Source organism: Mustela putorius, unplaced genomic scaffold (genome assembly GCF_011764305.1).
Source record: "Mustela putorius furo isolate JIRA1106 unplaced genomic scaffold, ASM1176430v1.1 tig00003834_pilon_pilon_pilon, whole genome shotgun sequence".
NCBI classification, from domain to species: domain Eukaryota; kingdom Metazoa; phylum Chordata; class Mammalia; order Carnivora; family Mustelidae; genus Mustela; species Mustela putorius.
In genome coordinates, this window is record NW_025421987.1 from 23,289,263 (window position 1) to 23,361,351 (window position 72,089).

General features: G+C 34.3%; 1 pseudogene; it reads left to right on the forward strand.

Annotated features, from left to right (window-relative positions):
- The first annotated feature begins 16,195 nt into the window (after window positions 1-16,195).
- LOC101690161 lies at window positions 16,196-22,865 on the forward strand (annotated as a pseudogene).
- Window positions 22,866-72,089: the final 49,224 nt, after the last annotated feature.

The following is a 72,089-nucleotide window of genomic DNA, read 5'->3' on the forward strand; positions in this document are numbered from 1 at the left end:
GTATAGCTCAAATCAAAGGTGGTGTGCCATCCCTTCTGGGAGAATTCAAGTGATGCTTCTTGGATCTGTTCCTCCAGAGCTGACTATGAGTTAAAGCTCAGAGTAAGTGATTTATCAAGGAATTATTTTCAGGAAGTGTAGAAAGTAGGATGAGGAAATGGATGAAACCAAGCAGGATACAATTTTAAGTCTCAGATTTATCTTGATATCATACTTTATGCATAATTCAGTCTTTCGAAGTTGGTCTCATTTCGAAGTTGGGCTTTTGTATGCCACTGAAATATGAAAAACTCTGTTACACATAGTTTTAGATTAGGTTGAGTAATACATTTACTTCAAAATTTGGTACCAAAGAGTTATCAGTTCCATCCCATGATACCCAAACTAAAGCTAGTGTCCATGTTGATTTATTGTCTCTGCATCTACTATTAACAAGTTTCAATGTTCTGATAATCTCGACAGTCATTTTAACCATTATTGAAAAATTTAAGAGAAATTAAAATATTTGGAATAGAAGTAGATTGTTCTTCCCATGTCTCAAATCATAAATTCTGCTATCTATTATCTTCATGCTCTTGCTTCCATGTATCTTGTTTGGAGCAGGAACAAGCTGGTCCATACCTACTCAACCTGAGTTGTGAGCTTGCAGCCATTTGGTGATTGTAGTCCTTAAGCAGAAAGTGGTCTCTTAGTGATGGTAGAAAAACTGCTTTGTGAGGCTAAATATCTTTCCTCATTTAGAAAGTCTAAATTCACTAAAGACTAAATCAAGTTGTCCCAAACCCAAATTTTCTAAATTTTTCTGAGAATCTTGCTCAATATTATATGACCCCACAAAATCCACAGATTATAGATAAATAATTCTATCAAGTCATTGTGGCTTCAGTAAAGTAGTAACATGATCAAAGGGGAGAATTTTTTTTTAAGATTTTATTTATTTATTTGAGAGAAAGAAAGAGAGAGAGAGAGAGCATAAGTGGAGGGGAGGGGTAGAGGGAGAGGGAGAAGCAAACTCCCCACTGGGCAGGGAGCCCATTGCAGCACCTTGAGATCATGACTTGAGCTGAAGGTAGATGCTTAACTGACTGAGCCACTCAGTTGCCCTCAAAGGAAAGAATATTAAAAGGTAAAGCCAGATAAATGTGTTTTTCAGGGAGAATGATGAAAAGTAGTTTTGCCAAATAAGTGAAAACTATCCAGTGAAATTTGAATTTTAGTTAAATGAAAACCATTTTATATTAGTGTATCCCAAATATTATATAGAACACATGTATATATTCATACATATATATTTAAATTCTTGTTTATATGAACTCAGATTCAACTGAGAGTCTATTTTCCTTGTCATTTTGTTTTGTTTTTGTTAATTTAACAACCCTGGGGAAGCAGGGGTTATGGTGATGAAAGGACATATTGTGTTGAGTATTATAGCCATACCAAGGTCTTAGTCTTTTACTGTAAGTGAGATGAAAACAATGAATGATTTTAATCTAAGAAAGACATAATCAATTTTAAATTTTTAAAGAATTTGTCTGCCTATAGTTAGGAATAGCCTGAAAGGGAAAAATGATAAAAGCAGTGAGAAATGTCACCAGAATTCTCCAGCAATTCAGGCAATAAGTGCCAGCAACTTGTAAGATTGTAAGAATGTTAATAATGCTAAGTGTTGTGATTCTGGATTTGTTTTGAAGGTGATATAGTAAGGCTATGCTAATGGATTAATGAAGAAGTATCAAATAAGCCAAGGATGGATACAGTGGGATTTCCCACCTCCTTGCCAACTGGAAGAAACAAGTTTCCATATGCTAAGATGAGAAAAATTGCCAGAGAAACAAGTTTAGTAGATGAAATGCAGAGTTCTATTCTAGACATGTTAAGTTTGAGGAATTTAATGTACATCCAAGTGGAGCACACGGTTGGATCTGAGGAGAGGTGCACAGGATGAAAATAAAAATTTGAAAATAATATGCTTCTAGATGATATTTTGATTTTTAAATCCACCAAACTAAGTATGATCATACTCACAATTATTTTGGAGGTTATATCTTATCCCCCTGAGTCAAAATTTATACTTGTTATGCTGAAGCATGCTGTGATCTGACACTAGTTATTGGTCAGTTGGCCATAAAAGGTAGTTGGTTTTATGAAAAATATGCATTCTCCTTGCTAAGAAACAGCTCTAGTGAGATTACTATAAAGTCTTCAACAAGCAAGTCTTAGTATTCTCAGAACATTGCTATAAAAAAACTTCTGGTGAATTTATAAATTATCAATGAAATAAAGAAATTCGGTGCCTGGGAAACAACAGTTCTACCAAAACTGATAGTTCTAACTAAGATCTCATTAATATGTAATATCTTTCATAAACTGAGCTTCAAGAAGACATTGATTTTACCTTAAAATGCTTCTATTCTGTTTATAAAATTGAAACAGTAACTGTTTTAGAGTAGACAAAGTATCAATAATTCATGCTGTTACATTAACATAATTTTCACCTGTGCTTTAATGATTTGTAGTTTTATACCCTGAGAACTATGATCCTTCTGTGATAATTTTTACCTTGTCCAAAAGCCTCTAACGTTATTATATTTTCATATGCCAAAGGGCAAAACAACAACAACAAAAACCTAAGACTATAATTATATCATTAAAACTCAAAGTTACAATTTTAACCAACTTCAGGGGCTTAACAAATCAATAATACCCAAATAAATCCATGATGACAGTATGCCCTCGGTAACAAATATGTGAACCCAAATTCCCTAAGGTTCCAGAGGTTACCAATCATGAAACTCTGAAACAGTCTTAAGTATAAGAAGTATTGAAAATAAGGGGGATATATATATATATAAAATATATGGGGGTTTTTTTGGAGTAATTCTCAAAGTCTGCAGCATGGTAATGTTCTTTGTGAATCTGAAAACTTACTGAGATTTATTCAGATATTATTTGTAGCACACACTTTAGGGAAGAAAACTTCTCTGTATATATATTGTTAATCATGCATGTTTTGCAAGCAGATTATAAAGCAAAATTGCAAAAACAAATAAAGGAGAGGAAGTTATTTTTTTAAATATTGATCTATGGGCCATACTAATACTCAACTATGTAAAGAGACTAGAGAGAGATAGATAAGTAGATATAGAGATGACCATGTAGATATGGGTAATATGCTGATTAAAACAATAGAGTTTGATCACAGCTATAGTATCAGAGATAATAAAAAAGAACCATATTTAACTTCATATGGAAAATTTATCCATGTCTATTTTGAAGATGGTATATATCTTGACCTACAGTGTACATGAAATTGGGATATGACAATAGAATTTTAATATTTAAAAAACTCACAAGTTATTCCCACTCTACCTTGCAATAGGGAAATGATCTTTAAGATATCCTTAACAAATTATTATTCATTATTTATCATAATAATATATTACATTGAGCATATATTAAGATGATTAAGTACATACATTTTTAGTAAGGCAAATCTGAGCTTTAGTTTCAGGTACCACATGAACGTGGTTATATAAACATTAGCTTTTTTACTGAAATATAAATAATAGTATCTAACTCATACAGCATTTTGGAGGATAAATGACAAACCATATAAAGTATAGAATTTCAAACAAGTTCTAAAACATATATTTAAATTACTATGACTTTTATTAGCATTTCTGTGAAATGATAGAGCAGTATTTAGAGTTTCCACCATTCTTCCCAAATCTCTCAAATTAAATTAGAAAACCAATTTACAAAGGATGATATCAAATAACTGGAAATATTTGTAGCTAATGTTATCAACTTACCGTTTTATACCCTATTCTAAGGAACTTATGTATATTAATGCATTTAGTTACTACATACTATCATTATGTCCATTTTACCTGCAAGAAAACTGAGGCACAAAGATGCCACCAAACTCTAAAAAAAAAAAAATAGTAAGTGGCAGAGCTAGAAATTGAACCAGCAGGTATTAGGCTCTAGGACATCTGCTCTTTACTCTTATCATATGCTGCCTCTCTAGCTATAAAGAGATGACAGGTAGATTAAATAGATTACAAAAAATAAATAAATTAGAGAATGAGATGAAATAGATGAGAGAACTGGGGTGGGAGAGACTTGGCCAAGAAACATGAGTGTGCAACTCATGTAATCTGGAGTAAAGAGTGGTAACAGACCTAAGTAAAGCCTTTACCAACAGAGGAGAGATTGATGAATAAGATTGGGGGCAAGGAGGTAGTCAGAGAAAAGATGTATAACTAGTGCTCAAAACTGTGCAGTGGGGCAAGATCTCATGGTTTTCAATGCTCCACCTGGCATGGGTCTCTTTAATAGAGTATAATGAAATTATTGTTGTTACCACAATAAGATACCAATAAATATTTGAATCATGTAATACCTTCTCTTAAGTCTGATTCCATTAATTCAACATTTTAACATTCAGTGCCCATTGTAACCAGATATTACTGCATATATTTGAAATACAATGATAACCTAGGCAGAGAGGTTGATTTTTTAAAACACTTTATAGTTTGTACAACTATTAGAAAAAGCCTATTCCTCTACCCTTGAGCCCCCTTGATAGATACCAAATAAGTACTTAGAGGCATTCATCAAATAAGAAGGACATATATCTAATCACTTGGAAAATGAATTTAAGTTGGGGAGGGGTAAGTAAGATATGTGGGAAAGTGTGAGAAACCAGTTTTCATGCATAAATGCCTCAACCAACCCTTCACTTCCACAAAGGCCCCAACAACTCCTGAAAGCACAAAAGAGACTGAAATTTTGCTCATTCTCCCCTCACAGATAAGAGATTATGGCACAGTTAAAGATTTTCATTTCTCCCCAAAGCCTGTTCATGAAGGGCAGGCCAGTTTCCATGAGAGCAGGAGTTTATAAACCAAGAGGAAAAATATGAAAGCCATCTTACATCTCAACTCATTTATAATGCCCTGAGGATTTCTGGGGAAGGTTTTAAGCACCCACACACAAAACCTGTCTACATTAAAGAGATGTTATATATCCTCAGCTAAAACACTACTCAATTCTACATATTACCTCCAAGATTTGCTATGTATTAGAAAGGATTTTATAGCAGAACAAGTGTATAATCTGGATTTGGATAAATATTGAACTGTATCCCTGCTTGGTGCAGACATAAATAGAAGTAAGTAGTAACCTAACCATGATTGGCATGAAAATTCCTGACTGTTTCACTTTACTCACAGGGGAAGACAAAAGTTGTCACAGCCCTGGACTGACCTAATAGAGCTGGACACTAGAGAAAGGGAGATGAATGGTCAGGATGCCCATTTCATGCTTGACACAATGGGAAAGCAAATTATCTCCACCATAATTGACACTGAACAATACTGAAACCATGGAGAGAGGCTTTTCATCTTGATAAGAGTTTGGTCATAATCAAAGCACCACTGTGGGGAGAACAGCATGAGAGATAGTGTCCAGAACATACCATAATCATTTCCAGCGTAATTCTCTAGGGCTGGTGGCTGTGCATCTGCTAACTATTTATTAAAGTACGTGAGTAAAGGACACTATAGTTACATTTTTATAATACTCATGAAGCTAAAATATAAAGCTTATAATATTTATCTGGTGCAATTTATAATTACTTTATATATATAATCCCAAGCAATTGAGAAGCTTGGTAGCAAGTAAGATCAATTTGAAAAAGACCGTTTTAGCTAAGAAATGTTTTTAATCATTAAAAGAGTGTACAACTTCATAAATTTGGGGTGCTTATCTAAATCATCTGAAGTTTCTGCAAGAAAGTGTGGCTTCCATAAATATAAAATATTCTTCCCATTACTTCACATCATCTTATTATAGTGGCTGGAAATGTATTTTTATTGTATTAGAACAAGCATTTTATCTGTACCAACTCCATGAGATAATCTTGAATTGATCCCTGTATTAAATTTATAACATGTTTTTCATTCTTTGTAATTGAAAGAAATTTAAAAATTATCAGCATGTTTAAATTTTACACACCACAGAATTTGTATAGGAAAAGTCGAGAGTTCTGCAGTCTTGTTAACTCTCAGAATCTAGATGTAAACATTAACTTAATTAAGGAGTTCGGCAAATCTTATTATAGTACTGTAGTGGAAAATGTCGGGGCACCTGAGTGGCTCAGTGGGTTAGTCCTCTGCCTTCTGCTTAGGTCCTGATCTCAGGGTCCTGGGGCAAGCCCCGCATCGGGCTGTCTGCTCGGCCAGGAGCCTGCTTCCCTCTCTGCCTGCCTCTCTGCCTACTTGTAATCTCTCTCTCTCTCTTTCAAATAAATAAATAAAATCTTAAAAAAGAAAAGAAAATAAAATGTCTTAAACATATGATAGGTGGGCCCAATATAAAATGACAAAATATCTAATATAAGAAATAGTTTCAGGAGCACCTGGGTGCTCAGTGCGTTAAGCCTCTGCCTTTGGCTCAGGTCATGGTCTCAGGGTCCTGGGATAAAGCCCCGAATCTGGCTCTCTGCTCAGCAGGAAGCATGCCTCCCTCTCTCTCTGCCTGCCTTTCTGCCTACTTGTGATCTCTCTCTTTCTCTGTCAAATAAATACATGAAATCTTTAAAAAAAATACTTTCATAATCTGAAAAGAATGACCCATTCTGACTTAAGCACAAATATATTCATTTATTCATCTGTGCATTCAAGTTACATACATAGATTTTATTTAACAGATATAGATTGAACAGATAAAATGTTTAAATGTGTCCTGGATAAATAATAGACAGTAATTGTTCTTCTGAACTCGACGGGGAAGAGAGAGAAACATAACCCTCTGGTTGACATTCTATGGGTTATCATTTCATATTAGCCAACAGTTACGAAGCAAGAAAAATTTGACTTCAAGCCCTGATTCAGACATTTCTTAATTGTGTGGCTCTAGTTAAGTTACTCAAACTTTCTAAATTTTAGTTTTCTCTTATATTAAAGAAGTTTTCTCTGCTTTTATTTTTTTTAAATTATCTTATCTTATCTTATTTATTTATTTGACAGAGAGCGATCACAAATAGGCAGAGAGGCAGGCAGAGGGGGAAGCAGGCTTCCGGCGGAGCAGACAGCCCGATGCAGGGCTTGATCCCAGGATCCTGAGATCATGACCTAAGCATAAAGCAGAGGACTAACCCACTGAGCCACCCAGGTGCCCCTTTCCTCTGTTTTTAAGTAGTTATAATAATATTACTTCAGGCTTAGGGATGCCTGGGTGGCTTAGTTGGTTAAGCATCTGCCTTCAACCCAGGTCATGATCCCAGAGTTCTGGGACTGAGTCCTGCATCTGGCTTCGAGCTCAGCAGGAAACCTGCTTCTTCTGCCTCCGTGCTTTCTCTCTTTCTCTTTCTTTCTGACAAATAAATTTTTAAAAATCTTTAAAAAAATTACTTCAGGATTATAAAGATTAGATGAAATAATTTATATTAACTATAATAATACTAGCCTAATAGTTGTTTTTATTAATTTATACATACTGAGAACTCAGTAGTACAGAGACCAATTCGAATGTAGTGATTATTCTGCTCAACTATACCACTACTGACGTGGAATTGAATCATGTAATTGGAATATTGAATCACAGAATAAAAATATACACATTTGCCACTACTTCATTGATTTGTTTCCCATACCACAAAAAATAAAAGACTGATAAACATTATTAAAAGTTAAAATTAAAGTAGCTGCTAAATAGAAAATTAACACATTTTGCACACGAAACATTGGACACTCTGGAAAAAAAAAAAAAAAAACAAGCCCAGTCCCTACACAGGATAGCACAAGATATCCATGACTGATGCAGTTCATTAGAGCTTATGGCTTTGGAATCCTTTTGCATCACACTCCTTTTCATATACACTGGTCTTATAATGCTGTAGTGTTCATTATAATTGAAGGAAGTTATAATTTCTTGGGTGGTTCCATAATTGAAATAAAAATTACAAATAAAGTCACCAAACAGTTTCCTCAACTTTTTGTTGTAAGATTGATGTTTAAACTAGTCCCATTTATGTGCCAGATATTTGATTTCCTTTTTTTTATTGACATAGGTGAATATATTTGGGTTTGTTTCTGTTTCTTCATATGTATTCTCTTACACAGAGTGATGTATAGCCTAACATTAAAAACATGCTCTATTTCATGTCATGAAACTATTATTCTGAAAGTTAAAAGTATTTATTCTTTCATACTATTTTTCATGGAAACTTCAGTGTCGGTTTTTTTTTAAAATCCTGTGAGATAACTAAAATAAAGATCCCTAAAAGAGGGACAAAGAAAGAATAATGAGAATCGTAGTAATCTCCTTGATAATGAAGAAATGCAGCAGAAGGTAAATATGGATACTTGTTGGACAGCCTTTGTTTTCTCTTAGGAGACGGGGTCTGAACGTACTTAGAAGTTGACCCACCATCATTACAGAAAACACACATTTTGCAAAGAGCAAGGATTCCTGAAGCACCATGCAGCATAGAATTAAGTCTTGAAAATATTAATTTTTAGTTGGTTACAAGTCACTGAAACCAAGAAACTTGGTGAAAGATGACACATTTCGCTCACTATTCCAACGAAATATTGTACAAACTAAGCTTCAAACCCCTGTGTTCAGATCGTCATTCAAAATTTATATTACCAGAAACCACACTGACAGAGGTTATGGCAGGAGTTCTCTGCTGGGTCATTCTTCTCATCTTGTTGTAACTTGGGGGTGGGTCACATTAATATGGATGTGTGGCACCATGCATGTTTGTCAAGGGAAGAAAAGGGAAATGTTAAATGCCCAGAAGCTATCTTAAATGGCAATTACTATACAACTGGCAATGTTTAATCAATTGATCAATTATACCATTTTCAGACCAAGAGCAAGAATAAGAAAAGATGGTATAGAAAGAAAAATACCTTCCTCTTTGTAACTCAGATTCTATGTATTCCCACAATGTATGCACATGAAATTTTACTCAAGTACTGAGTTAGTCATAGTTAAATATTTGGTACATATATTAGGGTACTGGTTAAGCTGTTTTAAATGTATGATATATACTAGTCACTTCAATTAAATAGTTTATTTCTTTTTTTTTTTTAAGATTTGATTTATTTATTTGACAGAGAGAGATCACAAGTAGGTAGAGAGGCAGGCAGAGAGAGAGGAGGAAGCAGGCTCCCTGCTGAGCAGAGAGCCTGATGTGGGGCTCAATTTCAGGACTCTGAGATCATGACCTGAGCCGAAGGCAGCGGCTTAACCCACTGAGCCACCCAGGCGCCACCTAAATAGTTTATTTCTGATGTTATAGTATTATTTATTTTATTTTAAAAAGTTTTTTTGGAGAGAGAGAAGCAGAGTCCAACATGGGGTTCAATCTCATGGCCCTGAGGTCATGATCGGAGTTAAAATCAAGAGTTGGATGCTTAACCCACTGAGCCACGCAGGCACCCCATTATAGTGATATTTCTAATGTTAGAGTACAGCAGTAAATGACCCAGACATATTAGGGCAGCATTGTCATCCTCAGTGTATGACTTCCATGTCCAGATCCAAACAAGCTACTCTTTTTTTTTTTTTAAAATCACCTGACAACCAAGGAGAAGGGAGAAAGGGATTAAGAAGCACATGCTTATTCCTTTTAAGGAGACCTGATGATGGCTGAAAGCACTTCTGTTCATTTCTCCTGGTCAAAACTTAGTAAAAAGTCCACACCTAAAGCATGAGAAGCTGAAAAGCTGTCTAATTTGGTTAACATTGTGGCTTGTTTATAACTATTATTATGGAAAAATGGAAGACAAGGTGTTGATGATAACACACAATCTGTCACAAAGCTTTTAAGAAGCTCAGAAGTGAGGCCAGCAAAATCATTTAAGAATTGAAAATGCAGGGCGCCTGGATGGCTCAGTGGGTTAAGCCACTGCCTTCGGCTCAGGTCATGATTCCGGGGTCCTGGGATTGAGTCCCGCATCGGGCTCTCTGCTCAGCAGGGAGCCTGCTTCCTCCTCTCCCTCTGCCTGCCTCTCTGTCTACTTGTGATCTCTCTCTGTCAAATAAATAAGTAAAAAATCTTAAAAAAAAAAAGAATTGAAAATGCAACAAAAACATAACAAGGCCAGAAGTATGAAAATTTAAAATTCTCAAATAACCAAAGTGGCATGGAATTTTCCAAAAACAGAGCCCCAAGTTACAACAGAGATTTCAAGTATTTGTTGAAACCCAAATACCTATAGTAAACCTAAAAATGTCTCAAATTTCTTTTAATTCTGAAAAATAATTTTAAGAAATCATAGCATATGATTTTGACCTATTTTGAAGTTTACAGCCTAAGTATATGAATGTAATAGTTACAATGCAGATCAAGCTTTTTTAAGAACTTGCTTTTTTAAATTTTAGTTTTAAATGATAATATTTCCTAAATCTTACTATTACAGGGCTGATTTTATTTTTGTTGAAAACTGCTTTTGATAGTATTTTTTTCATTAAGGAGAACTCAAGATAACGTGTTTATCAGGCCTTTATGCCCATATAGCTCCTCCCCATCTAGTGGCAACTTCTTGAATTACACGGAGTGTCCTTTAGAAGCTATATTCAAATCAAACATCATACAAAATACAACTCTCCTTTTTTTTTTTTTTTAAGATTTTATTTATTTGACATACAGAGATCACAAGTAGGCAGAGAGACAGGCAGAGAGAGAGATTGGAGGAAGCAGGCTCCCGGCCAAGCAGAGAGCCTGATGCGGGCTCGATTCCAGGCCTGGATCATGACTTGAGCCAATGGCAGAGGCTTAACCCACTGAGCCACCCAGGTGCCCTGCAACCCTTCTTGAGTTATATTTATTTGTTATAGAATCATATAGGACACCTCTGGAAATAGAAATGCCATATGTTTCATTGATTAAATGGCAGTAGATAATTTGCTTTTGGAATTACCTATTGGTATGTGTATGCATATGATAACGGTCCACGTTAAAGAAAATGTGACTACACAGTTCAGTGATATATTAAAAAACAAATATTCTATACTGGATACAGAGTGTTATCTCTAAGACACCTACACTATTCCATCAGATGTGACTAAAATCACTACAATCAACAAAGATTAGCTCTAAAGGACAAAAAAAAAAAATTCCTTAAGTTTTAAGGAAAACTTAATTGGTTGGCTGAAACACCCAAGCCACTTACATACTTGACTACTGATGTCATTATAAATAAATATATATTGATGATATTTTATGAATATACTCATGATATTCATTTTTTATGGGTTAAAATCAAATTCCATCATTATGTGTTTACTGTTCAAATTGTTCCAGCTTTGATCATGAGGAGCTCCTAGTGATTGTCTCCTTTCTATCAACAGGTAGAAATCTTTTACTAAGAAATCTTTTACTTTTACTATCAAAAATCTTTTACTAAGATATTCCATACTTTCTGGCCAACATATTCTAAGATCACATTATAGTATCCCTGCCTGAGACCTGGAATCAACTAGTTCTTAAAAAGTCATAGTTCCTTTTATTGGAGAGTGGTCTTAAAACCAAACTCCGCGAGCTAGGTATGTTCATTACTGGGATGTTATTGCTTCTGTCCTTTCAGTGGACATGGCCAGGAAATGTAGGCATGGACACTCATCCATGCATCAGCACACATCTATACTTCTTTATCTATCTGTCTTCCTATCTATCTACCTACCTATCCATCTATTCATGAGACACATAATTACTAACTAGATTACAGTATTTATGTTCATTTCTTTTTGCATTTAGGTTTCCAGTCAAGCTACTGTTTTCCAAAGTAAACAGTTATTTATTTTCTTCCCCACCTACTTCAATATGGCTTTGTTTTTATTTTTTAATTTAATTAGGTTTATTTTTTAGTATTCATGTTCTGTTTTTATTCCCCCCATATCCTGATTGGTTTTGTTTATTTGGAAAGATAGAGAGAATTATGAAATACATTACTATGGTTCTAAGATTCAAAGCTGTACAAAATGATATACTCAGAGAAATGCTACTTCCTCCTCATTGCTATTACCTTGATCCTATCTCCTTTTTTAAAAAATATTTTTCATACAACTTCTAAAAGCATGTGCATATAGAAATCACCTGAAATGTCCATTGCTTTAAAGAAAATTAACAATTGAATTCTTACATAAAATATATTATACACATACGTACACTTATAGAGCTAGAGCTCCTATACATTTATTTCATCTCAACTTCATCACAGTTTGTACCTTTGTGTTTTCAAATGAACAAGCTGGTCACAATAGTTGATAACAGAAAGTCTGAGTCTGTTTTACTTAAACAATCTAGGGCTTGGTAAAAACAAACCCAAAGCTACAGTAGAAGTATATCTTAAATGTTTCATAAGACATATTTATCCTTACAATATTTTGTTGCTTATCTGAAATTCAAATTTAACTAGGTGTTCTGGCTTTTATGTGATAGCCATATCTAAGCAGGATAGAACTGGATCAGATCATAAGGTGACATTTCACGTACACCTAAAGGTTCAGAGTAAGAGTCAAAGGTTCTACACAACCAGGGATCTTGATTACATTCTAATGAATATATGCATGGAAGTTGTTTTCTTTTATTGCTATAAACTCATAAATATCTTAAAATTTCAACATAGTTTCTGGCAAAGCCTATGATGATCCAAGAAGCAAGATGAAGCCTCCCTGAATGGCTCCTATCACCGTTCATATGCTTTTTAGTAAGACTGGGCTCAAAGATCAGGAACAATTACGTGAGGCAGTGCAGAAGCTGCTTTTGTTACCTACAGAATCATATCTGTAATTCTAGATGTTTTTGTCCTTCCATGATAGGAATCAGGTTTGGAATTAGGGGCAAAGAAAAGCAGTGCTTAACACTGGTGAACAGGGGTGTTTCTGATCCCGGTCCCTTTCCTCTGTAGAGAAAGGGGTAGAATCAGAAAAACCTTGCTTGGTTGGCTATTTAAACTGAAATTTAGAAAAAGAATGAGCAGAATCCAGGCACGTGTTCATAAAAGAGTTTTTCTTTGATTTTTGTTTTCCATTTAGAATTTTTTCAGTGATTGTTTTAGTATTCATATCAGAATCATATACAGAGAAAAAAATAGAATTATCTACCATTTGAGAAAGGGAGAGAATAGCTGCAGCAATGGTATTACAATAGTGGTATGAGTAAAAGTCTAGATTAGGGTGATTTTCAGAGGGCCACAAAAGTTACTATCTTTTGTAGTCATCCCTCAATTATATTTTGCCACTGGAGCTTGTGTTACAGTACAAATGGAAAATATTACTAAGTGCATGCATTTCTTATCCTAGTTTATAAAAGATCATCAGTGTTTTCAAATCCTGGATAAGTAAAGGTAAATTATTTAACCAAATTGTGTAGGGAAATGGCAAAGAAAAAAGAAACATAATTATGTTTAATGTATTCTCCAAGGTAAAGCATAGTAATTTGTTTCGGTACTTGTAGTACATAAGGGTATTTCTAATAGGTTTTCTTACAGATATTTATCTGCCAATCTCTAACTCATTAACATTGGTTATTAATATTTGATTTGGAAGCAAAAGCTTGAATCTGTAATACAATTTAAATTGGGTATTAGCCAGTATTTATACATTTTAAAAGTATCAGCTATATGTAAAAGGACAGTACATACAGCACTATGCAAGTTGAACCAGGCTAAAGGGTCTGTCTTACTAACAATGGGGAAAACTATAGTGCATAATCCCATAATCTTTAAAAATGCTCATCAAAACATTAAAATTTTTCTCAAGAAATAGTAAAACTGTTATTTATGTCGTACACTGTAAAACAGTGAAAACATTAGGAATTAATGTGTTTTTATTTCCCTGTAAAAACATGTCAGGAATTTGAACATCACAGTTGCCTTCTTTTCATTTTGATATGGAGGAAGTATCTTTTCTATGCCTCGGAAAACAGCCTTCCCCCATCTAAGTTTTCATAAACTTCCAGAATTTCTCCTTTCTACTTTTAATGTCATGAAATATCTCCAAAATTCCTTTAAAGGTGAAATTTTTGGCCAGGGTCAGTTCCTCTGAGACAGTTTGATCTTTTTCATCACAAACATTTCCCTCACACTGATCACTGATCATCACACTGATGATTTTGCCTCACTAAATTCTTCTAGAGGCTTCCTCAAGCTTTTCTAGAATTTCATTTACACAAGATTCTAACTCTATTTCCAATGTCACTACTTTTTGTGTTTTTACTGCATTTTTATCTTTTGATTTTCTATCTCTGTAAATTGTCATCTGAGTTTATCAAGGAAAACAAAGAGGCCATGTGACTAGTTTTGCCTTCTGTGTGTGAACTGAAAAACACACACACTAGTGACCAATCACTGACAGACCCTGAAAGAAGTGATGGCATTGGTCGCTGATTCTGATGTGCACCAATTATTTCCATAAAGACTTGTGAGCTGAAGAGATAGGAGTGAAGTTTGTACTTTATTTGATGACTTGCAGTTAATATACTGTAGCAACTGAAATTTGAATCATGTTTTCAAGGGGCTGGAGTTAGTTAACTCAAGTGAGGTGAATGAAATTTGTTCATCTCAAACCTGGAAAGCTAGGAGTCTGAGGCTGGTGGTCAAATTTAGCTGGCAGTGAATGCTACCCTCATTGACAGATCAAGTGGCTCAGCTGAGTTAACAACAAAAGGCTATCTTAGAAAGGACTTGGCTTTGCCATAAGCCTCAAAAGCACCCCCAAACACACACCACTACCAAAACAACAACAAAATATAAGTAAAAATAGCATGCTTATCATGTAAACACATTTTCAAGACCAGTGCCCTTGTTGCTCCGACCATATAGGCACACATAATCTTCTCATTTACAGAAATTCCAGTATATCTGATGTTATAAGTGATGAAGCCCAATATAGAAAAAGTTACTTTAAAAAGAACAGCATTCAACCGGAACTTTGAATTCATTAGTCCTCAGTAATCATCAGCCAAACAGTGCTTCTACTTTCTCTCCACAAAACTGTTGATCGATGAGTCTGCCAGCTCATGCCCCTTATTATTGTCATTATCCATAATTACTGAACTTGGCACAATATCTAATTCCATCATAACATATTTCACTTTGGTCCTATAGAAATAACACCCGTTCCTCCAAATCAGAATTCTTTCTTATCTTTCTAAGTTCTTATGCTCTGCCACATGGGTTCTCTGTTCTAAAGTACTAAGGGATTTGCCAAATTGTGTATGAATATTATGTTCACATTATATACAACCACAGTTATTGCACTTCTTCTATCAGTTCATTCTCCTTCCATGAAGAAAAGAACAAATAACTTAAAAAATGAAAAAATATGTATGCATATTTATATGTAAAACAATTTCTTAATATTTTATTATATATAAATATATCTTCAATATATTATTATATAAATTATATATAAATATATAATATTATTATATTCTGAAAACTTGTAACAAATTTACAAAGCCTGAAAGAAAGTCCTTAGCAAAAAACACAAGTTTTAATGGAGGAAAGCTAAAAGACACCTTTTCCCAAAACCATGGGTCCTTTCATTTTTGTTGTTGTTGTTGTTTTTTCATAAAAACAAGAAAGCATGTTTTGTCTTGAGGCAGATACTAAAACTTTATGGTTATGATCTATAGGAAAAGAAAACCCTAAAAAACATATTCTCAGCAGTCAGGAGCTAATGTTAAATTCCTTTATCTGACATTAACGGAGTTCAAAGATTGTTGTAAATGTCAGTAATCAAACCTACAAAGGATGTCTCTGAGGATGGGATTAGGAAGCAAACACATCCTGAAGCCAACTGTTAACCTCAAATTATCTTTCTGTACTCCAGCAAAACATCAAGGAGATTAGAATCAAGGAAAAACCACACTAATTGATACTTACTAATAAAGGTCAGCCACAAGAAGTAATTAGACCTCTGTGAAAGCGCAGGGGGCTTGATCCTCTGCTTGTGTTGTAGTTTCTTCAGCTAGAAGTTTTTAGAAGACACTGCCTCACTGTGAGTGAGGAGCATCCACAGGCTGTTAAAACATGAAAGTGTTGAAGATTAGCAAAGACAGGCATTAGGTTATGGAACTGGGAGAGAAACAAATAAGACATAAGAGGAAAGAATCAGCAAGTGCAGCAGAGTATCACTTTGAAGCTAAGAGCAAGTGAGGAGTTAAATCTCAATGTCACAGTCAGATGGGAACAGGTAAAATTTTAGAATCAAATGAGTCATCTCGAGTGAAGAATTTTCAGTTAAAATGCTGAGGCATGTAATCACGGGATTTGTAAGAGAACCATCTGACCAAAGTTTGGGTATTAAACCACAATACTGAGCTAGCATTAGATGTCCAGAGCATGTATTTTCCCACAGCACATCTCTTCTAAAGACCTACAATTCACACTTTTCACCTTTCTTTCTTTTCCCTCAAATTAAAAGCATGTTATAAAATACAGCATATAAAATAAAATTGTGCTCTGATCACCAAATGCTTTGGAACACTCTGTCCTTGGGCAATGCAATATTTGATTTCCAAAGACAATGCCTCCAGAGTTCAGAGGCTCTGTGGGGGATATTTGGTTTTGAAAATTATTCAGTTTCCTAACATTCTTGGGTATCTAGAGTTTGATAAGGCCTACATAGTTTACTCTACTTGGCTGTAGTGAAATTTCTATTTCACTCAAGTAATATAGATCATTACCCATCTTTCAATCCTTCATTCAAAGAAAATTATTGATGACCTACAATGTGGCAAGAGCTTTATTTTGTTTATTAAAAATACGAATATAAATTAGAGTCCTACTTTTTTTTTAAGATGTTATTTATTTAGTTAACAGACAGATCACAAGTAGAGAGGCAGACAGAGAGAGAAGAAGGGAAACAGTCTCGCTGCTGAGCAGAGAGCCCGATGTGGGACTCGATCCCAGGACTCTGGGATCATGACCGGAGCCGAAGGCAGAGGCTTTAACCCACTGAGCCACCCAGGTGCCCCAAGAGTTCCTGCTTTTAAGAGCTTAGATTCCAGGGAATCTTAGAAGATGTGGGGAGATGAAAGCTGAAGATTCTAAATCTACTTTTGAGTATATTAAGGTATAGACTCAAACATTTATTGTCTTTCTAGAGAGGTAACTCCAGTAGTGGTTGGTAAATACCCTCAGCTTCATATGGGCAAAAACTTTTCAAATCATGTCAATTAGCACATAATATTATTAAATATGAGGGTAAAAGATGATGGTGTTCAGAATATTGTAGATTGTACAAAGTTGTCTGGGGTAGATAACTGATCTTCACAATTGCAGTATATGGTAAAGATATTATGTAATATCAGGGTTGATATCATTTTTTATATTTATTTTTTGTATTTTATTATGTGTATATTTATATTACTATATTTACATGTATTATATTTTGTAATATAAAATATTACATTAGATTCATATTTCTTGTAGTCTATCTACTTAGTGGATATAAGTTTTCCGATGTCATATAGAAGGTAGTCATTTTTTTCAGTTTTATTCTTTGCTGTATTTCTAATACTTGCAACATAATAGATGCATGATAAGTATTTCTTGACTCTTGTTTCATGTAATAGAAGGAATAGGGGTTTATTATCAGATTTTTCTTACCCTCTACCTGACAGTGCTATATTCAGAGAGGTGCATCTTTGAAGGGTAACATCAGAACTACTGTCTATGATTTGACACCACTTATTTCATTAGCCCATGGAAAATTATCATATCTAATAGCCATGTGGGATATAAGCATGAAGGGAAAGACACCATTTTGTGGAGAGGTTAAGATTTTACATAGTAAAATTTTACTGTGTTATTGCTTGATAATGGCAGTTACCTATCCAAAAGAGTTTTTGCAATGAGAGAGATGTGCATAAGATTGACCTGCATTAAATACTGAAACAGGTAGACAAAAGTTATCCAAGCATCTATCAATGTTCTGATTAAATCAAAGATAATGTCAGTGTACTGTTATTATGGTAATCTCCTTTTCTAAAAGATTTTATTTATTTGTGAGAGAGAGAACATGAGTGGGGGAAGGTATAACCGTCTATGAGAACAACGTATTGCTTAAAATATAACCTATGAGAAATTATACTAGTTACTAAACATGCTTAGATGTAGTCTTAAGAAAAACATGTACTGGCAACACCTCTGGGGGGGGCGAACGATATGCATCCTTGAAGGCCAGCAGCTGGGAACACCTGGTTCCCTCAGGATGGAATGTGGCCTGCTTCATTTTTCTGTTATCTCCTCTTCCCCGGAGAGCAACCGCAGTTAGTCAGACAATCCTTTAGTTTGGGATTGCTCACTATAGGTCATGTATTATGTAACCTGACATATTTTGCCTTTCTTCTTATGTATCTCAAGACTCATGGTCAATGTGCAATCTACTTCAGCTTTGTTGATTGTTACTCACTTTCTAATAAATATGAGACTGAGAAGTTGTGAGTGGCGGCAGTCCTTTCTACTGCTCTCCCCCCCCCCCCCCCACCTCCCCCTCCACTCCTATTCTCTTGCAGCTGACTTGTTTGTGCCTCATTCTTCTTCCATGTGCCCCTTAGGAGGCAGCAGAAGGGACAGAGGGAGAAGCAGAGTCTCCGTTGTACAATGATGCTGGGTTTGATCCCAGAGCCCTGGAATCATGACCTGAGCTGACCTAGCCACCCTGCTGCTCCCCGAATCTCCTTTCATGGAAGAGAAAGCCTGCTTTGTTATTAAAGCAACTGTTGGGTAACAACATTTGACTGGAATTTTGAAATCTTGTTTGCTTTGAATTGATTCTGTCTAGTCATTTTCTATTATAGTCAGTGATAATGTTTTAAAAATAATGATACAAAGTTTTTAAAAATATTTGTGTTTTAAAAAGTTGATTTAGTCAAAATTAAACAGTCTAAAAGGAACGACTTACATGTGGTTAAAGTTGTAAGATGATATGAAAAGAGACTGAAATTGGGGCACCTGGGTGGCTCAGTGGGTAAAAGCCTCTTGCCTTCTGCTCTGGTTGTGATCCCAGGGTCCTGGGATTGAGCCCCGAGTCAGGCTCTCTGCTCCACAGGGAGCTGGCCTCCCAGTCTCTCTCTGCCTGCCTCTCTGCCTACTTGTGATCTCTGTCTGTCAAATAAATAAATAAAAATTAAGAAAAAAAAAAAAGAAAAGAAAAAGAAAAAAAACTGAAATTTAGAAAACACTAAATAAAATCCAAGGAAATAAATAAATACTGGCTCATTATTGGCTTGAAGCATAATGGAGATGTCAAGACTAGAATTTCCCTTGATGTTAGGATCAAGGTCTTCATAATGGTGTATAAAGACCACAAAGAGATTGTCTTAGAAGGAATTTCTAATTCCCCTTCCCCAATCTCTGCAGCTCACATGGCTTGCCCAAACAACAAGTTTATTGTTTTCACCTTTCTTAAGATTTTCTTATCTTGATTGCCTGTCTGGTCTGACCTGTGACCATTGTGATTGTCAAATGATTTTTATCATTTTATCCTATGATTCTGACTCTGAGACCAATACACTCTAAATTGTTTCTGAACTCCAGCTTTACTGTAATTTTTCTACATCTTTGAAATGGCTTGAGTTAATTCTCTTCCAAGGCTAATACAGGTCTTGTATTTTCAAACATACTACATTCTCCCTAGGTGGAGCTCATCACTCTACCTTTATAAAGTTGGAACCAAGGGGACAATTCTAACTGTTATGTTGTATAGTTCTACTCAGAAATCAATTTACCCTGACAATAATGAAATCTAAATATCACCAGTAAAGACAGCTTTCAAAGCCATGTACCTAATTGTTTTCTAGAATTTTGTTTTCTTTTCTAATAAGAGAACAAGCAACATTATATAAAATTCAGGCCACATAAAATGTGGCTTGATTCCAGCTTTAACTATAATAATAAGAATGATTTAGGTGTTCCTGACACTGATGTATAATGTCACCTATACTTCAAATAATTAAATGAGTATATAAATATAAATTTAAAAAAGAATGATTCAGGCATTTCAGTAAAATAGTGAAACATTTGTAAAGAAATTATGGGAAAAGTTACAGCTTGGACACTGAGGATTGAAGGTACCTACCCTATCACAAAGCATATTTTCTATATTAACATGACTTTATTATTCCATTGCATTCACTAGCATAGTTTTACTATTCTATAAGACTCTTATCCAGGCAAATATACTTATTCTTTATTAGAGGAACTTCATGAAAGACCCATAAGTGCTTCAATGTAAACCATCAATAATTTTTATTATTAAGCTTCTTGGAACCCTTAGCCCAAAAAACATTGCTTTGTTGTTACTACCAATTCTAGTCTGATATATCCTGATTGTTACCCAGTCCTAATCAATCCCCCTCACTCTTCACATTGAAATACTACCTTAAATCAAACTTCAAATACTTAGTAAAATAGAATCTTGCCTACCCTCCTAGGACATTTGCAAAGTTCTTTTGAGGTGGTTTTCTCCCTTACAGTGGTAAGCAATGAACTCAAAATATTTTTTTTTCCAAAATCTGTCTTATGAACACTTAAAAGCTCTTTTATGTATTCACATACCTACAAAGAATCCTTTTAGCAATAAATTTCTCTAAGTTATGATCATACCAATGATTAAGAGGATATAATTTGCATATAAATATGCAATCTGTATATATATGTGTGTGTGTGTGTGTGTGTGTGTGTGTGTGTGTGTGTGTGTGTGTATGTGTATGTATATAGATAGATAGATTTGTCCAACCTGGTGGCATCCATGGTTACTTTCACTGGTTTTTTTTTTCATCATCCTTTGGAAGGTAAAAATCAAAATTTTAACATTCAGGCACTAAAACTGAATTTTCTAAAATTTTTAAAATTCCTTCTGAAAATATGTGGTCTTTTTAAAGTAACATTTGGTTATTTTCTATGGGAAACAAATGGAGCAGAGTGAATTTTTGGAATTGATTAAATGTGATTATAAGTAGTATTTCTTTTTTTTTTTTTCCATCAGATTCCAATAAGAATATTAAATGACTGAATTTTAATTCCAGGGATAAGGGATACAGAAGGTCACGTAAAAGATTCTCTGGTCCCCATTTTCAATTTATTCAATTAGTTTCTAAATATTTGTGATTCTCCCTCCTTATTTTCCCTATCAAATGCAATGCTAGTTGCAATGACAATGGCTCAAGTTTACATAAAAGGAAGAGGAGACAACATGATGACACTACAAAAATAATTATTATTTGAAAATAATTCACTCATCTTAATTGCCACAGAGCCAGAGCAGAAACCTTCCACCCCATTTCAGTTCTGATGCCAAAATATCCTGCTGCTTCTTTCTCCACTCTTATTACCCTGATGTTCATTTAAACCAATTTCATTTTTGCAACCGTGTGTTTGATAATTATGTGAAGAGGTAAGAAAGCCAATGCATGAAAATTGAGGACCCTGCATTTAAATACATTACCTTGCACTCCTTGGAGTTGCATACAAGAGTAATAAGCTTGGTAATAGTTCGTATTTGTGGTATTTGTTTTCAAGATTGGACATAATATATTACCGGAGAGGTAGAAAGAATAGACTAATAAAGAGTAAGGATCAATTTGTCAGAGAAAATGAGGAATGTGAAGAATCTCAGGTTATGTCAAGAGACATGTCCTGAATCTTCTGTCAGCAGCTCTTTATGAGTTAACCATTTACTTTTGACCTTTCCTGAAAAGAGAAATGCAACGCTTAAAGAAATGTGGAGATGGGGATCCTCCTGGCTGACCAACATGCACAGCTGGGCAAGCACAGCCTGACCTTATCCACCTGAGAGCTGTTTTAAATGTGATTGCATAGAATGGACGTCATTGGTTTCGGAACACATAACACAGGGATCAAACACAGCATCCAGCCACATAAAGGCACTGACCCTGCTGATGGTCCATGGGACTATTCTTGAGTGCTCCGAGTTTAGCAATGCAGAAGTGTTCCAAGTCATGCAGGTGCAACTTGGTCAGTCTCATCATCACCCTGTCATGTATGCCCCAGTTTGACTTGCAGGAGATGTCCCTTTCTTCAGTCTTGAAAGATGTTCTTGACAACCTGGACAGCGACCTGAAGAAATCTGAATACTTCTGTTTCCTCTGGTTCCTGCACAGGGAAAACATCAGTGTCATCTACTGGGGCCACACTAAAAAGCCCCCCTCCTCATCAGCCAACTGGTTTGGGGGCTATGCTATCAGATTTTATTTACTGGAGTTCTTGCTCTGGATCAGTTCCTTCTTTCCAGGCCTTTGATGGCTGGATCAATTGCTTCTTCTTCTAGCTCCAGTTAATTGGAAGGAGAGTAGCAAACTTAGCCACAAAACCTTCACCTATTGTTCTGCCTCAATAAGCCCATCCAGGACAGGGCCATCCCCAGAGAGAAGACCAAGGAGGTACTGCTAGAACTGAAGGTCATACTGGAGACCCACCCCAGGATGGTGGCCCACTACCCCATGGAGATGTTTCATCTCCCTGATGACATCTTTCTGAGTTCCTGCTTCCAGAGGAACAACTTCTACAGGAAAATTATTATTTACAGGCCCATTGGCAAGGAAGTGCCACAGCTGGACTACAGGCTGGCCTGGGTGACCATCATGAAGTTGGTGAGGGGTAGGCCCCATTGGGACAAGGCCTGGAACTCTGCCTGGAAGAACATAGAAAATGTATCCATTGTTTTTGAAGTTCTGTGCCATCTGAGAAAAGCTGGACCCCACTGGGATGTTCCTGAATGTTATCTGGATGTGTTCTACTGAAGCAGAAACCAAAAATAAATTAAGCCTACCCACTCTTCCCCCAGGCCCCACTCCAATTAGATTGAAGGCTTGATGTCCCACTGGCTTGATGGGTAATATTATCTCTTTCTATGGGCCTTCTGCCACAACTCTCATAGCCACTCCAGGCAGTTAGCCTGGATCTGGACAACTCTCCCTGTTCTCCTACTTCCTTTCTCCTCACAACAACCCCATGCAAGAGCACCCAAACCATATTTATATCTCCATGTGGCAGCTCCTTTTTCTGAACCTATAATCACTACATTTTGTTTTCCCAAGAAATAGAGAAACCCCAAAATGTTATGTTTCTTTAAGAGGCCAGGGATTTGGTCATTCACAGGTTCACCTTGCCAGTTAGATGTCTGTAGCCCTGGGGCACAGTAGTCATTTATAAAGTGCTCTGCCTCCTTGCATCCTTGAGGGTTTTTCAAATGTTCCGGTGAGTACACATCTGCCCTGGGGCCACCCTTTTCCAGCTTCTACCTATTGACTTGACCTCTTATAGCCTGACGTTCAAATATGCCTATTTCAGGGGATGTTTGAGGAGAAGGACCCTCCTTGCTTTCTTCTAAATAAAGACCAAGAATTGAAAAAAATAACTTTTATTATCAAAAATTTCAAAATAAACAAAATCAAACATAAAACAGTCTTGCATGGCAAAAAATGTAAAGGAAAAATTACAGAGGAAAATTATTTTTCTAGATTCTTTTAAAAAGAAATAAGTAGTCATACATCAAGTGATTATACTTTCCTTTAAGTATGCTAATATTACACAGTAAAAAGAGCCAATGTGAAAAACCACATGTATATATACGATATAAATAGAAAACATATTTCTGCTAATATGTTAATATTTTTTCTATAGTTAATTTTTTAATTAGTTAATATTTTTCTATAGTTTATTTTTACATCTATTTCTACTATCTTAGTTTATTTTAGATTGTAAGTTCTAAGAGGTCAAGATCTTTGAATTTTCCTAGTCAGTTCGATGTGCACTAGAATTTTGAAAATCTGTGACAAAAGTATGAGCTAAGATATTCATTTTCAACTAGAGATATTTAACCCATAATCTTTTTTTTAGAAGGCTGTTCACTCAAATATATGTATTTGTGTTTATTTGTAAATACCTCCTATGTATGCTTCACTCTGAGTTAGGCATTTGAAATTGCAAATTTACTTCTTTACCTCTTGTAACTGTTAAAATTAAAAGACATTTATTAGCATGATCAATAGTCCAACACGAGAAAAGAGTTTTTATTAGAACAAGTGTTTTTTTGTTTGTTTGTTTTTGTTGTTGTTGTTGGAGTGATATACAAGTCATATTCGAAATGCTTAAAACTACTCCTCCCTGCCAACACAGGCAGCATCATTGCATGGTACTGTCATCCTATTATTTATCCTATTAAGGGAAAAAATGGTTCACAGGTGACAAAAATAACAAAATAAACCTTGTCAGCTGTCTCTGAAGAAGATAAAAATCAGGGAATAATTGCCTCTTAAGTACTTTTTCCTCATAATCTTGATGTATCTCCCAGAATTGTGTGTAGTATCAATATTTTCCCTCTTCATGAAAGTTGAGGGACAGATGATTTCACCACTCCTTCTCTCCTTGCTTGCAAATATTTGGAGGAGGAAATATAACTCATTTTGACAGTCTTTTGGATGGTAGGCTTTCTATTTTCAAAGAAAATATTGGAGTTACCAAACCTGAGACTATGGATTTGGGTTTCAACTTACCAATTAGAGGATCATTCATTTCTCGATTCCACTGTAGCAGCCAGATAACAGATCTCAGAAGACTGTGCAGCAATGCTGAAAGAAGGAAAGTACTATACTTTCAGTCTGCAAAGGCCAACAAAAATTGAGACTATATATTCAGTGATATATAAAGTTATTCTTGGTGAAACAAGGTCCTTTCCACTAAAAAAATCACAGTTCTTTCTTTTGACACTTCCAAAATTGTTACTTTCCTTTTAAGAAATCATGAAAGGGGAAAAAAATAAATTAGTCCTCATGTCCTGGAACAGAGGTGATAAGTCAAATAAAAATACTTCTCCTAGGATCACACAAATGTTTTCAGTTACATAAATCAGTATCATTCTATCAATGTCTCATTTGAAAAGTATCAGAAGAACTCTTTTACTAATGTCAAAAGAGTGACTTAGAACAAAATTTTTACAGTGGATTTTCTGTCAAACATCAACACCATGCAAGGTGACACAGTGATTTGTCCAGGCACAACACATGGGAAATTAATTTACACCCTGGGAAAGAGCCCAAGTTTTCAGTCCACCACTGGTACATAGAGCACCCTGGAATAATTTCAACACCTCCCACCTTGGAGCAAATGAATGTTCCCCAGAGTGACATGACTTTGCAAGCATGAGCTACAACTAAGCCTTCTCTAGTTCTCTCATCCAGGTGCCTTTGTGTTATTAATAAACAGTATAACCATATGTGAAAGCGTTGGGTCCAACAAGCAGCTTTGCATCATTTGTGCTGATGGAACTATTGTTGTATGTGTTTGATCTAGGACCATTGTATCAGAGAGTTGTGTTAATTAGATATGGAATATATGGACTATATTTCTATATAGACCAAGCTTTAAGTATCACAGTAACTTATGTCACTCTCCTTATGAAGAATTTCATTACTATACATCTAGATGTAAATCATTACTACAATACTTTTATTGAAATTATATCAATATCTGCTTATGATTTATATTGACTTATAAAATTAATATGAGCCCCCAGTAGTAGTATTAGTTACTAAGACAAAAATCAATAGGGTCTACAAAAATAGAAAAAAAAAAATAGTAAATGATGTCAATCAGGTATGCTCACTGATAAAATGATATTGGTCTATATTTTAATATAATAAACTATTAATTTATCTTGCTTCAATAACCAGATAAGTGATCCATTCACAATATCAGACCTTATGAAGATAACTAGCTGCTGTGTGACATCAACACAAATGGTATTTATCAAGAAGACAATCCTAGACCTGCACAGTGTGGTATCATTCAGAACATAGTGTCAATTCTCTGAATTATTTGGGTGGCAAAACCCTCTTTTCTTATACACCTGTAATCAAGGGACCTCTGTCACTTGCACTCAATCTCAGCTGATGTTTTGAAAAAAAATTCAAGAGCTCTATAATTTATTTGTCCATATACTCCTTTTTCCTACTTTATGGCAGCTAGGACATGACTATATTCTCAGATAAAACTCCAGGAATTTATGCATTGAAGAAATAATACATAATACAAAGATGATAGTCAAAGAATGACTCAATATGGTGACTAAGGCAAGAGAGTTTGACAACACTGACTGCCCACCCAGACAAGGAACCAAAACACTATTTCCTTGGCTGTTTGCACAAACTAGATTCTGAGATTCTCGTTGTTTTCTGAGCTCAATTCTCTTGCTTTTCCAGTGATTTCTGAGCTATTTGATATCCCTTGTATAAATTCATTTTTTGCTGAGTTCAAACAGAATTGGTTTCCATTGTTTTCAACCAGGAATTCTGAGTGATACAGGACATAGAAGGAATTATATCAGTGAGTGACTTTTATTCCCTGGGACATTTTTATTCACAGTGCTGCTCTAATAACTATATAGCTTTATAAAAATGTCTTGAATAGTCATAATGAAATTTTCAGGTTGGGAGAATTTGCTAATGGTCAATATTTGCTGAAATCCCAAGAGAGTTCTCCAAGGCTCTGCCTCTTCAATCTTAGAAGTCTAACTAAATTTCTATTCTCAATTCTGAAGTGATAGTTACACCAGAGTACAAAATGTTTAAAATTAAAGCATTTTCCAATGTATTATTCAGTGTATTTTTATTCAAAAGTTAATTTTGATTTTTATGAATGTAATATAACTTACACAAACATGATTTGGGCAAATAATACATTTTACAACCAACCACCAAATTCCATTATTTACTATTCATTTATAGCACGTGGCTTAAGTACAGTAATAATACATGTGTTTTTACAGGCTAAATGTGAATTTAGGTCAACATAAATTATTATTTTGAAGACTGCTTTACTAGAAATGATGTCCAAAATTCTACTTTGTTAAAACAAGGTTTCACATTATCTATGTGAGTAATTTTAACTCAATATTATGCAAAAGAAAGTAGGACATAATTAAAATTTTTAGAGAATGTATATTGCTTGGCAATCTAACTCATAGAATAAAATATCTGTGGGTCATTAAGTAAGAAGAGCGGAGAGCACAGACTTGTTTTAAACATATACATATATTTTTTTTTATTGGAATTGACTTATCCCAGAACAGAGACCTCTCTATAAAACATGACCACACTTAAGTTTTTCTTTTTTGTTTAAGATTTTATTTATTTACTTGACAGATAGAGATTACAAGTAGGCAGAGAGGCAGGCAGAGAGAGAGGAGGAAGCAGGCTCCCTGCTAGAGCAGAAAGCCTGATGTGGGGCTCAATCCCAGGACTCTGGGATCATGACCTGAGCTGAAGGCAGAGGCTTTAACCCACTGAGCCACCCATGCACCCCACACCCAAGTTTTTCTAAACATTACTCAATGCTCACCATGATAAAGGTATTGACTATAATCCCTATGCTGTACTCTTCATCTCTGTGACTTACTTACTTTATAACTGGAAGTTTGTATCTCTAATCCCCTTCACCTTTTTTACTATATATTATTGACTATTTTACTTTTTTAAAAAATTCATTTATTTATTTGGGAGAGGGAGAGAGAGATTGGGGAGGGGCAGAGGAAGAGGGAGAAACTTAAGCAGAATCCACCCTGAGCATGGAGTGCGATCAAGTCAGGAGACTTGATCTCCTGACCCTGAGATCTTAACCTGAGCTGAAACCCAGAGTTGGACACTTAACCGACTGTGCCACCCCAGGGGTCCCTTTGACTATTTTCATTATTGTATAATGGCTTGATAGGAAAGCAAGGCTGTTTGAGAGTAATCATGTAGATGCACTTGTTATAGAGCTAGTATATATGAAATAAGTGTGGTTAGATACTTATAGTATAATAACTGTCCAAAACTACAATTGCCTCCTATATAGGTCCAATTAAAATACTATTAATAAATGGTAGACCTGCATGATATTTTCTAGAATGTCAAGATATCCAAGATCTTTTCTATGTGTTTTGTGCCTACTATACCAAAGAGCAAGATATTAGCATAGTCTTAAAGCTATGTGTTTGATGTAGATATACATTGCATTAGGTCCTCCTTCTTGACCAGAATCAAAAATAATACATTTGCCAGATCAACAGGACAAATCAAGTTCCAGGAGCTATGTTGATCTGTCCTAGTAAAGACACCCCCTCCTCACAGAGGCTGATTACACTAACCTTGGTTCAACTTAATGGTAGTCCATCAACAGTGAACATCGTCCCTGTGGTTTTCTCAAGAGTCATAATAGTGAATTAAAATTTTTATGAGGGATACCTTCTTTAAATAATTGAGAATAGCACCTACATCCCTTAAATTTTGAGCGTGTTTGTATATTTTTCTGCTTCTACCTAGGTTCCAATATGGTTTCTTATTTACTATCTTGTCCAGAAGCAACAGACTCACATGCTTTTTCTCAGACTTTCCTTCTATAATAGCTCTATATTTTTCTTACAAGACAGAGGACCAATACAAGTAGCCTGCCAGCAAATAATTATATGCAGTCTGATTTTGTACTCTGGAACCCAGCAAGTGACCACAATATGATCTGTGTGTTATAAGGCCCACTATGATATGAACTGGGGCTAGGTTGTTATTAATCACCTAGACTTTTTAAGACCTCACTTTAACAAGAGGTTATGATGGCATTTTGCATTCTCTGTTATCAATGTCAACTAATATCCAGTATACAAGGACCTTAAAAAGATATTGGTACCCTGTCTTCCTTATATACTTCTGGTTTTTCCTTTAAATATATATTTTCCTATAAATATATTTCCTTTAAATATATTTAGGTCCATTTGGCAAAGTGTTGAATGAATAACTACTGAATATGCTTATATTTAAGGCATTTCAGGCTTCTACCTCAATGGTGATGGCTTTTATTTTAATCAATAGGCTTTATGTCTAAGAACGGACTCAGTTATGGAAACTAAAAGATTGTGATATTCTATTTTGATATCTGACATCAACCTTCCCTTTGTCTTAGTCACTTGGGTTACTTAAGTCAAGCAACATACTTCATGACTGCTCATCTATCCTCTCCTTAGGAACTCTTAGCTAATGTCAAGGCCTTTCTGACCTTCTAGCCATCATGCAATTATGTTCATCTTGCCACTAAACTAAATGCTGACATGTGTTATCAGCTATTCTATAAACTCATAGCCCAGAATGACAATGGAGAATCCCATTCCATAACAGCACTTCTTATCCTCAACCCGGCCTACAGAAAAAAAATATACCACTGATCTCCTCAACAATGCAGGTGTTACTCTCCATTCACACATTCTTTATCATTTTAGACAGGACCATATTCTCTGTGCCTTCCTAGGGATATAGTCAAATGGTATAGTCTTTGGTGTTATATAATAAGTCAATTCTATCAAGTTTAATTTCCTGAACATTTTCAGCCCTTCCTCAGAACACTACCAAGGCAGTTCTGAAATCCAGCTCTTTAACCATAAGTCTTTTTTTTTTTTCCAATCTAAGCTTTCAATTATTCAACTTCAACAGCTAACAACATATAAATAGACAACGTGTTCCTTTGCCAGAGTTATCAGAGAATTTTTAAAAATTTGTCTCTTATCCAGCTATATATTCTTTCCTCTCTGGTCCAGTATCTATAGGACATATTCCCAAATACATTATGTTGGTTATTGCCAGTATGCTAGCCAGATGTAGCAGCCCTTTCACTGAATGATAATTTTCTTTCAGCAGCAGTGATACACTCCACTCTTTAGACTTTACAAAGATTTAACCTAGTTATCACCCTAGAAACAATGCAAACAATCTGAGGTACATATAAGGAACACAAGCATCATCATTCATGTGATGAATCATCATCATTCAACATTCACATTACATGGGAAGCCTTTATTTAATTTCAATCAATGAGAAGTTTTCCTTAATGAGCAAAAATTTATGATCCCATGCCTTAAGCAGCATTAAAAGCTTCCATTTACCTCTCTTGTATATTTCCTGGGTATTATTGGTCCCACTGGAATTAGATATACATGGAACAGACTTGAATCCAGCTCACAGCTTGGAGCTGAGCTAGTCAAACTTAGATCAGATGAGTTGTAAGTAACTCACAGATCAATGTGTATAAAATTAAGTGGTTACTATTCAAATCTCTGAGTTTGGGACTGGCTTGTCATGCAATATTGTTACAATGGCTGACTGTTACACTTCAGAATGACTTCAGAAACTGAGCCATTAAATTAGCATACATCATTTTATATTTTCTCCCAAGAGTTTTGTTATGTTCTTATTTTAATATTTGCCAAACAAATGTGTCTACAAATCTTGAACACAGCATATGTAGTTGTTGTTTATAAGAAGTACTATTCCCATAAAAATTAATTTTCAACCAGCATATATTACAACAGCATGAGAGAGTACAGCAGTCATTTTTCCTAACTTGTTTTAGATTCTGACCAAATAACTAACCAACCAAAAAAATAACTAAATAGATGGATGAGTGATTAAGTGACTGGATGAAATGTAAAAGAACTTTAGTTTTCTAATAGACTTGTTTTTAAGTGTTGGTCTACAACTCTTTAGTTCGTTCATTTTAACAGACTGTATAACTCACTGAGATACAATTTTCCAACTCTATTACAGGAATAATCATACCAACTTCCACAGAACTAGTGTGACATTATAATGAGATATATATGCATTTGCATATCACATTACATATCACAGGATCTGGAAAACAATAGGCATTCAGTCAGTGCAGGATTTTCCTCTCTTCTCTTACCCGTCCTATCACTATGTTTAAAGAAGAATAATACTAAACACTATTAATTGTATTATGACTATCTTCATAACTTTTGTTCCATTAAGAAGAGAGAGAATATACCTAGTCATTTTGATATCCCTATCTTAATTTTTGTTAGACTTTTCTAGATATATTTTTAGTGTAATAAATCTGGCTTATCTTATATGTATGAATAATTTGGGAAATCAAGTGTCTCAAGAAAGTTACATAGAAACCATCCATGCATTTGAATGCCAACATGACAAATATTCTAGAAATGTCCACATGGATGTTTATTTTGAAGTTTTGAGGGTTTATTTGGTACCTTATGTTGTTAAATATTAATTTATTTTGAATGTTTTAAAAGACATTTTGAATAAACAATGGATATACAATTGAAATGGAAACTCTAGCCAAGAGTCTAAAAGAACATTTTAAAAAATGATTATCCATTAATTTAACTTTTGTTAAGTATTGAAAATAGGATACAATTTTTGAAAACAAGTAAAATTGCTGGTGTAGACAGTTGTTGGTTATTTCTTGACATATGTTTCTCTCCTCTCCCACCACTGACATTCGAATTTCCTATGGACAAGCTCACTTTTTCATACTCTGCCTCTAGGTTTGAAAGATTGTCCTGACCCTCAGCTCCAGAAAGTGGAGGGAATGAGGATGTGGAGTGGCTTTAGCCTGTCAGCAGATTATGCTACTAATGCAACTAAGGAAATCCTTACTGGTGGAGAAAATTTCTTTCTTTTTAGGAAGTCACTGGATGTAGACTCTCACTACATGGGAAAGAGGATATGACCTGGAGTATTCCTTTGTGAACCAGGACAAACCTGCATGAAAATGGAATGAACCCAGAGAAAACAGAGCCAAGAAACTGAGAAGGAGGGACTGAACCTTAGTCACATGTCTTAAGATGGATCTAGTCTTATCTGAACTCAGAAGTTTCACTGGAATTTTAAGTTTTCTAAACCAATAAATCTGAGGCTTGTTTTCTGTATCTTACCACACAAAGCATATTGAATGATTTTTTTTAAAGAAGCAATTCATTCATTTCTTAAATAATTAAGTAAACTTTTTCTGGTTATTTTTAGAAACTCAGCTAACATATAAATCTCAGTGTCTGGTATCTTTTCTGTATGTGAATTCTGCTTTAGCTGTTTAATTGTTGATCTTGGATAAGTATCTCAGTTGAGGTGCTATAACAAAACATACAGACTCAGTGGCTTGCAAAGAAGAAAAAATTTATTTTTCATAGTTGTAGAAGCTGGAAGGAGAGAACAGGGTACTAGCATAGTTAGGTTCTGGTGAAGATCTTCTCTATTGCAGACTGCTGACTTCTGGTTGTATCCTCACATGGTAGAAAGAAAGAAAGCTAGTTCTCTGGCTTCTTAATACAAAGGCACTGATCATATTCATGAGAGCTCTGCCCTCATGATATGATTACCTTCCAAAGCCTCTACCTCTAATACCTCTAATACCTTTACATTAGGAATTAGATTTCAAGATAATGAATTTTGGGGGGATGAAAACTTTCAGTACATAACAATTGGTATATGAATATATGTAGTCTTAAGTTTTCCCATGTACATCATAGAGATAATAGTATCTCTATCACAGGGTAGGGTTAAATAAGCTAGTATATGTAAAGCACTAATAGGATATGGCATATAGCCTATCCAATAAATGATAGGTCTTATGCTATCATTGCTTTTAATTAATTATAAAAGTGTTATGCCATATACATTGATAATCTTTTGATTGCATTTCTATACAACATGAGCATAAGATATTCCTTTTAAATAAGATACAATGTTAAAATATTGATCCAAATATTCAAAAATTTCAACTATAAAAATTCAGTGAACCACCAAAGGAATTTAATAAATTTTTCTTAGCTAGGGTTGTGCACATAAAAGTCTCAGTATAAGAAAAAAGTGAATTTCTGGAAAGTTATTAGTGATTTTGTATATTCCATTGATTTAAATATTAGTAAAAGGAGGGCCAAAGTATATTGAAATGATTTCAAAATATCACAGGCTAAAGCAAACAAAAGTTATGTTCTTGAATTTTCAACAAGTTTTTACTGGCCACACAACTCTCTAGGTCAATTGTCTTCTGTAAGGTGACTTAGCAAATTAGTTTGTTTGGCTCTGATAGCTTGAGAATTTCAATGAAAGTCCAACACACTATTTACAGTGAGGAAAAAGAAAAATTGAGGAAAAGTCACTTCCATTTTCATTATATATTTCATAATTAAGCATATGATCCTACCTAATAGCAAGGTACCTAAGAAATTAAGTCTCCCTTATACCACAAGAAAGAAAGGAGAGCAGGATATTTTCAATCACTAATTAACATCTATAAATTTAAAAGTAATAATAAAAATAGTTATAATCTCTAATGAAAATGCAATGTTTTATGTATTATAATAAAAATCTCATAATTTTAAAATTATAAATTAAATATGATCAATATAAATATGAATATATAATACTATATCTGAAAGCACAGGCAGAGGGAGAAGCATGTCCTCTGCCAAGCAGGGATCCCAATGTAGGACTGGGTTTCTGGACTCCAGGATCATGACCTAAGCTGAAGGCAGATGCTTTACCAACTGAACTACCCCGGCGTCCCAGAAAATTTTTTTTATTTCCTATAAGAGTTTTCCTTCAAAATTGTGGAGCCACAATATCTGATGAAATTGATTTGATTATTCTATTATAATCTCTCTGGGAAGGCATCAACACTATAAATTAAATCAGTAAATTTTAGGACACAATAAAAGTTGTGTAGTTTATTATCATAACTGGAAACAAGAACAAGAAGTGATATGCCTGGAACAAACATGGTCAAGCTCTGAATTCCTTGAAATCTAAGTCTTTACAGGAACAAGTATTTCTATCTGTTGGTCTCAAATATACACTTAGCAAACAACCACAATCAAGGAAGTATTCCTTCTGACCTTGGCTCCAACCTCTATTCTGGCCTGGAGCAGAGTAGATGAGGGCTGAAAACTCTTAGCTTGAGGTTTCTATTACCAACTTCATATTCATCATTTACTCAGAAATACTTTAAAAACATTTCTTTGAGTCCCAAAATGGGCCAGAGTAACTAAAAATTCTATTAACTTCAATTATAGGCAACAGATTTAAAAATTTTTAAATTTTATTTCCTACAAGAAATTTGGTCTCTGCTTTTAAAAAATTTTAAAAATTGGTCTCTGCTTTTAAAAAATTTAAAAATTTTTAAATCTTTTGTGAATTCACATAGTCAACAATAATGAGACTACACATTATAATATTGTAGGACCTATAATGTAATTTCAGTTCAAAGAATAAAAAGTGCACTAGAATAATGTCTTTAATTTTCTTTTTAACATCCATAGTCTGAAAATATATATTGCATCATAGTTTTCTATAAGAGACAATTATGACACAATCATTTTCCTTTCTACTTATTTATTCTTTTAAAAAGAATAAATACACAGTTTAAATTTATCCTCAGTCAAAGGTAGGACAGAGTCAATGTTTGACTAATGAAATCTCCCTTCATCAATTGACAATATGACTACAAAAAACTAAAGCAAGAATGAGAACATTGACTCTGTATAGTTATTGTTACCTGAAAAGGGCAGGAAGATATATAATATAGAATACAGATTTTTATATTGAAAGGAATAAAATGCTAGAATTTGTTCAGAAAGATGGAGACTTGAATTTGACATGAATGATAATTCCCCCTCTGTAACATAAAACAGTAGCCAGAGGAGGAAAGCTCATAAAACAGGAACGCTTTTTATGATAATAAAAAAATTATTGCAAATGACAGAAAACTCAACTTTTTAAAAGTTTTTGATGAAAATACCAGTGTTAGCAAAACTGTGGAAGAAACAGAACTCTCATGTATTGCTCCTAAAAGTACAGATTGTTATAACCATTAGAGAAAATTGTCAGCATCTACTAAAGCTGAATATGTACCTATCTTTTGACCTGGTAATTACATGCCTAGGTATGCTCCCAACAGAAGTGCATACATATGTTCACTGAAAAACAAGTTCCAATATGTTCAGATCATTACTATAAATAACAGCCTCCAACAGAAGCTACCCAAATGCTTATCAGTAGACAAGTAGAATAAACTGTGTTATATTCATACAATGGAATACAGAATATTAACAAGAATAAACAAACCATAACCATACGTGACAATATAATGCAGCTCACAAACAAAATACTGAGCCAAAGAATCCAGACCAAAAATTCATATATATTCCATTTATATAAATAATTACTAATCCACATTGTTAGACTATAGTGGTTACTCTTGGATGTTACTGATAAACTTAGTAAGGAGCATAAGACAAGAATGTAAGAAAAGAAATAAATAAGAAAAGAAATAAATGTATTTCTTGATCTAGACAAGTTACACAAATTTGTTCAGATTCTAAAATTCATTTTTTGTCAAAATTCATTGCTTATGATATTTCAAAAATTAACTTTAAAATCCTTTACAAAAGAGTGTTAGTTTACCACCTGATCCCTGTACATGGAGGTCAAGCAGAGACCAAAGAAGGGACAGACTATTCCATTAGTAGGTGACAGTTTTAACAAACAAGGGAACTGAATTTTGAGTTCTGTCTTTGGCAGCCACAAGATGAATAGATCTCCACCTCTGCCCATCAGAATATATTTTTTTTAAGATTTTATTTATTTATTTGACAGACAGAGATCACAAGTAGGCAGAGGCAGGCAGAGAGAGAGGAAGAGAAGCAGGGTCCCTGCTGAGCAGAGAGCCCTACGACGGCTCAATCCCAAGACCCTGAGATCATGACCTGAGCTGAAGGCAAAGGATTTAACGCACTGAGCCACCCAGGTGCTCCTGCCCATCAGAATCTTAAAAGTTTATCCAGAGGCCTTCACCAGGTTTGGTGCACATACTATTCAGATGGTCTCACCAATGTTTTATTCTCTCAAGGCTGAGTCCTTTAAAACAGCTCTTACTGTGGAAATGGTGGGCAGAATATATATTCCCAGGGCATGGGAGGGGTCAAGAAGAGCTTCTGAATGTGTTGTCTGGATTGGCTCACAGGTCAAACAGTGGTCACATGCTATTGAGGACCTTTCTCAACAAAGAGGCATTTATTGTCCCACATAATCAAAAACTTCAGATGTAACACAGGCTTCAGACAAGCTCTTTCAGGTACACAAATTGTGCCCATTTTTCATCTCTTCTTCTCTGTGTTGATTTGTGGGGCTATGCATGATGTGAAGAGGACTTCCAGCCATTCTAGATCTCTCCTTTCAAATGAAAACTCAGTGGCAAAATAAGTTTCTCATTTCTCTAAAAGGTCTGTGTCTAAACAGACTGTACTCTACTCTGTGACAATTCTTTGAGCCAATCAATTGAGCTTTCCTGGGGGCCTGTGTGACACAGTTCCTTCATCAGCCTACTCAAGTCATGATCTCAGAGTTATAAGATCCAGGCCACTGTGGGGCTCTCTGCATGCCATAGAGTCTGCTTAAGATTCTCTATCACAGGGTATCTAGATGGCTCAGTGGGTTAAGCCTCCACCTTTGGCTCAGGTCATGATCTCAGGGTCCTGGGATTGAGCCCTGCATTGGGCTTCTTGCTCAGTGGGGAGCCTACTTCTCCCTCTCTCTCTGCCTGCTTGTGATCGCGGGCTCTCTCTTTCGCTCTCTCTCTGTCAAAACAAACAAATAAATAAATAAGAAAGATTCTCTTTCTCTCCCTTTTTCCCTCCCCCTCCTAAAAATAAATAAATAAATACATACATACCAGAGCTATCCAAAATAGAATGTACTGATGACTATTGTTTCAATCAAATACTACCCTAAATTTGATGTGGGGTCATTTTCTTCCAAATTACTTGGACTGAGAAGTGGGAAAGAGGGAAAGAGATTTTCTATCTATAAAAACAAATGAACAAACATCTCTGGTTTCTTGACAGAAATAGAGTGAATAGATGCTATGCATCAGAGGTCAAGCTAACTCTGAAACAATAGACAGTAGGTTTTGTTTGACCTTGAGGAACCTGGAGGACCATGAATAGCTGCTCTGGTGGGCTGAGTTGTTTCTAGTTCCTGTGGTAGCTGATGTAAGCTAGCAAGGATGATTATTGCCTCCGATGTCACTGTGTTCGAAAGCTTAAGCAAGCAAAGAAACCAGTGAGGGAAAACACACACACACACATAAACACACACACACAGGAGGAAACAAAGAAGAGCCATCCCACAAGAAGTGCAACTAATGGAAGTGTCAAATGACGTAACTAAAGTAATAGAGTCTGTCAAGGATATCAACTGCAAAATTTGCAAAGAAACAAAAAAAATTGATTTTTAATTTAAAATTTTCAATTGTTAAACTAAAAACAAAACAAAACAAAACAAACAAACAAAAAAACCCCACTACAGTTGAAAATTAACTTGACCAGGAAGAGCTACTGAAAGAAATACAAAATATAGAAAGTATAAATAATGAAAATCAGTAATGAAAAGATGAGTTATTGAGGACATAGACAAGAGAATTCTCATCTTTAAAAGGAGTCTTGCAATTAAAAAAAAAGGAAGTGATAGAAGAGAATATTTAGACAAATCAAGAAATTTTCTTTTATTTAAAGAAAGATTTGTGCCTGAAGATTGACAAGATTCCCTAGGTCCCAGGGAGGATTTATTAAAAAGGTCATTTACTTAGATATATCCTAGTGAAAATTCTGAATTCCAAAAGTAAATATAAAATCTTATAAGCTTCTAGAAGAGCAAGTGACTTTTAAAGGAAAGAGAATCTGACTAAATCTGACTGATTTATAACATTAAAACATAGCAGTCAATGAAATGCAATTTACTGAGACCAGAGCAGTTATACTCAACTTACCATTCACCTGTCAGTGAAAAGGAATGACATATTCAGATATAAATGGATTCAGGATATATACAACCCATGTGTTCTGAGGAAAATAATTATGAAAATACAACAACCAAATGACAATTAAATCAGAACTAAGATATTATAAAAGATGAGGATCATACTGAGGAAAGAGTGGTAAGTAATGACTTGCAATTTACATAATCGACTCTAAATGGATAATGTTATGATGATTGGGAAATTGTAATTGTGCTGTAAAATAAAGCTTCTTAAAGAAATGAGACAAATTGTGAGGGGAAACCCTAATACTAAATCAACAAAATCCAGGACCTTGAAGCTATAAAAAAATGGAAAAGAATAAAAGCGTTTTAACTGTCACATCTAGAAAAAGGATATGCGACAGAAACTGTTCAAAACTACCCAATATCCATTTTACTTCTCTTCCTTGGTAATAGAAATTCAATGTTACTCATGGTATGATGGATCCAATAAAACATGACATTTTTTGCCATGTCTTGCAGATGGAAGAGCTCCGTGACCAAGTGCTAAGCAATAGATATATGTGGAGGTTTTGGTATCATGGCTAAATGGCTATTAAATGGTTGCTGACTGAACTGGAATGGAGGAAGGTCCATTTTATCTTCTCTCTTTCTCTTCCTTGATTCCTGGGACATGAATTTAATGGCAACAAGTACTTGGAAAACAAACAAAAAAACTAGAGAGTCAAATTAAAAATACACAACCATGAGCACACATGTCGTGTGTATGTGTATAAAAGGAGAAAGTATCAGCACCAACATGAAAGAGGAACTTACATAAATTATGAAAGACTAATGCATATCATTAGCAAGAAAAATAAAATGAAATCTAGGAGATATGCGTTATTTACCTACAAACTACGAAAGATCAAAATTGGCAGGAAGTGGAAATGATAAACATACTGTAGAAGAAACTATAAAAGTGATTTAATGTTGAAAGACCAGATCAGTGTATTGTTTTATAACTGGGTTTTATTGCAGCATTTTTAGTAGTTATAAAAAGAAAGGAAACATCCTAAATATCCTCTTATAGAAGAGTGGTTAGATAAACTATGGTACATTCATATTATGAAATACTATGCAATCCTTAAACAAAATGATTTAGATCTCTTTGTTGAGTTCAGATTTAAATGATGTATTATGTGAGCAAAGCAGTGTGTATTATTATATTAGGGAAATATTAATTAATTTTATTTATTTTGTTTAATAATACCAAATAGCAAAATGCATTAATAATAGCAATACTGGCATTCACGAGTCACTGAATCCAAAAAAGTCACAAAAGATTTAGGGAATAAATAGAGGCACAAAGGAAACACACTTAAGAGACAATTGTATTTGTTTTCTATTCTGCAATGACAAGTTACCACAAAATTAATGACCTAAAATCACACAGACTTTTTCCTTTATAGTTTTGGAGATCAGAATTTTAAAGTCAAGGTATTATCAGAGCTATATTCATTTTAGAACCTTCAGAAAAGAATTTATTTCCTTGTCTTTCTAGCATATAAAGGCAATCTACATTTTTTGACCAATGGCCCCTTTCTTCATCTTGAAACCACATCACACCAAGCTCTTGTTCAGACATCGTATCTCATTTTTCTGTCTTTGATCTTTCTGTCTACTCTTGTTATTACATCAAGTACACCCAGGTAATCCAGAATAATCTCCACATCTCAAGATCTTTAACTTAATCAAATTTGCAAAGTTTCTTTTACAATAGAAGTCATGTATTTAAAGGATCTCCATATTAGGATCTGGACATGTTTAGAGGGCCATTCTTTAGCCTACCAGATCTATCAATAACTTCATTGCATTAATACAATAATATTCAGTAACCTAAAGTTATTAGTAAATATATTTTTTTTATTAACCTGGGAAAATCTATATAATTTGAATATTATATGCTCAAAGTTTTTCTCTAAAAAACTAAAAATAGGGGCACCTGGGTGGCCAAGTGGGTTAGTCTCTGCCTTCAGCTTAGGTCATGATCCCAGGGTCCTGGGATCAAGCCCTGCATTGGGCTCTTTGCTCAGCGGGGAGCCTGCTTCCCCCTCTTTCTCTGCCTGCCTCTCTGCCTACTTGTGATCTCTGTCTGCCAAATAAATAAATAAAATCTTTTAAAAAATTAAAAATAAAAAGATTCTTCTAACAGAAACATTAAAAAAATATAGTCATATAAATGTTTCAAAAAACAAAGAGAAAAAAACTTCAGCATATTTTCTGATTAATTGCACCTAATAAAGGGAAGTAACTGGTAAACTAGCAAATGCAAATTAAGTGTAAAATTTCTATCCTTCACTGAAATGGTGCTATAACACTGAAAGCCACCTTAATCATGTTAATTATATGTCTAAGTGTATTTTGATTGAATATATAGAGAGCATATAACTTTAAATGCATCTAAGACTTTAATTTTAAGGAAAAGAAAAGACAATCTTTACTTAACACATGAAGTAAAATTTGTAATTGGTATTATTTGTTAGATTTACATTAGTAGTTTAATAAATATTTTATCACAAAATTCAAAACCATAATCAAACTGCTCAAAACTGAGGTAAATTTAATGATGCTTTAGTAAAATGAGAGGGAGATCATTTCATCAAGCACCTTGCTGGTAATTCTTCTGTTGATACCTTCCATCATGAAATGTAATACATAAACTCTGACAATTTCACTATTAGAAAGAGACGGTGGTTAGTCAAGTGAATGTCTTCACTTTACAAAACATCAGACAAAAACATAGAATACATTGATTTATTCAAGACATACCACTAATTAGTATGAGAGAAAAAATCTCAAATTATACTGAAGGACTCATAATACAGATATTTTCTTTTTGAACATGTCATAAAATCCCATTGGAACACATTAGTGTTACATATGTGTCTGTGGAGTTCGTTTATAGAATTATTTTATTCTATATTAAACAAGAGATTTTGCTTTTATGTAATAGTTGATTATGTCATGAAAAAATGTCAAAGTTTATATGTTAAATAGCATTAAATTTTACAACAGCCATTTATAATTTCATAGAAAATTATTTATACATGACAATACATTTGAACATATATAGCCCCAAAATGGTTCAATGTGTGATGCTGATGCTAAATATTGCAATTGTTTTGATAATTGTCATGTATTTAGAAAACTATTACCTACAAACAATGGATATGTAACATATCTTAATTGTTTTATTAATTCTTTATGCTTAATGAAATGTCATTTTATAGATTGAGAAAGTTGTTTCATTGATTTGTTATAAATGTTCACTATGGCAAAATAAAAATGTAAATTTTTGCAATGAAATAAATGCTTTTATAGTAATGAAAAACCAACTAGAAGATAATCACTGTATATAGAATATTCTCATGATGGGTGACTTTCAGGTAATCCTTTGGGGAGTATCAAAATACATATGTTCAACACATATAACTGAAAGATAGACTCAGTGGTTAATTTTAAATTAAACTATATAAAGTTTGGTTGTGATACTTTTGTACAAACAAAAGCATCTGATCCTTTCAAAAAATGTTTTAATCCCTCATGAATATGTTATCTGCCAATATTTGAATTGATTGTGTACTTGTGTAATTTTATTGACTATATTGTTTGATATAGTCCAAAATGTCTGACATCACTGTTTGGTGACCGGGGCCATTGCTGCTATAAACATTGGGGTACAGATGGCCCTTCTTTTCACTACATCTGTATCTTTGGGGTAAATACCCAGTAGTGCAATTGCAGGGTCATAGGGAAGCTCTATTTTTAATTTCTTGAGGAATCTCCACACTGTTCTCCGAAGTGGCTGCACCAACTTGTATTCCCACCAACAGTGTAAGAGGGTTCCCCCTTTCTCCACATCCTTTCCAACACATGTTGTTTCCTGTCTGTTATTTTTGGCCATTCTAACTGGTGTTAGGTGGTATCTCAATGTGGTTTTAATTTGAATTTCCCTAATGGCTAGTGATGATGAACATTTTTTCATGTGCCTGATAGCCATTTGTATGTCTTCATTGGAGAGGTGTCTGTTCATATCTTCTGCCCATTTTTTTTTATATGATTGTCTGTTTTGTGTGTGTTGAGTTTGAGGAGTTCTTTATAGATCCTGGATATCAACATTTTGTCTGTACTGTCATTTGCAAATAATCTTCTCCCATTCCGTGGGTTGCCTCTTTGTTTTGTTGACTGTTTCCTTTGCTGTGCAGAAGCTCTTGATCTTGATGAAGTCCCAAAAGTTCATCTTCGTTTTTGTTTCCTTTGCCTTTGGAGACATATCTTGAAAGAAGTTGCTGTGGCTGATATCGAAGTGGTTACTGCCTATGTTCTCCTCTAGGATTCTGATGGATTCCTGTCTCAAGTTGAGGTCTTTTATCCATTTTGAGTTTATCTTTGTATACGGTGTAAGAGAATGGTCCAGTTTCATTCTTCTACATATAGCTGTCCAATTTTCCCAGCATCATTTATTGAAGAGACTGTCCTTTTTCCACTGTATATTTTTTCCTGCATTGTCAAAGATTATTTGACCATGGAGTTGAAGGTCCATATCTGGGCTCTCTACTCTGTTCCACTTGTCTATGTGTCTGTTTTTATGCCAGTACCATGCTGTCATGGTGATCACAGCTTTGTAGTAAAGCTTGAAATTAGGTAACCTGATGCCGCCAGTTTTATTTTTGTTTTTCAACATTTCCTTAGCAATTTGGTGTCTCTTCTGATTCCATACAAATTTTAGGATTATCTGCTCCAACTCTTTGAAAAATACTGGTGGAATTTTGATCGGAATGGCATTAAAAGTATAGATTGCTCTAGGCAGTACAGACATTTTAATAATGTTTATTCTTCTGATCCAAGAGCATGGAATGGTCTTCCATCTTTTTGTATCTTCTTCAATTTCTTTCATGAGTGTTCTGTAGTTCCTTGAGTACAGATCCTTTACCTCTTTGGTTAGGTTTATTCCCAGGTATCTTATGGTTCTTCGTGCTATAGTAAATGGAATCGATTCTCTAATTTCCCTTTCTGTATTTTCATTTTTAGTGTATAAGAAAGCCACTGATTTCTGCACATTGACTTTGTATCCTGCCACGTTGCTGAATTGCTGTGTGAGTTCTAGTAGTTTGGGGTGGAGTCTTTTGGGTTTTCCATATAAAGAATCATGTCATCTGAGAAGAGAGAGAGTTTGACTTCTTCATTGCCAATTTGGATACCTGTTATTTCTCCTTGTTGTCACATTGCTGTTGCTAAGACTTCTAATAATATATTGAACAAGAGTGGTGAGAGTGGGCATCCTTGTCATGTTCCTGATCTCAATGGGAAGGCTGTGAGCTTTTTCCCACTGAGGATGATATTTGCTTTGGGATTTTCATAGATAGATTTTATGAAGTTCAGGAGTGTTCCTGCTGTCCCTATACTTTGAAGCGTTTTAATCAGGAACGGATGCTGGATTTTGTCAAATGCTTTTTCTGCATCAATTGAGAGGACCATGTGGTTCTTCTCTCTTCTCCTATTGATTTGTTCTATCACACTGATTGATTTGTGAATTTTGAACCATCCTGGTAACCCAGGGATGAGTCCCACCTGGTAATGGTGGATAATGCTTCTTAAAATTTACAGTGAAATGTTTATCTTGAGTTATTGTCTTATTGTAACTTTTTAAGTGAAAAACTTTTCATTTTCCTATAACTATTTTATAATGAACTGAAAAAATAGGAATAAGCATATAGAAAATTCTTTATATTTAAATCATTAAGAGCACAAATGTTATAAAAAGATGCTTATATTCAAATTTATTTTCTAAGGGAATCCCCTTAAATTCAAGTATATTTCTATAAATCTGTTGTTAGCCCTCTCATAATAATACCTTCCAAAGCAATAATGTTTGAATAATTTTAATAATTGGCATTGATTTCCTTTTAGAAAGCCATGTTAAAATGACTTATTTCAAGTAGAGTTCTCAGACTTGGGACAATTTGGGGGTGAGAGGAGGGGAGTAGATTACAAATTCTAGAGTTGAAGGTGGCTGAAGTCTTGGCAGTAAGGTTCCTTTTCCACTGTCATCAGAACATATTCTTTCCTCTGTGTCTGTGCCCAGTTGCACTGTACGTACCTGTCAGCAATATGTTGATGAGGTTTGTGCATTTTTCAGTCTGAAAAGCTCTGAACCCTACTGGAGATATGCTCAATTGCTGATATACTACAATAAATTAATTTTTTGACTTAACTATTTCCAAGAAAGAATCATGATTGACACAGTTTATAACAGTATTTCTATATTTCAAAATTGTAGCATTCTATCAGTAGGGTTAGTTCATCAACAAATTAAAAGACAAATGTCTATTATAAAACCTGTGCCAGGGGTGCCTGGGTGGCTCAGTGGGTTAAGCCTCTGCCTTCGGCTCAGGTCATGATCCTGGGGTCCTGGGATCGAGCCCCGCATTGGGCTCTCTGCTCAGCAGGGAACCTGCTTCACCCTCTCTCTCTGCCTCTCTGCCTACTTGTGGTCTCTGACTGTCAAATAAATAAATAAAATCTTAAAAAAAAAAAAAAAACCTGTGCCAAAATAACACTGCCTTATATGATAAATGATACTGAAGGTATGTGCAATAAAAATGAAGTAGCATATAAACAGACTTGTTACCAAAATTTAGGACAATGCAGTCCAGGGACGATCTCTTACAGATGTACCAGCAGTCCATAAGTTATATCTATAAATATACATACTAGAGATATATCACTGTATATTCATAGTGATAAAAAATTGCAAGAAAGGTAAATGTCCCTTAATAAGAGAATGGTTAAGTAAATGATTTTGTATCTCAGACATGTAATTTATGAAGCTATTACAAGGAATGACAATTCAAGTTGATTTGAAATGATTCCATCAATTATTATTGCATGAAAATAGAAAGACACAGATTAAAATGTATAATACAATTTTAGTTTTTAAAATCAAAACATGACCAAAACATATTCCATGTATATATAATATAGATAAACATGTGTATAAGGTTACATGAGCCAAAAGAATAGAAGAAAAGAATAAACACTTGGTTCTTGGCATGAGTTAGAGCTTGGTCGGGGGAAATGATTAGATTAATGGCAGGAGCTGTTGTGCTTGGAGTAGAGAGAGGATGTCAGGAGAGACAAAGTTTTCAGAGTTACGGAAAACACAGAAACAAGAGAACATTATCAAAACATAAAGCAGCATGTATGATATGACTCCTGTTATGTCATTTACATGCATGAAAATGAAAGAGTTTCTTTATAGCATAAACATATGTAGGTAAATATCATGAGTGACTCTAAAGTGGAGAGGATGTGCCTCAAAGGAATGGGCCTTGCTAGGGAAGGATGACCATGGAATTACTGTTCATTGTTGTTTTTTTGTTGCTCATTTGTTTTGTGTGAAAATGAGAGAGTTGTATTCTCCCAGAGCTGAATCCCATGTTCTGCTATGTTCTAAGAATGTAGGACCAGATTCTTTAGGAATCCAAAAAGCCTTAGGAAATTTTACCTGGGCCAGGAATAAAACAGCTATTTACATTCCAACTTCATGCAAATTTCCAGAAAATTCTCTTGTCAGGGAATGCTGAATAGTGGTCCAAGTGGAGATGACCACCTAAAGACTATCCATGACATTAGGAAATGAAGAGAAAGGGTTTGTTTGCTTGTTTGTTCTTTAAGAGTGTCACTTTGGATTTTCTCTATTAAATGTCAAATTCCTCAAATTCACAAGCAAAGCAGGCATAAACTTATGAAATGTCTTGATTTAACTTTCAAAATAGCTTTTTTAATTTTTAAAACACATTTATTTATTTCAGAGAGAGAGATAGCACAAAGGTAAAAGCAGACACCCTGCTGAGCAGAGAGCCCGATGTGGAACTTAATCTCAGAACACTGAGATCCTGACCCAAGACGAAGGCAGACATTTAACTGACAGAGCCACCCAGATGCCCAATAGTTGTTTTATTTTTTTAACTGAGAAATAATTGGCATATAACATTATATTACTTTCAGGTATAGAACATTATGATTTGATATTGGAAAGTATGTGAAATGATCACCAAAAAAGTTAACATCCATCACCACACACAATTACAATTTTTTTCTTATGATGAGGACTTTTAAAATCTACTCTATTAGCAATATTTGTTTAGCAACTGTTAGCAACTGTTTTTATTGTTTTTGTTGTTGTTGTTGTTAGGCTTTAGTGTCATTTGACAATTTAAAATAGATACATCTATTACTTAATAAAGATACATCTAAATAGATACATCTAATAAATAAATACATCTATTTACTTAATAAAGTAAATTAATACAAAATAAAATATGAAAGGAAGATCAAATGCTTTTCATGCGGATCCTCTGTCTTGTTTTAATGTCTCTTTTCTATTTAATCAGCTACTTAGAAACATAAACCAAAAAGAAGTTATAGAAAAAAATCAGGCTTATGATAGTAAAAATATTTTAATTTTTACCTTTTTAACTACACTGAAAATGTAATGTAACACACACAACTTTTTTTTTTTTTTTTTTTGGGCAGAAAACATGTAGTAAGCCCAGCAACTGCTTTTACACTTCAAAATATTTTTCTAGCTATGCAAACTACACTTTTGGCATCATTTCTGTTTATTTTTAACAATTTATGCTTTACCATTCAATGACCTCACTTGTCAGGACATCTTCCTTCAAGCTTTCCTGGATCTTCCAAATACATATTTAGTCACTTTTTTTTTTTTTAAACCCCTATAGAACATTGTTTACCCTTATACTTAGAATTCAACATATTGTCATAGACAGCAATTTAGTCTTTATTTCTTTGTTGAATACTCTCCCTTTGTCCCTGTAGACTCACCCTCTTTTACCTTGAGCTCTGCCCTGTCAATGAGCTACGTAATGGATAGGGTAGCAGATAGGGTCAGAAAAGAAGAGAGGTATTTTTCCTTTCCTCTATGGGGGGTCATTTTTAGCTGGCTGTATTCCTTGATCTTAGGTCACTGCTCCTCTCCAGATTGTTTCCTTCATAGGACTTTATCCTTCCTTAATTGTTTCTTCTCTTCCTCACTGTAGTCCTGGGTTATTCACCCTGAGGTTTTCCTATATTAGCCCTACTACTTTCTTTAAAGTAGCTTTGTGAATTAAATATCAATTTATCCTAATTTGAGTATGTTATCTCTTCTTCCAAGGCAAAGTGCCTTCAATGTAGTATATGCTTGATAAATACGAAATCAGTTGTTTCAGATACCATCCTGGGATGAACATATTACTGAGACTTCTATGCACTATGTATAATCTTAACAGAACCACAGATTTAATCTTCATTTAACCTGCTATGGAAGTATGTTGAATTTATTTTGACACTACAGTGCCTCCAAACTGAAAAAATAAGCCAAAGAGTTCTTGAAAGAGTTCTCCTTTTCACAATATATAATACAGAATACAAACTACTGAAGGATTTTTTTTTAATACATCATTTTAATTACTTAAAATTAAGTGTAAGGTATAATAATCCTTAATAATATAATAACTGGCAATTATTCTGAAATAAAGTCTATAGAAGTAAGATGAATCAATGAGGAAAATAGTTTTTATTTTTCATAAAATGTTGAAATTCTGAATCCAAAAATCATTACCTGGCATTTTCACTTTAATACATTTTCCTCTCACATTTTCTACTGATGCTTCTGAAAGACACTTCTGATAATACAAGTCCCTCTAGTGGCATCCAAAGTGAAATTTGTAATAGAAGTAAAAAGTCATTTTTCTTAGTGCTTAAAGAATGCATTAAGAAATTTAAAGATTTATTGATAAAATTGATATTTAGATGTTAAGGTGCCATCAGTCATTTATTTGTTGCAATATTGACTCATTCTGATATATGATATATGCACATAATGTTACGTGTCTAATTAGTGACAGAACATGGGATTCAAACATAGGTTTATCTAAGGCTTTTACTAAACATTCCCCTAAAATAAAATGGTTTAAAAATGGAGAGAAGTATTGACATATAACCAGAAAATTTTGACAGCTAATTCTAAACTGACAAGTAGAAGGGCAATACTAAGCAGTGAGAAGGTGAATGGGTCAAATAGAGGTTTTTAAACTTCTGGAATTCTGATGTAATTAAATTGACTCTTTTTCACTCTGACCCATTTTTTTTTCTTTTTAACCAGATGATAATGTCTTACTGAAAAGTAAATTGTTAAGTATCTTGTTTTATTTATAAATGAAATTTTAAATTTGATCACTTAGTTTATTGTATTAATATTTATTCGCTCTCTGATTTCTGTTGAAATTATGTGAGATACTTCATAGGAAGCAGTATCACTCCACATTAAGACTGAAAATAAAACACACAAAATTTAAATAATAGGACATTTATTACTATAATCTTGATTTTTAGTTTAAGAAGCCAATATAAAGAGGCATAGCTGCATAGATTGGGAACACTTATTTTGGAATTTTTCCCCCAATTTTCCCAGAGAAAACTACGAAATATCAAAATATTGACAATTTTACTTTATTTCTATATTAATTAAGGTATAATCTCTGAGCTGTGATCATGGTATTAGTATTCATATTTCTATCTCTGGTTAATAATTTAATTATTATGTGTTTATAAAAGCAAATTAAATATCTGCCCATCACTAACCTCAAACTGGCATTTTTTTTAAGCAATAAAAAATATTCTAATATTTCTGTGTTATTATTTAATATAATCTACCCCTGTGATGCTAGCTCTTTTTCCATGCTTGGGACTAACTCAGACAAAAGTCAGAGTTAGCATCTATTCACAAAGACATTCTCATTTGACTGGAAGAAATCTGATATAGATTGCCCCTGGATAGGACAGATGCTTAAAGCTGACTTTTCCCCTTGAGGACACTTTCATAGACACAGAGAATGTAGGGCATAGAGATCCTATATTACTGGTGATCTTTCCCTAAAGTGCCTTTGATGTGATATGCATCCTCTCTGGCTGTTAGCAGATAATTCCACCTTCTTCTCTGGACATCCAGCATTACAAATCCAACCTCTCTGCAGTCATCTCCCAGAACATCATTGTGGTCATTTTGTTTCTGTGGGAAATTCTCACGTTTAGCTTGCTATACTTGGAAGTGCAGAAATTCTCAAACCTCAGCTTTTATTCAGCTGACCCAAGATGCTTTAGCAGAACTTTCAACCTTTAGATGCCAGGCTATTGCTTTCAATAAAATTCAATCTCTCTATTTTTGAAACCCACACCAATTCCCTTGAAAGGGAAGGAAAGCATACATTTGACAGAATATAGTGATGGCAACCTCCTGTCTCTTACTTTTTTCTCCCTATATTCCCCAAACTGTATGTGTTAAAAGTCACCATTTGTATTGACCAAAAACTGTGTAAGCTGGAAAAATAAAAACTATCAGCCTCCAGTTTAAACAAGCCCACACTGGGGAAGGAGTACTTAAACTTGAGATAAATTTCAAAGATTTTGAAAATCATTCCCAGGTTTTTATTCACTTATGTATATTTTGAGAGGAGTCTGTTCAAATGTTTATTCATATTTTATTATTAGATTGTCTCCTTATAACTGAGTTCTTCATATATCGTGGATTAAATTTCTTTGTCGTATATATGACTCTAAATATTTTCTTTCAGTTGATGGCTTACCTTTTTAATCCTTAATGATGGTTTTCAAAGAAAAAGAATTTATATTATTTTTTAAGAAAGATTTTATTTGAAAAGGAGAGTGAGAGACATTGAGAGCACAAGCAGGGGTAAGTGCAGAAGAAATGGGGAGAAGCAGACTCTCCCACTGAGCAGGGAACTTGAGGTGGGGCTCAATCCCAGGACCTTGGGATCATGATCTGAGCTAAAGGCAGACACTTAACCAACTGAGCCACCCAGGCACCTTAGAACAAGTCTTTCTTTTTTTTTTTAAATGATGTGATTTGTTTAGCAAATATTTATTTTCTTTTTTAAAAATTATGTTCAGTTAGCCAGTATATAGTAGTACATCATTAGTTACAGAAGCTTTTTTTGTATGATGTTCAGTTTATCAGATTTTTTCTCTTTCAAGTTTAGTGTTTATTGTGTCTGCCATAAAATTCTTTATGTTTTCAAATCTTGTCCCTAGACAGTAAATCTTTGGCATGTCAAATAGAAACTTTATAGTTTTACTTTTTATTTTCATGCCTATGATCTATTAAGAATTAAGTTTTGTATATAAAGTCAAGGACAAGATTTATTTATTTTCATATGAATATTCAGCTGCTTTAGTACTAAGTTTTGAAAAAAAAAATCTTTCCCCATTGAGTTACCTTAGTAACTATCAAAATTAAATTGCTTATATATGTATGGGTCTAATTCTGGATTATTTACCTTATTTCACTAATCCCTATTCACTACTTATGAAAATATCATAGTCTCTTGGCTTGCAGTTATGTCTTAAAGTCACTTTTTTAGAAATGGTCACTGTACCTGCCCTTGGCTTCTGTGGCACAGTTTTGCCCAATGAGAAAGGCAGACCATATAAACAGAGTTTAAATCTTGCCCCAAAGGAACAGACTTAATTTGGAACATAGTGTGGGGAATTTCAAGCCTAAAGTTGCTCTAAAAAATCAACACATATTTTGAAGTAATTAAGATATGTATCTTAGTAAATCCCTGAGAGCAACAAGGTAAACTTTAGGTAGGCCAGATAGTACATCAGAAAAAAACAGAGAAACAGACATCTAAAAAAATCCTTCCTGATATCAGAACAAACCCAAAGATTTACTTCTAGAACTATCCTGGCAAAGCATTTTTATATTTATGTTAATCAGCTCACACTGTATAATAATGTGTGTACCAAGACCCTTTTGAAAATAATAAATCAATCAGCATCAATTAGTATAACTGAACAGCTAGGTGTGATACCAGCACACAACTTAACAGAGAGATCAGGGAAATGAACAAAGAGCTCTGCAAAAGTCATTTTCATTCAGTATGACTGGGTACATGCCAAGGCTGGGTCTTCTAAGGAGTGACATTATAAGCTTCGTATTGAAGGGAAAATGAACTTCACTATAATAGTCCAGCTAAGTTACTGAAAATAAACAAACAAAGTCCCAAATTAGGATACCAGTAACCAGAGTTGCTACAATATACCATCTAGAATGTCCAGTTGTCAACCAAAAATTGTAGGCCAATCAAAGACAGAAAAATATGGCCCATATGCAGGGGGATAAAAACAGGCAGCAGAAATCATCTAGGAAAGGAACATGATGCAATTAGAAGATGAAGACTTTAAAGCAACTATTACAATTATGTTAAAAGAAACTATGCTTAAAAAGTAAATGAGAATATGATGACACTATCTCATCAACAGAGATAATGATAAAGACATAGGAATTATTTTTTTTATAAAGGACTCAGTGCGGGCACCTGGATGGCTCAGTGGGTAAAGCCGCTGCCTTTGGCTCAGGTCATGATCTCAGGGTCCTGGGATTGAGCCCCGCATCAGGTTCTCTGCTCTGCAGGAAGTCTCTTCTCCCTCCCCCTCTGCCTGCCTCTCTGCCTACTTGTGATCTCTTCTCTCTCTCTCTCTCTGTTAAATAAATAAATAAAATCTTTAAAAAAAAAAAAGGACTCAATGAAAATTCAGGAGTTAAAGAGTAAAATAACTGAAAAAAAAATTCAGTAGGGGAGTGCTTGGCTGGCTCAGCTGGTGGAGATTATAGCTTTTGATGTCAGGGTTTTGATTTCCAACCCCATGTTGAATGTAGAGATTACTAAAAAAAAAATTCACTAGGAAGATCAATAATAGATTTTAACTGTTTGAAGAATAATCACCAAACATGAGGACAGACTGATAAAAATTAAAAACAGAAAAAAAAAGAATGAAGAAAAATGAAAAAAAAATTCATAGAGAAATATGGAACCCTATTAAGTGTTCCACCAAAGCCCTAACAGGATACCAGAAGAAAGTAGAACACAGAAAAATGGTGAAAGAAATAATGACTGACACCTCAGATCTGAAGAAAAGCTTTAATCCACATGCCTAGGAATCTCAACAAATTCCACTTAGGATAAGCACAAAGAGATATACACTCAGGCACATCAGAGTAAACATTTTTAAAGACAGAGAAATTCTTGAAAGCACCAAGAGAAAAGTGACTCATTACATACAAAAGAACCCAATTAGATTAACAGCTCATTTCTTATCACAAACCTTGGAAGTCAGAGAAAAAAAAATATGTCCACCAGAAATCTTATATCCAGCAAAACTATCTTTCAAAAAATGAAGGCAAAATATAGACATTTCCAGATAAATGAAAACATGGACTATTCATTACTAGCAAACTCTCCTTATAATAAATAATAAAGGGAGTTTCTTGGGCTGAAAGAGTCACTAGACAGAATTTGAATCCACACACAAAATATAAAAGTACCTTGAAAGATATTTTAATAACTAGAAAAGAAAATACTAATGCATATTTCTTTTATTTTCTCTAAGCTTTACAAAAAATAATTTGTATGAAATAATATGTATTGTTAAACCATATAACATATAAAACTGTAATAAATTTGACAAGAACAGCACAAAGGAGGCAAGTGAAGCAAAATTGTTTTAGAGTAAGAGGATGATGCCAGGTTATAATTTGGACCCACAGGAGTATATGAGAATTATGACAAAATTTTTGAGCTATTAGTGAGTATTTGAGCTGTTAGTAAATATTTTTAAACTATTTTCTTAGTGGTAGTTCTAAGGCCCACATGCAATCTTAGTTGAATTTACTTCAGATTTATAATAATTTAATTACAGTGAAATCTGAAATTGATTCAACTAAGATTGCATGTGGGACTTAGAACCACCACTAAGGAAATAGCTCAAAAATATTTTTAAAAATCATCAAAAAAATAAAACTTTACTAGAAAATATTCACTTACTAGAAAAGAAGAGCAACAAAAGGAACCAAAAGACATGACATATAGAAAACAAAATATAAAATAATGGTATAAATCCAACTATATCAATTACAACATTAAATGTGAATAAATTATACAAATCTAACAAAACACAGACATTGTCAAACTGGATAAAAAAGAAAGATCCAATTATATGTTGTTTACCAGAGAGAGATCCTTTAGATTCAAAGCTACAATTAGTTGAAAGCAAAAAGTTATATGTAAACAATGACTATAACAAAGCTGGAGTGGCTATACTAATATCAGACAAAATAAACTTTAAGTCACAAAGTGTTAGTATATAGAAAAAGAGATATTTTATATGGGTAAAAGTGTCAATCCATTGGGAAGATAATAACAATGAAAAATGTATATGCACTATTTACAAGACCTCAAAATACATGAAGCAAAAAGCAAAACTGACAGATTTATAGGAAAAAATGGACATTTCAACAATAACAACAGTTAGAGACTTTAATATACCACTTTCAATAAAGGCCAGAAAAAATATGTATATCAATAATAACAACTCTATAAACAAATTAGATCTAATAGACATCTAATAACAGCAACAGCAGAATGCACATTCTTCTCAAGTAAGCATGGAATATTTTCCAGGATAGACAATATACTAGGTCATAAAACAAGCTTCAATAAATGTATAAGAATTGAAAACATATAAAATATGTTCTTTAACCACAATGAGATCAACTTCAAAACAGTAACACAAAAATGTTGGGGAAATTCCAAATATGCGGAAATTAACACAATCCTAAATGCCTAATGCATTAAAGAAAATAAATCAAAACAGAAATTAGAAGATGCATTAATATGAATGAAAATGAAGATAACATAACAAAGTTTATGGGATGTAGCTATAACAGCACTTAAAGAAAAGATTATAGTGCAATGCCACATTAAAGGATTTTAAAAAGGAGTTTCATCTCAACATGATGGGAAAAAGGGGCTCCTGGGTGGCTCAGTGGGTTAAAGCCCCTGCCTTCGGCTCAGCTCATGATCTCAGGATCCTGGGATCAAGCCCCACATCGGGCTCTCTGCTGAACGGAGAGCCTGCTTCCTTCTCTCTCTCTCTCTTTGCCTGTCTCTCTGCCTACTTGTGATCCCTATTGGTCAAACAAAAAAATAAATAAATAAAAATAAAAAATAAAAACATCCTAAAAAAAAAAGTAAACAGCTGGGGCTTCTGTGTGGCGCAGACAGGGTTAAACCTCTGTCTTTGGCTCAGGTCAGGATCTCAGGAACCTGGGATCAAGCCACACATCAGGCTCTCTGCTCAGCAGGGAGCCTGCTTCCTCCTCTCTCTCTGCCTGCCTCTCTGCCTACTTGTAATCTCTGTCAAATAAATAAATAAAATCTTAAAAAAAAAAAAAAACATGACGGTAAAAGAAGAGCAAACTAAACCTAATGCAAACAGATGAAATAATAATTTAAGATAAGAAGATATAAAAAGCAATAAACCCCAAAGTTAGTTCTTTGAAGAAATCAATAAAATTGACAAATTTTTAGATAGACTTACCAAGAAATAAAGGAGAGAAAACTCAAATTACTAAGAAAAGGAATAAAAATAGAGGACAATAGTACCAATTTTATAGAAACAAATAAATTATATAGGATAATATGATCTACTAAATGACAACAATTTAGATAACTTAGATTAAATAAGAAAATTCCTAGAAAGACTGAAATTATAGAAACTGATTCAAGAAGAAAAAAATTCTCTGAATCAACCTAAAATAAGTAAAGATATTGAACAAGTAACTTAAAAACTTCCCACAAGACAAGCCCAGGCACAGATGGCTCCACTGAAGAATTCTGCCAAAGTTTTAAAGCAGAATTAATAACAGTCCTTCACAAACTCTTCCAGTAAACAGAAGAGGGAACACTTCCCATCTCATACTATGAGGCCACTATTTCTCTGAACCCTAAAGCAAACAAAGGCAACATAAGATAATAAAACTATAAGCCAATACCTCTGATGAATATATATGCAGATTTCCTTAATAAAATATTTGTAAACCAAATCTAACAACAGATAACAAGAATTTTTTTAAGATTTTTAAAAAATGTATCTATTTGATAGAGACAAGGAGAGAAGGAACACAAGCAGGGGGAGAGAGAGAGGGAGCAGGCTTCCTAATGAGCAGGGGACCCAACATGGGACTTGATCCCAGGACTCTAGGACCATGACCTGAGCTGAAGGCAGACACAAAACAACTGAGCCACCCAGCTGACCCAGCTAAAAACAATTATACACCATGACTAGTGTGATTTATCCCAGTAATACCAGATTGATTTAAAATCTGAAAATCAATTAATCCAATCCACTATTTCAGTAGATGATATACACCACATGTCCTTTTAATAGACACTGAAAAAGCATTTGACAAGATGCAATTTTATCATTTTATGATAAAAACACTCCGTATAGTATAAGGTTCCCTTCCCTTGTGCCAGGAAAAAAATCCCAGGATTTCAGCGTAAGATGTAGACTGCCCAGGATTTCAGCCTCCACCTACTCTCCTGGCTACCCTACTTCGGGTAGTGCAAAAGCTATTTAAAACTATAAATCTATCATGCCTGTAGCCTGGTTAGAGACCCAAATATGCTGGTAAGATTCAACTGATGCAACAGAGGTATGCTTTGCTATGGAATGCCTAAGGCACTAACTGAATTAAGATATCCTTATAGAATTTTCTACGTCCCAGGGTAGTTCTGGAGCAGCAGAATGAGTTCTGTGTGTCCAGGAGTAACACGGGCATAGTTCAGAGAGTCACCATTACCTATAGGATCTTTAGGAAAACAGTAAGGATTGAATTATCTAAAACCATAATGGACAGATGAAGAAATCACAAGATAAAGGGTGCTTCATCTGAAGCTGGTGTGAATTTTAACACTGAAGCTAGAATCCCTAACCCCAACACTGAGACTTGATGTCCCTAATGGTCACCAACAATGATAAAATCTCTTGACAAATAGAAGTCATAACCCTGGAGAAAGGTGTGTGGAAATCCTTTAAATAATTAATGAGATGATATTTCTGACAAAATGGAAGCCTGAAATTAAAATTAATTTGAGGGATAAGAAAATGGTGTATTTCTTAAACCTTAGTTTATGGAATTAGATACATATTTGCTAACTTAGAATAACAGATGTCATAAATGCCTTTCATAGCCAGGCCCTGAAAAGAATTCTAATACCTCTTGAAAATTACCTTGCTTGACTTACGTTCCTACTGCCCAACAAAGGAATATTTGAAATACTGAGATTTAGTTAAGTATGATACATCTGAAACTATTTTATATAGCTCTGTAAAAATTAACAAGATAATACCAGTATTGACTTGGATAAACTTTGGGGGATAAACTGAATAGCTGGATAAATCTTAACTTTAACATTTTGAACATTATTGACGTTTTAACTATCCAGGCTTAATAATATACAGGATCATTCTGTTCAACTTTCACCTGATTACCCAGACAATGGTAAATGCTTGCTTCTCTCTATGGAAGTTAGAAAACTAACATCCTTGCCAATATTCACTTTCCTAACTCATTGAAAACCTTCTCCCTAAGGTGTCCCAGTCTGTTGTTGATGCTCACCTTACCTGATCCTAATGTCATCATTCTTGAATTATCATTCATTTCATCTTTATGTCATTCAATTACCGCTTTTTCAAATGTACCACAAAGACTGTATTTTCCTCCATTCAAAGGACAAATACTCTAAGTTATAATCTTTATGAGTTAAGCTTGTTCAAACTTGGTAATATTAATAAAAATCACTATGGGATCATAAAAACTAAAGATTCAAAAACAAAATATTGCATTTTGTGATCCCAATGGATTTATTTGTTTATTTATTTATTTTTTTACTAAGCTTATCAATAATTAAGTTCCTTGCCTGTGATGCTGTACAGAGTGATTTATTTTTTTAAAGATTTTTATTTATTTGACAGACAGAGATCACAAGTAGGAGGAGAGGCAGGCAGAGAGAGAGGAGGAAGCAGACTCCCTGTGGAGCAGAGATCCCGATGTGGGGCTCAATCCCGGGACCCTGAGATCATGACCTGAGCCGAAGGCAGAGGCTTTAGCCCACTGAGCCACCCAGGCACCACATACAGAGTGATTAAAACAAAACAAACAAACAAACAAAAAACCTGACCTTCTAAACTTCTAGTCATGCTTCAAGTTGTCTACGATAACCAAGCCTTTAATAATATGAAGTTTTCTATGTGTAAAATTTAATATTGTGTTTATATCCAAACTTGGAGCAATCAAGGACAAGGATAAAGACAAACATATTGATTTTAGTTTTTGTTAAAAGTCAATTCTGAAATATTTGGTTTAAATAACAGAATATATTCTTCTCAAGCCAGAAGAAACTTGCTGACAAGTTGGTCTGGTTATATATTCTATACCTATTATCTACAAGAGGGTTGTTTACGGCACTAATGAGCACAGAGAGCCAGCAGATGTCTAGAACCATTTGGCAGCTTCTAAACTTTAAATCCATATTCCAAGAATCCATTAACTGAAAATAATTTTTAGAAACTTAAATGTCAGAATCCTGCCAATGCTATGTCTATAGGAAATCGAGAATTGAAGATCCCATTGTTATAAAATATCTCTCCCTGAAAAGCAGCTTTAAAGATTAAGTACCACCTGAAATATTCAAATGGCATCATCAATATCATAGTTAATACATTTAAATTTTGCCAACATTCTTTAACTTAAAACATTGAATGATTTCACCTGTGTGTGACTGGAGATGGGAATGACAGAAAGGTAGAGTTGTAGCTTATATCTTCATAGGCCTTATCATAATTAGGTTTTCTATGGAAGTCACAGGGTAGCAAGCTGTGGCCAAATGATGACATCTACTCTCAAATTTCTGTTCCTGCTCCAAATTTATCTTAATCCACTACTTATTTAAGAGTTTGGGAATATTTTAAACAACTTTTGAGGAAAACTTGTTTCACAAACTCTTCTGATCCAACTCAATAAAGAAAAGTACAGGTATCCACTTGAGAGATAATATACATCAGACTTCTAAACTGGCATGGTAAAATATTAACTCTACCACCTGAATCTTATTTTTAACCATATTTATAGTCAATCACTTTTACTATTACTACTAGTAGTGTTAATTATATTGGACTCACAAAAACTGGTCCTTGTCATGAACTCTCATGGAATATTCATAATGGAGAAAATGCTCTTTAAGGGGCACATTTTCTTCTTTGCTTTGTGCTAGAATCTTTATAATATTGTTAGGCCTACACAAAGCTACTTACCTAACTGTATTATCAGACTTATATAGGTATCCCTTCATAAATTATAACCTAATTATATGGCTTTGGAGTCTTTTATGTGATGAGACAAGAAATATCCATTTGAAGATTGATTCAGAACCTCTTTATTCTATAAAAGCATATCGAGGGCCTGTTGAATGCCCCATATACTGTATAGGGGCTGGGAGTGGAAAGTCAAACAACTCAAGGTCAGAAGCCCCTAAGAAATTTCACTTTCATTAGACAAATAGGTACATAAAGTGTTAAAATATACAAATACACAAGTTGTTATATGCAGGGATTGTGATATGTCTGTGATGCTATGGGAGTACATAGATGGGTCCCTTAATACTGTTAAAGAATACAGGTTTGATTATGTTACCCAATATCCCTTACACATGGGAATCATGTTTATTTCTCCTAGAAGTCAATGAAGAAAAGTGAATTTATTTCCACAGAGAAATTTTATGCTTTATTTCATCGTATTATGAGAACTAAATAGCCTAAAGTAATTTGTCTCTTCATTTTGACTTCAATTCATTATAGTATATAACTCAAAGTGTCTGGTACACTTTTTAAATATCTTGTCCAAATTAGCTTTTGATGTTTACATTGTAATTGCCTTGTATTACACATTTTTTATTGTGTAATTTTAAAGCAACAAAGGTAAAGGTTAAAAAGTAATCTATTTTAATCCCCTAAAGTTTCCAAGGGATTAATTTAGGCCTCTAGATTGTGAACAAAGATTACATATCTGGTTACTTGTGGAATTTAGAATAGAAACTTGGTCACCTGAATCCTAGCTCCTTGCTTTAGTTATGTCATCTTTCTAGAAGATGAGATATAAATAGATGGTGACAAATCAGAAAATGAGAAATGGATGAAGGGAGGAAGAAAAGAAACAAATGAGGGAGGAAAAGAGAAGGTAAGAAATTAGGAAACATTTAAAATGTATTTTTCTCAAAATTTAGATGTAAATTTTTAAAAAATGCAATAGTCAAAAATCCCATCATGAGAGGAAAATAGTATTTTCTTGGCAATTTTTCTGGAATAACTAAACATAATATTCTCTTGGCAATTTTTCTGGGATAATTAAACATAACCCCCAATTCAAATAAAATTTACAAAATGAAGCAAAACATGTATCTTTATTCAGGATTATTTGTACAGTATATATTTTAAGTTGTAAGCGTGATCAAACCTATTTGTCCAAACACTTGAAAATACAATGAGAATTAGTTACCTCCTTTGCTACATTTCCTAAAATAAATTATTTTAAGACCTAAATGCTAACAGCTCAGGCTTCCACACAGGCAGCCTAACATCTAGCTCAGTATGGGTTCTTGATTCATGAGGAGAAACAATTTATTAATTAATATAATGTTAATTCCTCCCTAAAGTACTTATAAACTGAAAAACATGATTTTGTGTGTTTATCACTCTGATTTATAAAATTAGGAAAGCAGCATCATCTGTTTACAACTAAATAGGGGTAAACCTGTCATGCATGTCGTGATTGTTTGACCAAAATATTACCTCAATTTTATATCAGTTTGTTAGTGTTTGGAGGAAAGCTCACAGACCTTGAATACCAAACAATGTGATTATTGAGAATTGCTTCTGTTTTATATTGCTGCACAACAAATTGCCAAAATATTAGTGATGTGAAACAATTTATTATTCTTGCAATTTAAAACTACAATTTTATGTATGGTTATTATCTGTTCTTATTTATGGACCTATGGGTTGACTGGGCTCAACTGAAATTTTTTTTTTTTTTTCTTAGGGTCTCTCATGCAGCTGGGGCTGGAATCTTCTGACAGATTAACTGGAGCCAAACAACAAAGAAGTCTCACCTACATGACTGGCCATTGATACTGTTAGCTGGGAGCCCTGCTAGAGCTGTCAACCAGCACACTTCAATGGCCTCTCCATGTGACTTAGGTTTCTTTTCTTTTCTTTTCTTTTTAAGATTTTATTTATTTATTTGACAGAGAGAGAGAGAGAGAGAGAGAGGTATCACAAGTAGGCAGAGAGGTAGGCAGAGAGAGAGGTGGGGGAAGCAGGCTCCCTGCTGAGAAGAGAGCCCCATGCAGGGCTTGATCGCAGGACCCTGAGATCATGATCTGAGCTAAAGGCAGAGGCTTAACCCACTGAGCCACTCAGGTGCCCCTGACTTGGGTTTCTTATATCATGGTAGGTCATGTTCCAAGAATCAGAATCCCAAGCATTCCAAGAGACCCAGGAAGAAACCCAAGGGTTTCTTATGATCTAGTCTCAGATGTTCCAAATAATATCTCAGCTGCATTCTAACAGTTCAAATAAATTACTACAGCCAGTCTAGATTCAAGGGGAGGTAGAATTAAATTCTACCTTTTGACATGAGGAAGAATATGCACATTCCAGAAGGAAGGAACTGAAAACTGCCATATTTGGATATTATGTTCCCAAAAGGGCCTCACACAGGTAAAAACTCACCCAATGAGTACATGGAATGGGCTACAGGGGATACATACACCAAAACATTCTTCAATTAGCCATTATAAATATGTTCAAGTGTTTTAAAAAATTAGGATTTAAATGCATATCTGCCCACAAATTTTGCCGAACCCATAAATATGAATTTACACATCATATTTTAAAAATAAATTATTACATGCTTTTACTTTTCCTTTAAAGAAACTCAATATTGCTTTTTTAATATAAAGGAAATGCATGCTGTTTACTTTCCCTTTAAGGAACCTCAATATCAGGGCACCTGGGTGGCTCAGTGGGTTAAAACCTCTGCCTTCGGCTCAGATCATGATCTCAGGGTCCTGCGATCAAGAGTCCTGGGATCAAGTCCCAAGTCGGGCTTTCTGCTCACTGGTGAGCCTGCTTCCTCCTCTCTCTCTACATGCCTCTCTGCCTGCTTGTGATGTCTGTCAAATAAACAAAATCTTAAAGAAAAGAAAAAAAAGAACCTCAATATCGCTTTTTTAATATAAAGGAAATGAAACAGAAATCAGTTAATCATTAACTTTTTTCTTTTGTCATTATATTTTTCTTAACTACCTTTGCATTTTCATTATTGACCACTTCTTTTTCAATTACAAGAAGATTGTCAAGATAACTATTGGCTGACATAAAACTGTCACTGAAAAAAGATATATTAAGCATATATTCTATACAATACAGATATTGAAAACAGATTGATGAACATCCTTTTCTGCACATATGGTTTTTATTTACCATTTTCTGCTAAGTTTATCTGAATGCTTTCTCAGGTACAAAGCTAGAAATAACATGAAGTATAATCATAGTGTACATCCCAGAGAGGTTTTGTTATGTTAGTATTTTAAGAATAACCCATCATATTTTACAAAGCTACTCAGCAAACAGTAATACCTTCTGTCATAGTAACACTTCCTTTTCTTCATTATCTTGAAGATCTGCTGTCCATATTAATATTTTTATCTTCCAAACATTGATGGAAAATCACAATACCTTTTGGTTCACATTATTTGGATCCAAGGGTCTTATCAGTTATTGTTAAGAACATCATAAGTCTCTGTACAAGAAAATGTTTTTTGGTAAGCAATTCTATTAGAATTCTCTTTCAGAATATTGTCAACATGCCTATTGTCTCACACACCTACAAATACTCTCACTTGGTCATGCTAATATCCTTCCATTTATTAAATACCAGCAACTGTTTCTACCCTTAAAATGAAGATTCTTAAATTGAAATGAATTTAATGATTCTTTAGTGAATTGAATAATCATTACAATGAAAAATGAAAATAACATGGCTATTACTATTAATGAAACTAGTTAAATTTTATCTTATTGTTTTATTGACATAATATTAACATAACAGAACTGTTGTTTTCCTTTAAATTCAAAGCATTCCCACAAATGTCAAATCACTTACTTCTGCAGTCAGAAATGTTTATTTTGCAAACCATATGAGTGAATCCCAGAAAGGAATAACTTTTAGTTTGCTTTTGATAGTCTTCTAATGTTTCTGTTGTTGTCAAGTAACCATCTGAGGAATATTGTTCCAATTCTTCAACAGGATAATGTGACATCTATGGACCTGCAATTCTAACAGCAATGCATAGTTCATATAAACTCAGGTGCAGCATCAGGGATTTATCAAGGTCCATTCCATATTTCATAGATTAACTCTAGCATAAACTGATGTCTTGAATACATGTGAACCAGTTGTCACCTAAAAGAAGCTATTATTGTTCTATTAGGCATTACCTAATCTGGAAGGAGACAGTGAGGCAAGGATTTCAACAAAAAATTTAGAAGATCATAAGTTCCATTTCTGCAAAAGAATTACAAGACTTAGAGCAAATTGGTTGGGAAGTCTTATGTTGAATATTCTGTATTAATCTGACTGGGTATTTTTGGTTGGAACTGAATTTTATCTGGGGATATATGTTTTCTGTCCTTGCTAGCAGAAAAGAATAAAAATGTGTAATTTCACAGAAGTAGTATTACCAGATTACTAATTGGATAGAAATATGGATGGATTTCTTGAAGACTGATAGGCCAGAACTGGTATGTGGTGGGTTAAACATATGGCTAAGGTGATGCCATCTAAATAAAAATCTACTTTGATTTCTTCCTATCTCTTTCATTTTTTTTCCCAGTAGGGAAGAAAATCTTTCCCTGCACTATAAATTTGGGCATATCCCATGATTATTCTGTTTTAGACAGGGGATAGTCAGTTAACCTCATAACTGTAGACTCAATTTAGAATACAGAATATCCATCAAAATACTAATTAAATACTAATTAATTCAAGAGTATGATTTCTTACATTTTTCTCCTCCTCTAGGTCTACTTTTCTTAACCCTGAGGGGCTACCTGTTTTTAGGTTGAATAGTATAGTTGGTTTCTGCTTTCTCTTCACATCCGAGTCTTCCCACATTAGCTGTAGTTTAATATTTGAAGGAAAATGTTTAAGGGGATAGGAAAATTTTTATTTGCATTGATGACTTCTTTTTTTCTGGTTCTGGCAGGAGTTTAACACTGATTTTTTTTTTTTTTTTTTTTTTGTCCTTTATCGTGAGATGCTATTGTAAATTTTTACATCTGGGGCCATCTTTTTCATGCAGTACCTTTGAACTGAGAAGAGGCATCTCTATTTCATTTGGACCCTTGTGACTCATTCAACATTCTCTAAACGTAGAGTTTATCTCTCATTTTTTTAAAGACTTTATTTTTTTTTTAAGATTTTATTTATTTCCTTGACAGACAGAGATCACAAGTAGGCAGAGAAGCCAGCAGAGAGAGGGGGATAAGCAGGCTTCCTGCTGAGCAGAGAGCCTGATGTGGGGCTCAATCCCAGGACCCTGGGATCATGACCTGAGCTGATGGCAGAGGCTTAACCCACTCAGCCACCCAGGTGCCCCCTTTAAAGACTTTATTTTTAAAAGCAGTTTTAGGTTCACAATAAAACTGAAGGGAGATTTTCCATATACCTTTTCCTCCACATGTGTGTAGCCTCTCCCACGTTAGCAACATCCTCCCCCAGTGGACTGTTGTAATTAATGAACCTACATTGACATATCTTTAACACCCAAAGTCCATAATTTACATTGTGGTTCACTCTTGGTGTTGCACATTCTGTGGGTTTGGATAAATGTATAATGACATGTATCCATCTTTATAGTATCAGAAAGAATATTTTTAATACTTTAGAAATTTTCTGTGCCCCATCTACTTATTCCTTCCTCCCCACCCAGAAATCCCTGGCAGCCATGGATTTTTTCACTGTCTCCACAGTTTTGCCTTTTCCAGAATGTCATATAGTTGGAATCATACAGTATGTAGACTTTTCCAATTGGCTCCCATATCCATGTCATTTCATGGCTCAATAGCTCTTTTCTTTTTAGTGTTGAGTAATATTCCTTTGTCTGGATGTACCAAAATTAATTTATTCATTCATCTACTTAAAGAAAGCTTGGTTGCTTCTCAGTGTGGGCAATTATGAATAAAGCTGCTACAAACTGGGAGCAGGTTTTTGTGTGTAAATAAATTTTCAGCTACTTTGGGTAAATATCAAGAAGCACACTTTCTGGATCATATTTTAAAAGTATGCTTAGTTTTTTAAGAAATCGCCAAAGCGTTTCTTCCAAGTGTTCCATTTTGCATTGCTACCACCTGTTCCTTTTGTTCCACATCCTCACCAGCATTTAATGTTTTCAGTATTCTGGATTTTGGTCATTCCGAGAAGTGTGTAATGGTATCTCCTTGCTGTTTTAATTTGCATTTCCTTGAAGACATACCTCCTGTTTTTTACTGCTGGAGTTCTTCAGCCTTTTACTGTCCCTTTGAGACTGAATTCAAAATGACTTGATTGAATATTCATTCTCATATGCGCCATTCATTCCTTGTTCAACAAATTGAGGTTCAGGCTGCTCCCATTACAGACACCCTTATCTTATTTTCACAAACTACTTAGGCTTTCTCAGGTATGATATATTTTCCAAAACAACCATAAGATCTTGCAGCACACATGATCTTCTTACAATGTTTTATTCATATTCCTTTCACAGAGATCTGGGGACTACATTCTCTGAAGAAGCCTGAAACACATAGAGTGGTCAAGTACCGGTGTTTTGATCAATAGTCCCAGCTGAGGTACCAGCCAGCATCAACTGTCAGACTTGTGGGGGAAGATGCCTGAGTCACCCACAACCATTGAGTCTCCTGAGCTGAGGCCTTACACACTATAAAACAGAGACTAGCCCTGTTTACTGTGTCCTGTTTGAATTCCTGCCCCACTGAGTCCATGTGTAATGGAATGATTGTTTTATACTACTAAGGTACTAGCAATGAAAAAGTAGAATACTAGGAGTGAATTATACACCTGCCCTCAATGTCTTCTAGATGCGACAAATATATCATGAGTTTGAAGTGTCTGATGGATCTCTCTCAACTTATACCACCATTCTATCTTTGCAATAAGACAACAGATGTTTTTCACAGAAGTTTCTTCATAAGCCTCTTTCTCTAAGCCCTAATTTTTTTTCTAGCAGATGGGTCCAAAGGACATGGAGTGAGTAGGTTCACTCCCAAGTTCCTTTGTAATACACATAATAATCTGGTTTTGCTCTATCTTGGTATCTGTTCACTGTCAAAATGCCAATTTTAACATTTTTTGCACACAGTATAAAGGATTCATATATGTTTGGAGCAAAGATGAGAGATGTTCTTCCTGGGAGGTTCCAGAGATAGGCTTTATACCATGCCTACAGCATGACCAACAATAGCAATGTATGTCCTGGGACAAACTGAAGGGACCATCTCTAGAGAAATAGAATTGAATTTCTGGAAAGGGCAAAGGTCCTAAAATGGGTTTTGTTTCCCTCAGAGTAAAGAGTTTATTATTCTGGCATGAGGATGGATTAAAGTCTAAGTAGACTGACTGCTTCCTGCCAAAGTAAACTTATTCTGTCAACCCTCCAATCCTGAAGAGAAACTTGATTTACCTGTTTAATCTAACAGATATCCACACCAGCTAATTTTATTAATTAGTCCTTCATTTAGAAATATGACTGAGAATAAAAATAACTTGACTTTTTAAAAAGTTTTTATTTAGGGATGCCTGGGTGGCTCAGTCATTAAGCATCTGTCTTCGGCTCAGTTCATGGTCCCAGGGTCCTGGGATGGAGCCCCACATCAGGCTCCCTGCTCAGCAGGAAGCCTTCTTCTCCCTCTCCCTCTCCTCCTGCCTGTGTTCCCTCTCCTGGTGTGTTTCTCTGTCAAATAAATAAATAAAATCTTCTTAAAAAGCTTTTATTTTAATTCCATTTAGTTAACATATACTGTAATATTAGTTTCAGGTGTACAATATAGTGATTCACCAGTTCCATACAGCACCTGGTGCTCATTATGACAAATGCCCTCCTTAATCTCTATTACTTATTTAACCCATCAAGTGTACCCACTCCCCTCTAGTAACCATCAGTTTGTTCTCTATAATAAAGATTTTATTTCTTGGTTTGCCTCTCTTACTTTTCCTTCCCTTTGCTTGTTTGTTTTGTTTCTTAAATTCCACATATGAGTGAAACCATATGGTAATTTGTCTTTCTTTGACTTACTTCACTTAGCATAATACTCTCTATTTCCACCTATGTCATTGCAAATGGCAAGATTTCATTCTTTTTTATGGCTGAGTAATGTTCCATTGCATATATGCACCACCTCTTCTTTACCCATTCACCAGTCAATGGACACCTGGGTTGTTTCCACAATTTGGCTATTGTAGCTAATGCTGCTATAAACATTGGGGTGCATGTATCCCCTTGAACTAGTGTTTTCATATTCTTTGTATAAAGAATATGAAATATTATAAACTTAGTAGTTATAGTGCAATTGCTGGATCATAGGGTAGTTCTATTTTTAACTTTTTGAGGGACCTCTATGCTGTTTTCCATAGTGGCTGCACCAGTTTGCATTCTCAACAACAGTGTAGGAGGGTTCCCCTTTCTCTGACTCCTTGCCACCCTTGTTTCTTGTGTTGTTGATTTTGGCCATTCTGACAATTGTGTGAGGTGGTATCTCACTGTAGTTTTGATTTGCATTTCTCTGGTGATCAGTGATGATGAGCATCTTTTATGTGTCTGTTGGCCATCTGGATGTCTTTGGAAAATGTCTGTTCATGTGGTCTGCCCACTTTTTAGTTGGATTATTTGTTTTTTGGGTGTTAGTTTTGATAATTCTTTATATATTTTGGATGCCAACCGTTTATCCAGGTAAGTCATTTGCATATGTTTTCTTACGTTCTATAGGTTGCCTTTTAGTGTTGTTGATTGTTCCACTTACTGTGCAGAAGCTATTTATTTTGATGTAGTCCCAATAGTTTTTTTCTGTTTGTTTCACTTACCTCAGCAGACATATCTAGAAAGAAGTTGCTACCAACTAGTCTTTTATGGAAAATGAATCTCCACTTCTACACTGTCCCCTCCAAAAAGAATAAGCTACTTAAACAAACAAACAAACAAACAAACAAAAAACTGCTGATCTTGGAAAATGGAGATATTTGAGGCTGTATAATAGTTTTTCTTCTAATGAACTATTCTTGCCTGACCAGCGTCGGGTTTTTTTTTTTTTTTTTCTTCTTTGAGAACCATCCCACTATTGCTTTCAATTTGCATGGTTCTCATAGTGGTTAACTTACCCCCTGGTATTAAGAATAGACATGCACAGAACTGGAAGAGATTATGCTGAGTGAAATAAGTCAAGCAGAGATAGTCAATCATATAGTTTCACTTACTTGTGGAGCATAAGGAATATCATGGAGGACATTGGGAGATGGAGAGAAGTGAGTTGGGGGAATCAGAGAGGGGGACAAACCATGAGAGACTGTGTGGATTCTGAGAAACAAACTGAAAGTTTTGGAGGGGGGTTTGGGTGAGCCTGGTGGTTGGTATTATGAAGGGCACATATTGCATGACGCACTGGGTGTGGTACATAAACAATGAATGCTGGAACACTGAAAAGAAATAAAATAAAATGGAAAAAAATAATAGACGTGAACCTGTTCTGAGCAGTGAGAATTCTGAATCTCTCTGGCAATGGTAATTTGTTAAAATTTGTCCATATGAACAAAGTTGAGCTAGTAATAGCCAATGAATGTCATTCTCCTTTTCTGCTTAAGTCAGTTGGAAAAAGGTTTCTATCATCTGAAACCAGAGGACTCATTCATAGATTACTCATCAATATTAAAGAAAACATTACTGTATAAAACAAAAAGAACAAAACTGAACTTTTATTAAAAGGGAGTAATCAGATACTCAGAATTTTGGGAATTAAAAATAATAGTGTTAAAATTTTCAATTAATAGGAACTACAGGCAATAAGTTCTCCAAAATTTGGCCAAGTAGAAAAAGGATTGGAAAATATGAAAGAAAAAATAATAGACATGAAAAGGCGAACCAGAAAGTCTAAAATCTATATAACAGAACACTAAAAATAGGAAACAAAGTGTGTCTGAATATAAATAATGAAATAATATTTCCTAAAGACAAATACAGGTGTTAATTTTTAAACTAGACTTTTTTTAGAGCAGTTTTAAGTTTACAGAAAAATTGTGCAGAAAGTACAGAGCATTCCCACATATCCGCCTTCCCTACCACATAGTTTCTCCTATTATTAACATCTTGCATTCGTAGATTTATAACAATAGATGAGCCAATATTGATACATTAAATAAAACTCATAGTTTATGAGTTTTAAAGTTCAGTTTTTTGTTGCTGTATAATTCTATGGGTTTTGATAAATGTATAAAGGTGCCAATCTTGAAAGGTTTCATAAACACTGAGCAGGAAGAATAATTAAGAATAAAAATCCAACTCTAAATGCACTATTTTGAATTTAAGCACACCAAATATAATTAGAAGATTCTTACAGTTTTCAGAAAGAGAGGAAAAATGGAGATCAGATTCGTTGAAGTGAAAATCTCTAACATCAAAATATATTTGTAGCAATCACAGGTGACAATGGAGAGTGATTTCAAAATTCTGCTAAGAATTAATTTTTAACCTAGAATTATACACTCAGCCAAACTGTAATAGAAATAAAATTTTATGACATGTGAGAGTATAATAATTAAAAAAAAAATAGTCCGAGTTATATCTCATATGCTCTTTCTAAAGAAATAAGCTAAATTGGTGGGGGACTGCAGAATAAAAATATTTTAGACTAAATGGAAATATTATGATTTAATTTAAATATTAAAACAGGATTGAAATATTTTTAAAAGTCCAACTTTACATTTGTTCTTCTATCCAAGAAATAAGTCAGTGTTAGATAAATCATACTGATAATTTAAAGAATATAGAGAATATGAGCAAATACTACACTACCTGTGTAACTCTGGATGGTTTATCTGTCAAGCTTCACAATAATCAACTCATATTATTGGTATTGGTATTGTTGAATTGTTAGCTTTTGATAAAACAGAACAACATGGCTCCAATTGCTTCCATTTCACATATCATAAAAAAGGTTCCTTTACATTGTATTTTGAAAGGCAAATAAAGAAAAAAATTGAGTTATCAGATTAGGGAGGGATGTGCACAAGGGAAATATTTAAAGACAGGGTAAAAAAAATGGATTCCTTTACATTATTTTGCATTTTTGCCTTGAATTTACAATTCAGGGAATCATCTTATTTCTGTCATTATAACATATGAAGACTTTATTTAGGAAAAGCATTGTGCTTTTTTTCCCCATAAGCTAATATTACAAAATAATTTCATATATTAAAAAACCGAACTCATTTCAACACTTTGGAATTCTGCATCAATATTATATATGTTAATAATAATGGATTTTTTTTTAAACATGCAACCTACAAAAATCTTATTTGACACAATATTTGCATCATCTATCTCATGCAGCAACGCCTTTTTTTTTTAAATTTTATTTTATTTATTTATTTTTTTAAAGATTTTATTTATTTATTTGACACAGAGAGAGATCACAAATAGGCAGAGAGACAGACAGAGAGAGAGATGAGGAGAAGCAGGGTCCCTGCTGAGCAGAGAGCCCAATGCGGGACTCCTCCATCCCAGGCCCCTGGGATCATGACCTGAGCCGAAGGCAGAGGCTTAACCCACTGAGCCACCCAGGCGCCCCAGCAACGCCTTTTTTAAAAAAGATTTTATTTGAGAGAGAGACAGAGATAGTGACAGAGATAATGAGAGAGAGAAAACACAAGCAGATAGTGAGAGAAAGCACAAGTGGAGAAGAGGGAGAAGTAGGTACCCTGCTCATCAGGTAGCCCGAAGTGGGGATATCTATCCCAGGTCTCTGGGATCATGACCTGAGCTGAAGGTAGAAGCTTAGCTGATTGAGCCACGCACGTGCCCCAAGCAATGCCTTTCTTTCCTCGCCATTTTCATACGCTTTTATGCAATTCACATCATAAGACAATTTGTGTATAGATAAATCCTAAATCTTTTAAAATCAACCAGTGGAGAAATTGAAATGCAACATAAATTTGAATGCATGTAAGAGTATGTATTTGAAGGGGAAGGTTAAGACACTTGAAATATATTAAAGCAAGAATAGTAATTACAACATTACAATAGTACAATAACAGTGTTATTTTTCAGTTTCCCATCTTCATTCCACATTTTCTTTTTAATTTCCACATATTCTATTCTATTGTTATGCTACTTTTAAAATGTAAAAGGATAGCTTAAAAAGGAAAATATGTTCTAAATTTGCAACAAAGTGTATTAGTTGACTCAATTATCCTTTTGATTGTTGGCATAAACATACAACCATTTTCATAATGGCAAGAGGGTAAAATACTCATGTACTTTATCCTTGAGTTTTTCTTTTTTAAAATGTTTCTCAGTAATATAGTACAATTGTGAAATAGTCTTTATACTCACACAGAGTATTAGCATTTAATATAATCCTCCTTTTTGTTCTTTCTGGTTGAAAACTGGGGAATATTTTCAGTGAGGATTTGATTTCCTCAGTTTTGGTAGTGGATTACTCAGTCCCTGCCTAGTTGATAAACACAGGATAAACTCATATATGGCTTTAGAAATGATAATTCTTTCAGTAAGAGTTGATGCCGGACTAGGATAAACACAGTGATATAGATGGTGAATATGTTTTGATGAGTCACAAGACATATGACTAATTTAAGTAAGGTTCAAAGTTAGTTTTTCTAATTTTTATGAAAATAAATGCTATATTCTAAACTAATTCCTTGAATTAACAATTTCATTATGCCTTTGTATGTAGTTTCAAAACTCCAATTTGATTTTCTGGAAGAATGGGGACAGAATTCTAGGTATAATTTGAGGAAAGACAAAATTACTTCTTCAGATAATATACAGTTCAAAAGCTAGAAATATTGCTTCAAGGTCTTCTTCAAATAGCTCAATTTATGGCTTGAATAGGCTTTTAAAAATGTAAATTTGTTTTCTATCTCATTAGGCATGTCAGCCATTTCTAGTCACTAATGAGATAGCATGAACCACCATCCAATTCATTAAGAAGTCCTATCCTTTCTATCTTCAAAGTATATGGGAAATCCATCCACTTCTTCCTCTCTGTCACCATCCTAAGACAAACTGCTATTAACTCACTTCAGAATTACTGCCCAAACTTCCTATTTCTTCTCTTTGCTGATGTTCTTGCTGGTATTGCAATTACTTTAAAATGTAGTAATTATTGCGTTGCCTCCTCTTAGTTTGTAATCTGTATGTTTTGGCTTCATCATTTGTAAAATGGTTACAATAAAGTACCTACCTCATAGGGCTGTGAATATTAATGGACTAACATGTATAAATGTATATAGAACAGTGTGAGACATATGATATGCACTTACTACATACTAACCCTAGAATGTAAGTTCTGTGTGAGCAAACTTTTTTGTCCATTTGTTCACTGCTTTAATACTCAGTACCTAGAGAAAGATGCATTCATAGAATGCAAAATATAATAGCTGAACAAATATGAGTTAGTAGCACTGGGAGACACAGGTGCCATTTAAAGGAAAAATTTAAAGAAAAAAATTATCCTGCAAGAGTCACAAAGTATAAATGTTGAGTCATGAGAAAGAAGAATGAGGTCATTTGGGAACAGTAAAAATTGGGAAGAAAATTCACTGAAAATACTCCACGAACTGAGCTTAGTTTTATAGAATTCAATACATTTTACATAGAAAGAGACACAGAAATATGGAAATAAATATATGTATTCTTGTGTATATTTGGTTCAACATGCAAGGATACAAGGGAGGGAGCATAAGCAATGAAAGTCATAGCTTTCAGAGCCATATTGCTTGGGTTCACATCCTTGCTTTAACACTTATTGGCTAGGTGACTGTGGGCAAGTTCCGCGCTTCAGCTTTCTAATCTATAAAATAAGGATAACAAAAGCAACAACTTCAGAGTGTTGTTTTGAGGATAAATGGAATTCCTATTTATAATTAATATTTGTAATTATTATCTGAAATTATTATTTGTACTCACTATCTGGCGCATAGTAAAAACTATGTAACTGCTTTCTAAGTAACAGAAAAATTAATAATTTATTAGATTTCAAGATTTCTTTAGGAGATGACATTTTTATTGGATTTTTTTTCTCTCTCTCTCTCTCTTTTGGTGCTTATAGCAAATTAAAGTTA